The 72,089-nt window shown below is 36.8% G+C and overlaps 1 long non-coding RNA gene across 2 annotated transcripts; it reads left to right on the top strand.

Moving 5' to 3' along the window:
* Positions 1-44,240: 44,240 nt before the first annotated feature.
* LOC148055836 (uncharacterized) lies at positions 44,241-68,539 on the top strand. 2 transcript variants are annotated; one of them, XR_015705080.1, is made up of 4 exons: positions 44,241-44,279; positions 56,344-56,407; positions 57,408-57,564; positions 61,532-68,539. It is a non-coding gene; the product is annotated as an uncharacterized LOC148055836 (long non-coding RNA). The 2 variants fall into 2 exon arrangements; XR_015705081.1 differs by having other exon boundaries at positions 44,260-44,279; positions 56,347-56,407.
* Positions 68,540-72,089: the final 3,550 nt, after the last annotated feature.

Genomic DNA, 72,089 nt, shown 5'->3' with positions numbered 1-72,089 from the left:
TCACGAGTTCAATACAATTTTAAGCCCCTCACATTTTGAGTTGATGGCTTCAGTTCTGTATTCTTCTTGTTAACAGGTATGATGTTAAGATTGTCTTGGGATGATATAATTTCTTCTTTTTTAATGGATTATTTAAGACTCTTCAGGTTTTAATTTTTTATTTTTATTGACAATTTCATACAGAAAGCTAAACCAAACTTTTTTGCTTAGTACAGCATAAAATTTGGGTCATTCTGTCATTTTACCACTGGTTATCAGATGTGCAGCCACTAAGTCAGTTTGAGGATTCTACCTTAGCACAGAAAATTACAAGTTGGGACAAAGAAAGATAATCGTTGAAGGGTTTTGTGAGAAGTACATTAGATAACAAAGTACTTTTGGACACATCGAGGAAGTTTTGACTAAGTAAATAGCAATATAGTGATGTGGTCTTTATAGAAGGTATCAGAAGCTAGCCACCCAAACCAGTAATGAATGCAGTAGATTTTGTTGTTTTGTTTTTTTTTTTTTTCCTGCAGGGAACAGATTCCTGAGAACTGGCTGCTGAATTAGAATCATCATAGAATCATAGAATCATTAAGGTTGGAAAACACCTCTGAGATCATCAAGTCCAACAGTTAACCTAAGTGCCAGGTCCACCTCTAAACCAGGTCCTCAAGCACTACATCCACACGTTTTTTTGAACACTTCCAGGCACTGTGATTGTACCACTTCCCTGGGCAGTCTGTTCCAGTGCTTAACCACTCTCTCCATGAAGAAATTTTTCCAAATATCCAACCTAAGTCTCCCCTGGCGCAACTTGAGGCTGTTTCCTCTCGTCCTATCACTCGTTACTAGGGAAAAGAGACCGACCCCACCTCACTACAACCTCCTTTCAGGTAGCTGTAGAGAGTAATAAGATCTCCCCTCAGCCTCCTCTTCTCCAGACTAAACAACCCCAGTTCCCTCAGCCACTTCTCATAAGACTTGTGCTCTAGACCCTTCACCAGCTTCGTTGCCCTTCTTCGGACACACTCTAGCACCTCAATGTCCTTCTTGTAGTGAGGGGCCCAAAACCGAACACAGTACTCAAGGTGCAACCTCACCAGTGCCAAGTACAGGGGCACTATCACCTCCCTGCTCCTGCTGGCCACACTATTCCTGATACAAGCCAGGATACTACTGGCCTTCCTGGCCACCTGGACACTCTGCTGGCTCATGTTCAGCCGGCTGTCAGCCAACACCCCCAGGTCCTTTTCCGCCAGACAGCTCTCCAGCCACTCCTCCCCAAGCCTGTAGCATTGCATGGGGTTGTTGTGACCCAAGTGCAGGACCTGGCAGTTAGCCTTGTTGAACCTCATAAAGTTGGCCTTGGCCCATCGATCCAGCCTGTCCAGATCTCTCTGTAGACCCTTCCTAACTTCAGGCAGATCAACACTTCCACCCAACTTATTTGATTAAATCAATAGTAATCATGATGTATAAAGTACTAGAAATAAAAAAATGTGTTACAGCTTATGTGAATTTACATGTGTTGCTACTTAGACAGAGGGTTTTCTTTATGTTGGATAGAAAATGTTTTTATGTTCATAATTTCTTGGCAAGGAGTTCAATTGTAATCGTGGCCAGGTAGGTGGTCTCAGGTGAGTTTAAACTGGGCAGCCTTCAAGCAACGCTTCGATATTCTGACCCTCTCATGGGGAAAATTCCATTTAGAGGCCCAATAGGAAATTGCTTTCCACAAATGATATATTGGGGAAAGAAGAAAGCTCCCCTCTCAGATGCTAGTCAGCAAGACTAGAATTACTCAGGTCACCTCAATAGTCCTAAACTTCATCCACGTATGCTACACTGAAATATTTAGGGTCATTTACGTAACAGAATTCTCATTATCTTCTTCCTGTGATCTGTCTGTCTAGCATAGCTGCAGAGCAGAAATTAGAGTGATCTCCTTAATTCCTTCCATAGTGGATTGATACCAGTCAAAACATCATAACCTTTATATCTTATTAACCTAGGCAAGTTTGCTTCTTAGACTCATGGAATAGCTATGCTTTCATATGAAAAAGGTCAGTCAATTATTTTAGGGAGCATAAGTTTCAAGCAAACTAAAGCAACATTGAGCACTTGAGCACAAACACACTTGAGCTACCTCAGATGTGTAAGCAGCTGCCTGGCTACACAGACATTATGGACTCTTCCACACTAAATCGTAGTACCAAGCACAGAATCTAGTTCTTGATGATAGCTGGTGGATTTGTGACCTCCCTGGAATAGTTGGAGCTGTAAACCATTGAATGGATAAATGATGCGTAACTGTAGTTTCCTCATCTGTAACAGATGCAGTAATGGCCTGGGCATATTTTTCAGGTAATTTAAGTGAGAACTTTGCCCATTCTTCTTATCCCAGAAGCCTTACTTTTTGAACTTCTGCGCTAGAAGTAGCATGTACTGTCTGCTTTTAAAAAAATTTAAAAGATTGTAATATCTTTAATGGACATAAAAAGTATAAAACTCAACCTTATTTTGCTTCATGGTAATATTGAGATCATTCTTATTTTCAGTTTTTCTTAGCATGCTATGCATATTAATTATATTAGATCATGAGACTAAAATTCCTTTAGAAATTTCTCTAGGGGAATTCCTCTTTTGCAAAGTTTACAATGTTTACTATGTTAACGATGTTTTGAGCTTGTTTATGTTTTCACAGTTAATTTATATGACAGACATATAAAGCCTTTTATCTATAGCTGAAATATCTTCTGCTACTGTGAAAAGAGTTAGTTACATTGCCAAGTTTGGAATTAGGAGTTGAGCAAAGAATTTTCAGTTTTCATTGGTTATTGCCTTTGAGTTATTTGTTTTCATTTTGCATTTCTCTTGAAATTATCAGTACTTCAAAATTATTTGCCAACTCATTTTGTAGAGTACTGTAGCCTGAATTTTTTTATACTTTTTAAACATTAAATTAAAGAGGTTTCATAGATTGAAGAGGTTTCCTTTCTCTAGGCAACCTAGAAGGTCTTCCCAGTTGCCAAATGTAAATTCATGTCTGCTTACATCCTGATTCCATAAAGGGACAACGTCTTGAGGTGCAATAGACTCTTCCCTGCACCTAGGGAAAAAAAACCCAGGGAATGGATCCGGACAGATCTAGACAAAGTCTTGGCTGTCATGGTATCCTGATTCAATGGTCTTAATCCTTGTAGCTGGGTTTGACATAAGTACATTATAATATTTGCTTTAAAATTTACTATTATCTGTTGCTGACCTTGTTATTGTATTTGATACAGTGTCAGGATGAAAGTCAAGTAAAATTTAGTTTAACTTTAAATGTCTGTTGACATTGAAGCCTGTCACACAGGGCCTCTTTTATAGGCAGGGTATACCAACAGGAACTTTTGGAGTATAACCCTTTGATGCTTTCCCTCCCTTGACTTTGTATAGCTTGGATGGTGATGTTCATAACATAGCCAAAGGTATCTTACCGACTCAATAATTTAAAATTATTCTACATTTTACAATTTAGTTTTTCTGCAAATCAGTCTATTCCATGCAAATTAAATGTTTCAATATATAATTTTATGTATATTTTAAATATTTTTTCAATAGACATTTTTATTTGTACCTTTAAAAAGAAAAAAACTAAACTTATCATAAGAAATGGGTACCTAATAGTAGAGAATGCTAGAGTACTAGAAATACTAGAGTAGCATCATCTGCTACTGTCTGTATTCAGGTAATGCCTAGGAATCCAAATAATAAATTGTGACCTTTCTCTGCTACGAGGTGTGAAGTAGAGCTAAAGTATTTTCTTGCCCCAGTTCAGATTACAGTCTAAGTACTGAATGTAGGATGCAGACAGAGCACTGCAAAGAAGTCATGAGACAAACATTGCTTAGCAATATAGGCTATGTTTTAGTGCACCAGTTGCTTAGGGGCTTTGGTTTCTTTTATGTATCATGGCCAATAACAATTTTAGGAAGAGAATTGATGGTGGATTACAAGATAGCTCTAGGAGGCTTTTAAAGGAGATCCTCCCAGGCATGAAAGGCAGTATGAGAGTAAGCCTGAAACTGCTTGCTGTGAATTGTAACAAGAGTGATGAAGGTAGGCAGATTGGGGCTCATAGAAAACAGAAGTGTAGATACATAGTGTGAGGATTGGCCATTGAGGTACCTGTTAATAAAGACAAATAGTGTAGATTTGATGAGATAGAAAAATCAGTGGAAAGAAATAAAGGGAGAAGTGAGTTAGGAAAATATTTCTTACAGTAGCATTCTGAATAGATTAGAATGAGGTAAGATCATCTCTCAAGGCTGAAAAGTAAGACTTTCCAACAAGCAAGATACGAGATGATGAGGATCTAGGGAGGGATTTAACTGCATAGACAGAGAGGAGTATGGTATCTTATAGCTATTATGCAGAATGAATTAACAAAAATTTGATGTAGCTGGGCTATGAGGCTCTGGAGAGCAGGCTGAGTCAAAGATGATGCCTAGGTTATGGTCCTTGCTCTTATACTGAGCCTGATAGGTTCTTTAACATTAAATTTGTGGTTCATCACAATTTTTAGAGTAATAGCATAAGAATATTTCAGTAGACTAAGAAAAGGACAAATGTCTCTTTCAAAGTAGAAGGGGAGAATTCCCTATAAGTGTGGAGGGAGTAAGGGAAAACCTCCTAAAACATCTGCCCCGAGTAACATATATAATTGGCTTCCATCATTTGTGACAATGGAGTTCTGGGACAACCTAGGTAAAGGAACAACATAAAAAATAATGCAACTTCACAAGCTCAGCTCAGTAGTACAGGGCCGGATTAGACATCTTGGCTCTCTGTCATGTTCACTTCCAAGAATGTTTATTAACTCAGTGCTGGCAGTGTACCTACCCATCCCAAGCTGGGAAACAGCTTACCTGTTCTCAAGCACCATTTCACTGGGGTTAATAAGTCTCCTAGATCCTGAAATATACAACAACATCATATAGAAACTTCTGTGATCGCTTTTTGCACAGACAGTTTGGAAATGCCTATGCCGTGTGGTCAGTATACTTTACCTTACTGGAAGACTAATTGAAAATTTTCATCTGTGAGGGTAAGACAATTCTAACTGTGGACCAAAATGAATACAGTTATTTTTAGATATGAGCAAACTACATCTTTGTTTTTTTTTTTTCCAATTGTTTTCCATCATAGTTTCATTTCTTACTTTTTATTAGTTGTGAAAGTTCCTGTTTATTTTTATGTTATCTATGAGTCTTATTCCTCATTAATTTGGGTTATCCCGCTAACATGTGTCTTTATTCTTGGAGCCATGAATCCTCTTTCTCAGTGTGCAGAAATGAAAAAGGAATACTTTTTTGATATAAATCTAGCAATGTCTACACCTACTTTTCAGACTGGGAAATTGTAATACTGTGGTGTTGTTTGAGATTACATCCCCCTTTATCCCTTAATATTACATTAAAAAACTTCAATTTAATTAGGAGATAAAATGTCTGGGTAGAACTTTCATAGACTATTTATTTATTTATTTATTCATAAATATTTTCTAGGGAGCAAATACCTGGCTATAACTAGGATAGGTCCATACCATGTACCAGGTACAGTTCCTTGGTCAAAAGCAGATTTTGAGTCAATAAGGTAATTCTCATCAGTAGATACCATTCAATGGGCAAGTGACTTTGACTTTACATAGCCTTTTTATTAAAACAAAAACAAACCCAAAACCAAAAAAGCCCAGCCAAGCAATAAAAAGCATAATACATGGTAACTGAAATCCATTAACTGGTTTGATTTATTCAAATTGATTGGTAGAGTGCCCAGTCCTGTGTGCACAATATGATTCCAGATATTTACTTGTTCATTTGTTTTTCTATGAAATTATTTTCCCTACTGCTTTGTGTTAGAAACCAGGTTACAAAGGCTCACATATGAAAAAAGTTTGCAATCAAGTCAACCAAAACATAGTAAAATAGTCATTAAAAATAAAAATCCTTCCAGGATATTAGGACCAATGTGTATTGGTTTGTATCGTCTATTCACTGCTTATTTAAAATATTCTCACAATGCTGCTTGTACTTACTCTTGAAAATAATGAACTGTTACATGCATTTTACACGTTGGCCCTCCCATGAGTGCTTTTAGCAAGCTCTGCCTTTTGAGCAGCCTGTATAGCTTTAATAGAGATTGAGGCAGTGTAGAGAGGAAAGCTACAGAAAAAGGTTACATGTTAGAAAAAACCACTGTGATTAACTAGCTTGACATTCACTACCACTTTGGTACAAAATGCGGAAAAAATGATTGCTGTGAAATAGCTGCAGCATTTAGAACTGTTTGCATTTGTTGTAAGCTGCAAATAAGTATTTATCCATCTTCAATCTTTGTTTTTATTTACCATTTTTATAATTAATACTACAATGCCGAATATAATTCATAACAATTGACTAACATTTTAAATTGGCAGTTAGCTTTGTTCTAAACTTCTTTGAGTTGAGAGTATTTCCTTCAGCCTTTTGCACCCTGTTTTTTACTGATCCAAGTCTACATTCACTCAGAATAAACTTTACAAAGGACAACTCATTTTCATGTGCTGTGAATAGAGAAAATGAGTTATTGATGAATGCAATTCACAAAAGTAAGCACACAGTTAAATACTAAGCTAGCTGTTGTGGTATAAACTAATGAGAAGGGTTTGATTTAAGTCACATGATTTAAATAGAATAACATCTAACCTCAGGCTGTAAGGAGGAGCTGCTGTTTACTGTTGTGAATCTAAATTTTTAATCCTAATTAGCCATATTTAGCACGCAACAGTTGAAGAAACTGACTGAAATTAGGTCTTTCACTACTTTTTAACAGGAAAATTTAGGGGGCGCTAAGATCTTCCATTGCTGAGAATGCTGATTAACCACCAGTCCCCACATTGTTAGAGGATGGAAACTTCTCATTTTACCTGATTAGAGACAAAAATACTAACAGAACGAAGAGTTAAATTGGTCTTTCTCTTATCCTAAATGTGTTCCTGTAATCCTAAATAATTTCTCACTTCCTGTTCGTCTCTCTATCTGTCCAATGAATATTTACATATTCAGTACTCATGCTTATACACCTGACACAAATTTAAGATTATCTTCATTGGACATATGAGCATTCTGTAAATTACACTGTTCCTCTTTCCCACCACCAGACCTCTTTTCCACCAAAAAGTGTTACGTTTTCCCTTATTCTTGCTAGGCAAAGAAATTATTTCTTCTTCAGAAACCTGAAAATACATATTTTTTGTACAGTGGTGGGTTGACCCCGGCAAGCAGCTAAACATCACACAGCTGCTTGCTTGCTCCCCTCTGCTCTGGTGGGACAAGGGAGCAAGCAGGAAGAGTAAAGGTGAGAAAACTCATGGGTCAAGATGAAGACAGTTTAAAAAGCAGAGGATAGAGGAAGAAAAAAAATATCAAACAAACAAGTGATGTGAAGGCAATCACTCACCACCTCCCACAAGTAGACTGATGCCCAGCTAGTCTCTGAGCAATGGCTACCTCCTTGCAGTTTTTATTGCTGAGCATGATGTTATGTTGCTTGGAATATCCTTTTGGTCAGTTTGGGTCAACTGCCGAGGTTGTGCTCCCTCCCAACTTCTTACACACATTCAGCCTACTGATTATGGGGAGCAGAATAGGAAAAAAAAAAAAAAAAACACAAAACAAAGCCAAACCCAAACCCCAACAGCTTCAAGGCTGTACAAGCACCACTGCTCATCAATCGCCGAAACACTGGTGTTACCAACACTGGTTTAGTTACAAATCCAAAACGCAGTACCATATCAGCTGCTCTGAAGAAAATTAACTCCATCCCAGTCAGACTCAGTACAACGAATATATTTATACACATATTTAGGTTTTATACACATATTTAGGTTATATACATTTTTCTACTTTTATACCACTCTTCCATGTACATTTTATTTTGTATCTAAGTTCAGCCATATTAACTGAACAACAGTGAGAGACACATATTTGTGCATTTCCCTTCCTTTTGCCTGCCTTTTCAACTTTCTTCTTTCCTTTCCCCCTTTCTCTTTTCCTTCCCTCTTCCCCTTCTTTCACTTGCCTTGCCTTCCCTTTCCTTCCCATGACACTGTTAGGTTAGGACAAGTGGTACAGCACACACTATAAAGAACAGGCAATGTGTTATTCCTACCAGTACATTTGCTGCAGACCAAGTTCAAGAGCAGAAGAAAATTTGTCTGTGGGTGGTTAGGTGTATTATGGGAATGTTCTTCTTTTTTCACTGTGCCCTCTCTCTCCTTTTGGAGATAATGTGAAACAAGCACTGGGAAGATGGGTCATAACAGTGTATTAAAATTTTCACTTTTTCTGTCTGTCAGGAAAGGGTAATCCTTTGGGAGCTAGAACATAATCATAAAAACATCATCCTGAAGAACTGAGTCTCAGTGCTTAACACTATTTCTCTAATGGCATTTCACCTATCATTTCTATTCAACTGAAAGCGTTTCCTGTGGTAAAACAAACTGTGATACTGATGAACACTGACATTTGCTAACAGTATTAAGTAGTAAAACAAAGGATGAGAAGATAATAGACCCAACCGGAGAGTACCCACAGATTAGAAGAGAAAGAATACTAACAGTTCTTAGTTGTCAATGCAGCCTACTAATCCTGGATTAAAAAATAAAAGTGAAAATTGGCTTGTTAGGATTTTCTTTTGAAGTTAGCAGCTCTGGCCAAAAAAAAGAGCCAGAAGAAGAGTGGCAGAAGTGGCTTGAGAATTGCTAGACAAAGAGAAGAATACAAGGCTGAGGGGCAGGGAACAACAGCAAGAATGACAGCTCAGTTTTAAGAAGTCCTTCTTAATGTATTGTAACTTTAAACCGTGGACCATGCTGTAAAAGCAATCACAAATAAACTAAACATTTTAAATTGAAAAGAAAATAAAAATCTGAATATGCAGAAGAAAAAATAATTCCTTTCCAATTAAAATATTGAAGACAATTTTCCTGATCTATGCTGAATCCTTCTTCAGTCTGTTAACAGAAATGCATACAAAACCAGCAAAAAATGCCAGCATTCTTTGGCATTAATTTAAAGTTAAAAATATGACTTCTGTATGCTACTTCATATAAACTTTAATTTTTGAGCAACTAATACATACTAACTATATTTGAAATAATAGATATGTGCTCCAAAAATCTGTGTGTGCCCATGTGTGTGTAAGTACAATGGAAACAGAACACATTTGTGTGGAATTGAATATTTTCTTTGAAATGTCAATGACTTTTCTAATGCACAAGGCTGTCTAAAAAACTTGTGTGTAAAGCACTTTAAAAAGCCCTGAAATGAATAAATGGAGACATCCAAAAGAAGGCCCTCAGATACAAATATCTGTTATAGGGAATCAAATAAAACATATTATGGTGAGTTTTAAGTTTGCATTCTTCTGGCTTCTCAAACTCAGCTCTTAATTTTCTCTATTATGATGTTATGTAATAGCGATAAGGTGAATCTCTGTTCAAGGTGGGATACTCTTAAGATTTATCTTTTTATTATATTGTATTCTAAGTTCTTTTTATAAAAGCATTTAGTGTGATTTTCAGATTGCTACATAAGTAAATAGAAATAAATATGTAGACACAAACATTTTCCCTAGTACTTCATTTGCAGGAAGTTTAGCTGTCAACAATCTGAAAAACTAACAAGTGGAAACATTTTAACCTGAATTGAAGCTCTACTGCTGTAGAGATATTGTGTGAAGGTGTGGTGTAGAGGACTTGGCTAGATTATCCTGAACTGTAGGTATCATAAGGAAGAGCTGCAGGAGAAAGGACACAAAAGAAGAAGCTACAGATAATAAGCATCAAGAAACAAGGGAGGTGTGCAATTATAAGTGTGAATACAAGAAGTCTGTATATGGGATGGAGAGGTGAGAAAAAAACAGCTGGAAAGACAAAGGACCAATTGACTCAGAGCTTGCAGTCCCCAGCTCCCTCCACCACCAGTGGAGAGAGGGGGTGTCATTGTCTGAGTTAGGCAGACCACTTACTGAACCTCATGCTGCCTAATATGAGACGGCAGCTACTTCTCTCTGTTGACTGTTGGGATATGATGACTAATGCATACCTTGGAGTATGGAGAAGTGATGCATAGCCTGTTAACCACAGCCAATGAATGGTATGAAATCCAATTTATGTCTCAGCTCCAGCAGTCCTGGTCACATAGGAGACACACTAACATGGTATGAGTGCAATAATTTGTGGAGGAAAATATGGATAGTGATTTTGACATACATTATTTCAAAATATACTTTCTTCATTATTCAGATGATAAATAATCATGAAATAAGACAGAAAAATCCTTTTACATAATATGTATGCCATCACACATGACTATTTGAAAGACTTTTACATCAAATATGTTCATCTGAGGTTTTTCTTGAATGTACTCTGAATGTAGATGTTAAGGGGTAATTATTTAATTAAGAATACTACTGATCTTTTGCAGTGGAAGATAAAAGTGCACTTCTAGTCTAATGGTCTTAAGTATTTTGAAAAGCGGGATGTTACACTGACTGTTCCATGATTCCAACTTTCTGATCAGTTAAACTTAAGTCAATTACATTTAATCAGCTGGCACTAGTACAGTATGTTCTTTTCTTTTGTCTTTAATCTTTTGCCTTTTATTTTTTATCTATTCTTTTCTTTCTGTTAGAAAGAGGAAGCAATTGTCTACTTGCTACAGTACCCCCATTAGGATTGGGTTTGGATCCCAGTGTTCTCTGGCAATAATTTGCAATTAAGCCTTCAGGATTCAATGTATCACATACTGGACTTCATAAAGAATTCACGTGCATATGCCCTAACACAGTCTGATTTCTTTGTGAAAATGGACAGGCTGTTTGAAGAAAAGCACAATTCCCTCTTACAGCAATGTTTCTCTATACCTCCTTCACCTCGTGCCCTGGTCATTCTTTATTGAAAAAAAACAGTACTTCATAGATGACGAGCATTTTTATGTAATCAGTGGTGCCCACCACTTCACTATACCATATAATTTTTAATGCTGGCTAAAATGTGTGCTTACATAAGCAGTGCCCACATATAATTATTAGAGATATTTACACTCTCAAGTTCTACTAAGGCATTCAAGAACACAGTTCATACAAACAAAAGGAGTACCAACTGCTGTAGAAGGATTATTATATCAAATTTGTACCTTATTTATGCATACAGGCTGCAGAGCTGTAACAGAAGATTTGTCATTACTTTGCAATTTGTGCCTCACACATAGCATCACAATCACAAGGTTTCTGTGATTTTAATTTCCGGTGAAAATTATACCATTTCCACCACATAAACAAGTCTTTAACATGTAGAAGGTCTTTCCCCACCACCATCATGATTATAAGTTCTTATGTTGTGAATGTCGATTTGGTCTAACATTTTTTGCTGCTAGATACTTATGTGTTTTGGAAAATGAGTGAAAGTCATTTGGGTTAAGTAAACCACAGCCTTTTTTCCTGTTGTTTTGCTTCTGTTCTCATAGCCAAGGAGCAGTAGTGCACATGTCATAATGGAGCGGGGAGAGCTTGAAGAGCTGTGCCATTAAACAGTGCATTAAGCAAAGCCTCTTCAGACAGTCCATTCTGAGGAGAGGTCTGCTCCATACAAACAAAGCTCTTGAGATGCACTTTGTTGTGTTCTTACCATTCAGAAAAGCACTATTATCCTGTGTCTGTGACTCTGTGCACAATATTTCAATTGGTTCCATTTCACTAGTTTTACAGAGAACAATAAAAGAGGCCTCTTGTTCCTGGCCATCCAGCATGAGAATAGACCACGCTGAATCTCTGTCATCAGGCCTTTAAAAGCCTCGTAAAATATTTTATGTATTCATACCTTTTAGAAGTCATAGACAAACAATCTTATTCCATGAAACCAAAATTTTTTTTTAATTACAGTAGTACTGGTCATTTATTACAAACCTAAACAAAGACTCATAAGAGTTTTTAGGAATTAGTGTGCTTAAACTTACATATAAAACAGCAGCAGAAAATCTCTGTGATATTTTCTCAAAGTTGTTTGTGTTGCAAGCATGAGCAGCTGCTTTCTGACTAACATGAGAAATACAGAAAACAAGTCCCTTAATCTCTTTTCAAGGAAAGCTCTCTTAATAATGCAGAAAAAAGGTCTGTGCTGTAGTGTTAGCACTCTCAGTACTTTCAGCTGTAAATGGAAAAGAAAATTATCCTCATGAATGTGATGCAAAATCATACAAGAGCTTTACTTTATAATTACAATGCTTTTCAGATTTCCTTATGTTCATGAGGCTGACAATCACCAAATATGTAGCATCCAGTTTGGACAGAGATGCCAAGGGAAATCTCAGGTGATGAGGTCTGGTTTTGGTGCTCAAAATGTCCTCAGTACAATGTGGGGTGGGGATTGACAAGCATGCATTTGCAGCCTGGGGTCATGGGGCAAAACTGACCTCTGCAGTGCTGGCTGACTTGCTTCCTCCCACAGCTGGAGGCTGAGATTTTTTCAGCAGCCTTCCTGCCGGACACATGGTGCACTCCCAGCATGGGGACACACTGGAACTGCTTAAGAGCCACATGTTGCTCAAAAGCCACATGCTAACCATCTTGCTTCAATGAGAATCTATATTCAACTTCAGATGTAACGCGTCCAGTCAGGAAGAAGGCCCTCTGTCTTGTTTTTGTTTTATAGGCTTTTCTGCTTTTTAATGAGCAAAGGAAGCATGTTTTTAAGAGCAAGTACTCTCTTAAAAAAAAAAAAAAATCAAGAAAACATGTTCTGTGTCTTCTTCTTTCCTCATGGTATTATTTCTTTAAACTGCTACATATTAGAACAGGTTGCCATGGCTGTGTGGATTTACTTTATTCAGTCATTAGTACTATTGTCAGTGCTTTTAAATTATGGTACATAAATATCAAATACGTTCTCTAGTTTCATGTAATTACATGGTAACTATTATACTGTTACAGAACACATAATTATTTTTGGCTCTCAACAAAAGTGCAGTCTGGGCAGTTTTTACTGAAGTCTGCTAAATGAAGCAGCTAAGTTAACTGCCTGAACTTGTAATTATTGAGTTGAAACGATATTTTTTTCTTTTTTTTGGTAAATCTGTGTGGTCATTAGCAATGAGAAAATCTCAGCCTTTTACGAGTTTGGTTTGAATATAGATTCAAAATACCTGTAGTAAGTCTGAATTTACTTTGCCAAGATCTTATTTTTGAATTCACCTGTGATCTTGAACTGCTATGTAGAAATCCCATTCCCTAAACTAACATCAGGTTTATCTCTAGCAAGTCCAATCACGTTGGGACTGTTCCAATGTCCTGACTTCTTGTTAAGCATCCAGTGACAAGACTCAGCAAGGTATGAGATATCAGGAAGTATATTGTTTGAGTAGCAGGATTGTGTTTTGGTCTTAATATTGCTCTGCCATAACCTTCTTTTGAGAGTGCAAAGTTGTTAACCTGTCATTTTTCTCAACTTCAATTAGCCCCAACAGGATGTGACTCTTTACAGATCTGGCAAAGGACTGTATTTCTGTTTGCCAAGTAACAGTGGTTTTATCATGTGGGTAGGTGATCAGGGTTAATTAGTACTGATTGCTGAACCAGTTGGGTTAGAAATATACAAGGTGCTTATGGTGTATGTGTACCTCTTTAAACAGACTGAGAGGTGCGAGCACAGATCTTATGCAATGAGTGCTATTCTGGACAGCACTTCTGTAGGACCAAGCACAGTAGCCTCCTGGCCCCTCTTGTCTGTAACTGGGTTACAGTCTGTTACGAGCTCTTGTTTATCTTCAAATTATGCTTTCAGAGACACGGGACTGTTATTTGCAGAGAGAGAACTTGTCTCACCAGGCATAACCAGAGAACCTTATGAATAAAGCAACCTGCTTAAGCTTATCAGTGTATACAGTCCAAGGGAAAGATTTATCTGCCTGGATTTATATGCCTATACCCAGACTAGATATCCTCAACTCTCTTTATAGTTCAGAGAGGAGAAAAAAGAAAAAAAAAATCAAGGGTCTAATTCTCAGAACTAATTCAGATGAATTAGCCTTTACACAAGTCCATTTATTCCCTGACTGTAGAGGAAGCCGTGGGTGACTGGCTTAGGTGCAGGTATTTTCACTGTGATTTGGATGGGCCAGAATTTCATTGGTGGTATAGATGTGTATTCCCTTCTAGTGCAGCAGAATCATTACTGATGCTGACTTTGGAAACACAAAGACATTGTATACATGAGAAATACTGCTGATGGCAGTATTCTTACAGTGATCTTAAGGAACTGAGCTAAGATCTTGATTTCTCCTTTTACGGTGACATTTCTCAATCTATTTGTCAGACATCCCACCACCTCAATCCTCTCTCTCCCCCCCTGAAAAAAGCCACCAAAAAAATATCCCTGTAGTATGAAAAGAAGGTAACTCGGTGAATTTTGTGAAATGTTACAGTGTTGACAGAATAAAGTAAAATCAAAGTTTTGAGTAAGTTAAAAATAAACTTTTCTTTCCTCTTGGAAAGATTATACCCTAAGGAATCTCCATTTTCAGCCATTATGGTATAGGAATAAATTGACCCAGCCTGAGCTTTCAAGTGAATAAGGAATCTATAAGTGGCTTTCTGTGAAACTGGAAGGACTAATCCCAAAGATAGTCAGAACTTGAGAATAGGTCTTCAAAACAAAATGAGGCTTATTTTTAGTTGCAAAGTAATGCACTTCAGAGTTTTCTATGTATGACTACATATAACTATATGCATGATTTGATTGATTCCATATAGCGATAACTATACTGACTTAAAAATATGCTTTTAGTCATAAAAGGTTTTATATCACAAGTTAACTTTAATCTTTACATGACGAAGGTATGTGGTGCCCCTAAACAAGACCATTATGTCCACCTTCACTGTAGGGAGTATTTTGCATAATAATCAATCCATAACAAGCAAATGCCATCTTGTAACTTCATTATGCTAAACACAATGGTTGCCCAGACACTCATAGCTACCATGGGAATAGATCTTTTTATTTTAAAAGCACAAAGTAATCCTCCACCCCCTAAAAAATAAAATAAAATAAAATAAAAACTTCTCTTTTGACATTGTAGAGGTAGAAATAGTTAAGTGTTTTCTTCCATTTTCTTTGCTGCAATAATTAGTTCTGCAGTTCTAAGTACACGCAAAAAAAAGTAATCATATACCTGTATTATCTGGTTTCGCAAAATAGTTTTAGTCATTTAACTACTATAGTTATGTCTGGAATATTTCATGGTTATATTTAGTAGACCAGAATAAGACTCAGCATGTTGACATTTCTGAAACATTGCTTTGTTTAGGGAAAAAGAAAAAAAAACAGTTAAAGAATTATAATAGGTGCTATCTCTTATTTTGCCTTGCTCCACTAAAGGGACTTTTAATTAATTCTGAGAAAAAAAAGGATAGACTTTTATACTGAGTTGTTTGACCCACATACCATGGAAAACATTTGCTCTTCTGACATAGAGAGGATAGCACAGCTAACTCTCTTCTTCCTGACACAGTCCAGAAATTCTTCAAGCAGGACTCAAGATACAGCTGGAAGTAATCGAGGTGGATTGGCGGTTTTTGAATCATTCTGTGAATGCCTGAAGCAGGTCACCTTCCTTTCCTGAGCTCTGAAGTGCCTAGGGCAAGTTGATACTTCTGAATTCAATGAGAGCATGGCGACATAGATGAAAATCTGAGTACTCAGATTAGACTTACTCAGAAAAAGCTATCATCTTTAACTGATGAAAAAAATAAAACTAACATGTAAACTGATCCAGACAGCAGAAGAACAGTTATGGTTGTAAAAGAAAAAAACAGTATTTCTCATGGAAGGAAGTAGAGTGTGCTGTAATTTAGCCAAGGTCTAATGAAAACCTCTGGAAGGCAAGGACTTAGCACGGGCAATGAGAAATCATGATATCTCTGTAATGTGCTGTATATACAGTATATAAATCCTTGAAAAATACGTGAGGAATGCCTAGTCTAAAGGCTTTGAACTGCATCTGTATCTAACTCCTTAACAAAAGCTAACCAGTCAGGCTGTCAGTCTATCTGTTCTGTTCTTCTCATTATGTTGTCTGGTCCATAAACTAAATTTCCAAAGTCCTGAGCAGTGATGTGTAAAGATATATATCTAATCTAAGGAATATCAGGTACAGACTAGATTCACCAGGATGCTCTTGCTGCTTTGTGTCACGCTGGCAGCAGAAAGCAGCTGCAAAGCCAACCAGTGTAGAGAACTTACAGCTGCTTCATGGTGCCAGAGAGACATAAAGCAGCTACAGCTCACTGATGAATCCATTGTATAATCTCCAAATACAATTTGCTGTCATAAATATAATGGGTTAAGTTAATATTTGGAATAATTCCATGGCTTCAAGAGAAAAAAATGTAGAAATAGGGCTGTTGTTTCCGTTATGACAATTTACAGAAATTCTATGGAAATGTCAAATAATAAAAATTGCTATATAGCATAGTCAGTCTCCTAACCATTTTAGGGCTGCACTGAGATTTAGAGATGAAATGAGAATAAGGATAATTTTAATTTAAATGAAGTTTTATTCAGACCTCTTCTGACAGAATAAAGTTACAAAGGGAAAGGGGGGGGGGGGAAATCATAATTCTATTATTCTAGTAAATACAAACATATTTTAAATTTTGAAAATCTTTCCTTTAGAATTACACTTTTTGTCTTATAATTAGCATCAAAACCAAACCAAACCATGACTTAGACAGAAAAACATACAAGAAATATTTTGAAAGATCATGAAATGGCATTTCTACTGCACTGTAGTCTGTCTTATTTACCAATCATAGATGCACATGAATGTTCTCTTTCCTCTTCTCTACATTTTAGGTATCAATTTAGATTAACATTTTGGAAACACAAATTTTCTGGCACTTCTTATGAGTAAACTTTCTCATAAATTTGTGCCCTTACAGAAGTTGGTACACAATGACCAGGTTCAGATTTTACAGTTATGTGTGACACCAACAAATCATTAATTCAGAAGAAGGTTCAGAGTTAGAGTATTGTTTTTCATATCTTTTTTCTCATTAAGCATTGAAATCATTTTAGTACTTACTTCTAATATTTTTTTCATAATTCTGTGATAATAACTTAGTTAACAGAGTTCCCATTAGAAATTAGAAATATTTAGAGAACCCTTTAGAGACAGAAAATGTAGTTATATATCTTTAGGGTATGAGCCTATGTTCAAGAGTATGCACCAGACCATTCCAGTCCTCATTTCTGCTAACTTTTCCCAACTAAAGACTGTAAAGTCTTATGCTAAAAATGAGATTTTGGTGCAAAAGATTTACTAATCAAGTTTTCAATCTCAATGCAGTAATGCATCTGATACAGATATTATTTACAATTAAAAAAAAAAAACAACCACAACTTTAAAAAGAGTTAAAACTTGTTCTTCTCATGTCATTCTGTTTATTTCTTTTATTTGTAAGAATTCATTGGATGTGGTACTGTTAAGTCCCAGGTGCAATAGCACAATTAAGAGAATCACAAATTTTAACGTTATCTTAAAAGAAAAAAACTGTTGTTTTCTTGACTGGATTGTCAAAATAACCACTCTTCAACAAAGCTTGGACACAGACATGGATGTGTGGAGCAATTCCAGGATAGAATACAGGAATGTGTTTCTCTGAGAAAGTTGATCATAGATATCCCTTAAACTTACATCCCTCAGGTCAGCTTGCCATGCCTGGTCAGTCTGAACAAAGAGGTTATGTTGAACCAGAATTAAGGTACAGCTAGGACTTCCAGCTCTTAATCCTTCCTGTAGCATGTTCACACTACTTGCTGCAAACCTGAAGCACGGAACTTCTTTTTCCTTTGCCCTCCTTTATCTTCCTATTGCCCTTAATAGAAACTGTGCCAGAAAGAGAAATGATGCAGATTCTTAGAAATGTGCTGGTGGAGGATCCAGAAGTGCGGAATTTCCATTGACCACAGTGAGTTCCCAGGTGGGTCAGAGCAACTCCGGTTGAGTTGTGGAGAGGTGTCCAGTCACAAGGATGTGGAAAGCCACTGGAATGCTTAATTTCTTTGCAATCTATGAAACAAGGTTATGTATTCATGAAAACTGGTGGGTTGGCCCAAGTCTCATCCCAGTATAGAGTCAGGATGGGGTTATCACATGCCTGTGGATCCAAATGATGGAAAGTGTTTCCACATCCCACAATATACACTGGGAAGTGGTCCTCACCTCAACTAATACATACCAGCTTCAAACTTGAAGACCTAGCTTAAATAGTGATGTAGAGATATCTCCATATACCTTCAGATCTCTTTCTTTTAGCTCAGTATACTGCAGTTCCCACCATGAGTCAGATAGAAGAGAATTACTGAATTTAGATTGCTTTGTACACTAGAGCCTCTGGCCAGTGAAGGGCCAAGGTTTGGCCCATGCATATCTGCAGTAGCTGTAAATAATAAACAAATGTTCCAGTTCTTCTTTTATCCTCACCATCCTCATGTGTTCCAGAAGAGAAGAGGTTTGGCTCTGCTCAGTTGGATTTGCCTCTACAAATAAAGCAGAGAGTCATTTTAGCAGTTCATTTGACTTTCACTCTAATTTTGGTCTTTCTAACATTTACTGTAAGGAAATATTTTTCTAATCTGTGTTCTTGGATTTACATAGTTTTATAATCTGCTGGTCAGTCAGAAAAAAGCCATACAGCAGTGTTTCATGGCAATGTGCCAGCTGAAACAACAGAGTTCTTTCATTTTTTTCCCCCAGTAACATGGCAGTCACCTCTAACATTTCTTGACAAAAGAGTGTTCCAGTTGATATAATTCTGGATTACACTCAACGTGTCACAATCTGCCAGCAGAAATATATAATGACTCTTGCTATTTTATGAACCTTTTCAAGAAAAGAATGAAAAAAGTCCCGGAAGTTGAATGACCTTAACAAAGCAAACAGTGAGGTTTTATTTTAAAACACAAACACGAAGGGCTACAAAATTTTCCAAAGCAGTTGGGTGAATTCACAGACATCTGATCTGCAATGAAATCTGTGCTTCTGTTGCTATATAGAAAATACCTGAGATAGATAGCTACTTTGAAGTGAGCTATAGTCACTCCTCTAGTGTGAGAAGGGTTTGATTTAGATATTTCCAAAAAGTCATGGAAGATATATGGAAAACTAAATCCCACTTCTCCAGAGTAAGTACTGTGATGGTCAAAGCAATATACCTCATGAATTTTAACTCCATTCTCCCTAGCTAGGCACATTAATATTTGCAGGATCATACTCTTAAGATTTGCCTCCAGGTATTTTTTTGTCATTTCAGCATATGAAAAAGTTGAGTGTAAAATAATGCATACCTTTACAGATGGATAAACATGTGTAAGTTAATTGTTTTTGTGCACCTGGTACATATATTGAAAGTGGTTAGCTTGATCAAAGATTTTGCATGTTTGTTGTCTTACTTATGCCAGTGCTTCCTTAGGAACATGGTAATACTACTAGTTAGGCAACATTTAAAAAAATCAGTAATGAAAAAAGACAACTACTTCATAAACATGTTCAAAAAGTGGACACAGTTGTAGTTTAATTTGTTGAAATACAGTTGGGCAATATAAATATAATCCACATTAGTATCCAGCTGTCAGTGATAAAAATGCCTGAATAATCATTCCCTGGGCTCAGTTTCATAATGTTAAAATAATTAATACAAAAGAACTTCAAAACAAACGCAACTTTGCTACACTTATTAGTGGGAGGCCATTGTGTGTATTCTCGGGAGTTTTATTTGAATAGTGTTAGTGTATCCATATCCATGACAGCTCTCACTGAGATAAAAAATATGCTATTTTTGAATGTGCTTTAAGTAAGGTAAAGATAAGACCTCAGATAATTAAGGCCCACTCAAACGACAGTCCATCTAGTGCTCTGTCTGCAGAAGTTCACAATGTATCATTAGGATTTCTTCAAGTTTTTATATTGCCATCTTTATGTGGTTGAATATTTTATTGTATTCCTGACAAGTTTTAAGAAATATTCTCCCTGATATTTGCATAGGGGAAATGTGGATGATGGACTATGTGAACAATTTAGATACCTATTTAATACAACCTTGAATGTTCCTCGTACTTCTAGTCAGTAACATGATTAAGGCTTGGAGAGGGACAAGATGACAACAACAAATGTTAAACTACATTAAAAACTAGTATTATGTAGTAGAATTACTGAAGAAGGTATGTCCTAAAGTAAACATTGATGATAATGAAAGCCAACTTTTGTATGAATAAATCTGGCATCACTATATGGTTCACAAACATCATTAAACTGATACGTCGTGTTATATAGAATCATAGAATCATAGAATCGTTAAGGTTGGAAAAGACCTTTAAGATCATCAAGTCCAACCATAAACCTAACACTGGTAAGTCCACCACTAAACCATGTCTCTAAGCACTACATCTACCCATATTTTCAATACCTTCAGGGATGGGGACTCAACCACTTCCCGGGGCAGCCTGTTCCAGTGCCTGACTACCCTGACAGTGAAAAAATTTTTCCCAATATCCAATCTAATCCTGCCCTGGCACAACTTGAGCCCATTTTCTCTCATCTTATCGCTTGTTACTTGGGAGAAGAGACCAATGCCCACCTCACTACAACCTCCTTTCAGGTCATTGTAGAGAGCGATAAGTTCTTCCCTAAGCCTCCTTTTCTCCAGACTAAACAACCCCAGCTCCCTCAGCTGCTCCTCATAAGACTTGTGCTCTAGACCCTTCACCAGCTTCATTGCCCTTCTCTGGACACACTCCAGCACCTCAATGTCTTTTTTGTACTGAGGGGACCAAAACTGAACACGTATGTGTTAATCTGTTTTGAGATTCATATGTGGTTTTAAATTAATTGTAACGGTAAATATTTTTAAATCTTTAAAAATGAGATCCTCACTATTTTTAATTATGAGGCCCAATAGCTTTCAATAAGGACGAGTTTTATTATTAAGGGCTAAATAAATGTAACCTATTATTAATGTGGATAAATGGAAATGACCTTAGAATTGCTAGAAGCTTAATTTGCTCAGTTTTGTTGTGGGTGTCAAATGGTTATGTAACCTGCAAAAGCTGCTACAGTTGTACTGTGACCAGCTTCCTGCATCCAACCTGAATTTCTATTTTTCAATCATAACATTTTTTTTTTTTCCTACCCAAGAGCTTTTTCTCCCTTTACTGTACCAAGACTACCTTACCTGTCACAAAGGATCTGTAAAATTTGATTGTCAATGGCATACTGCATATGGCCTGAGGGTAAAACATCAAAGTACTGCAGAAACAAGTCTCAGAGAAGGATCCTGAACATGACAATGCAGATATTTGCTTGCATTCATTAGATCACTGTAAATAAACAGCAATGGTGAACTACAGAGGCAGCACATTTCCACAATAATACGATGGAAAAATTTGTTCAGAAAGCTTTTTTTTTTTCCATTTTTTTATTTCTTTTAATGAGTGGAACATTCATAAGTTGCAATTTCAGAAGTATAGCTAAATGTATCTGCCTGATTTTTTTCGATTCAAGGGACATCCTCAAGGTTAGTAATATGAAATGCTGATAATTCTTACCCATGTTTTCAAAATTCATGCAATGAGCAATATGACAGAATCCTTAGGAACAGGCTATCTAGAGCACTGAAGTTGTTACAGTGTGACGAGTTGCATGAGGGTGTTTTTTTATAATAGCCATCAAAGGAGTGTAGACTGGAACATAATAGCTTTGTGCTAGAAGGAGGCATAAAACAGAACTGTTCTCTGAAAGAGTATTGTACTTGCCATGTCGCCTAATTTGTTACCATTAGCTCCCTTTATTGATGGTGAGGATAGGTCTTTTTTCCTTGTGGTTTAAGTGTTTGAAAAAATGAGATTGCCAGGTAATCCACTGGGTCAGCATGGAACAAAAGGCATATGCTATAGTTGATGTCTCTACAATCTCAAACTGCTAAACTCAGATTTAATCTCTTATTTTATTTGTCAAGGCAGATGATTGTAGTGAAAAATACACCCAATTACCAATGTAGGTAGGAGGACAGGATCAAGGACACAAAATCCCTCTGAAGCTGGGAGCTCTAAATGGAGGTGCAGGAACATGATGCTGTCTTGTTTCCAGTTGACCACTGTACATAAAATATGAGAGTCAGGATGTCAGCTCAGGACTTTCAAGTCTGTGACTTTGTGCTAACGGAAATTTGGTTTGTTATCTTCCTCTCTTCAGTAGCTTTCTATATCTTTCTAACTGAAAGTTCGTTCTTTGTTCAGTTCACCACAGATATATGCCTGAATGGTAACACTATTTCCATTTCTCCTTCCTGTGAAAGTCTGCAACGCTTTAGCTGGGATGTAGTGGCTGGACTGAGGGTTTGAGTGCCTTGCCCAGGGAACAGCAGCCCTTTCAATGTGAATGGATGCTCCTGCATTTGCAGCAGTCGCAGGCTATCTGCACAAGCAGCAGCGTATCCCCCTTTCCCAGGAAACCTTTGGCTCACGTGGAAGCAGCTGTATCTTTTCAAGCACCTTGCAGACCAGCTGCCTCTTACTATTTTTCCCTCAGCGGCCCTCCTGCAGTGCCTGACAGGTTGCTGAGTAGGAAGGTGAGGTAGCAAACCAGAGTGGGCCAAGGCATGGCTGATGCGGCCACCTACGCCAGATTCCCTGTGGGTGCTGCGGGTGACAAACAGAGTAGTGGCAACTGCAGCTGTCCCCTCCCTTCTCACCCTTCTGCCAGTCACATCATATGGTTAAATAAATGTGTTCCAATCTTGCTTTTTTTTCTCTCTCTTCAAAACTTATCCCATGGGTAAAGTTCCATATGTACTTTCAGGCAGAAACATTTCCTGTGACAATAGCTAAGTCTGTGCTACAGGGACCAGAATAAGCTGTTATTGTTCATTTAATAGGGAGTATAAAATTGAAAGCAGTTTAGTCTTAGATCCACAAAGGTATGTAAATACCTAATACCTGCTTAATTTGCTTGAAGTTGGGTACTTAAGTGCCTTTTGGGGTCTGGATCTTAGTATTTGCTTTCTTCTGAGTATGTGTGATTTTCTATAATTGCATTACAGGGAAAATGGAGTTTCAAGATCTTTAGACATCAGAATGAGACATTCTGTAGTTGGCTTTGAATGCTGATATGCTATACTAGTGCAGGGACTCTTATTCATATGATTAGGAATTCAGACGTTTATTTGATATCTCCATAGTCTGAATATACACAATATAATCACAGACATAGTAAACTAAATAAAAACCTTAACTGCCAATTTACTGGTAAGACTTTATTACCATAAAATTGATTAATGTTTACATTTGATGTGAAGTTTTGGTTCTTACTATTAAATTGGCTGTGGATGGTTTAAAGTTCTGATTAGCTCAACGAAAAACTGTATTACTGTAGAATTGTTAGTCTTGCCTTAGAAATCTGAAAAAGCAAACATTTATATGATGTGATATGTGAGTTTAATAACTAAACAGATCACTGCTGAACTGCTTAGACAGGTTAAACATGATCAGATAAATGTTATCAGAATAGCATCTTTTTATTCAATCCGGTCTTCACATTTTGGAGACAATCAGTTACTTAATTTTAGATTGCTTAGTTATGTCACAAGAGACACTGATTCTTATTGTTAAGTAACTAGAGTTTTGGTTTTTGACTGATTCTTCTGAATTACATGGCTGCAGAAGAGTCTGGTGTCTTGAACATCAATGACAATATAGTAAATAAATTGATGATATGAGATACATTCTAAAACAGGTACTGTGCAACACCAGTTTTATGAAACTAATCCTCCAGTTTCTCTGATTGAAGATTTAAAAAAGGAGTGGGAGACAAACCACACAGATCCTGTTTTCAGGCCATCTTCCTCTCTCTCTCATGCCTCCTACCTGCATACTGGCCAGAATGAAAGATGGGTTAATTGATCTTGATATTGTTTTCTTTGTTCACTCTTTCCACAGTTTTAGAGACTCCTAAGCCCCAACAGGACTTGGTGCATACCATTATTTTTAGGGGTATCAATCATAGGATTGAGACATTTCTGCTTAAATCTGAACTTGTGACTTTTGTTTGCACTCTGTGAGTTGTTACTTTGGAGAGATATCTAATGTAGGTATTAGAATTAGCATACAGAAAATTAGAATTAGGCAAGGACTGTCCATGTAATTGAAGATGTTGTATATAAAAAAAGGCTGACTCAAACAGTAGATCAACCAAGAGTTGATAATTTTTCTGTGGCTGTGGTGTATGGTAGCGAATGAATTCAATATTCTCTTGACCCTTTTGGGTTAAACCTCTACCTCTTTTTTACTTGCAGTTGCAGTAGTCTGTGTGCTACTCCAGTTATCCTTTTCCAATCTTTTGATCCCATTTACATATGTGGAAAATATCTGCTTACTGTAAAAAGAAAGACTTTTTTTTTTTAGTTTCTGTTTTTGTTTTAGTACAGGATACTGACATGTAGTCAAGATTGGAGAAAGAATTTCAGTAGCATGAAACTTTTTCACTCCCAGATGATCTGGGAAGTGAGGCACTGGAAAAACATTTGCCTTTTAGATGGGCAATAAATAAGCATGTAATTAACTCTATTCAAGTTTAATTTCAGGTGACTATGGGAAAAAGGCCAATAATTGGATTTGCATGCATTCCATTGTGCATTTGGCCCAAAACCAGGCATCTGAATTAGTAAACAGACAGCAGCCGTGCTTCACAACAGAGACTTTTCTGCCTTTAGCAACTGAAGAAAGATATTGAAAAGATGAGATCTTTTCTTTTTTTTTTTTTGACTCCATTGATAGGGCTACTTTAAATTCTCAATGTCCTAATTATTTAAGTTGATAGATTAGGTGGATGGATGAATGTGCTGATCTTCATGAAGTCAATTTGGAAAATGGTTAAGCATGACTCTTAATAAGCAGTCATGGTTTAATTTGCTTAGCTATGCGGACAAGAGGGGTATGGTGGGAAGACAAAACTGAGCAGACAAGACATATATGAATGGGATTATGAGGTTTCCAGGCTTTTTGTGGGAAAAAGGAGTTCCTTGTCATATATGTAAATATCACACAGTGTCAAATAGTTGAAATAGAGCTGGAATCCTTCTCTCTAAATTGGAGAGATACAGATTTGATGGGTGGACTGTTCAGTGGATGAGAAATTGGTTGGATGGTCGCATCCAGAGGGCAGTGTCAATGGTTCAACGTCCAGATGGAGATTAGTGACAAGTGATGTCCCTCAGGGGTCTCTACTGGGACCAGTACTGTTCAATATCTTCATCAATGATGCAGACAGTGGCATCAAGTGCACCTTCAGCAAGTTTGCAGAAGACACCAAGCTGAGTGGTGTGGTTGACACACCTGAGGGATGGGAAGCCATCCAGAGGGACCTGGACAAGCTGGAGAAGTGGGCCTGTGTGAACATCATCAGGTTCAACAAGGCCAAGTGCAAGGTCCTGCACCTGGGTTGGGGCAGCCCTGCTGAGAAGGATGTGGGAATACTGGTGGATGAAAAGCTGCACATGATCCAACAATGTGCGCTTGCACCCCAGAAGGCCAGCTGTATCCTGGGCTGCATCAAAAGTAGTGTGGCCAGCAGCTCGAGGAAGGTGATTCTGCCCCTCTACTCTGCTCTGGTGAGACTGCACCTGGAGTACTTGTCCTGGTTTTGGCTGGGATAGAGTTAATTTTCTTCCTAGTAGCTGGTACAGTGCTGTGTTTTAGATTTAGTATGAGAATAATGTTGATAAAACACTGATGTTTCAGTTGTTGCTAAGTACTGTTTATACTAGTCAAGGACTTTTCAGCTTCCCATGCTCTGCCAGGTGCCCAAGAAGCTGGGAGGGAGCACAGCCAGGACAGCTGACCCGGACTGGCCAAGGGGCTATTCCATACCTTATGATGTCATGCTCAGTATATAAACTGGGGGGAGTTGGCCGGGGGGCAGCGGGTGAGAGAGCAGCTGTGTGGTGCTTAGTTGCCAACTGAAGTTAAACCATGACAGTACCGCATCCAGCTCTGGAGCCCTCAGCACAGGGAAGACATAGACCTGTTGGAGTGGGTCCAGAGGAGGGCCACAAAAATGATCAGAGGGCTGGAACACCTCTCCTATGAAGAAAGGCTGAGAGAGTTGGGGTTATCTTGAGTGCCATTACGAGGCATGTGTGAGACAACTGGGGATCAGGCCCAGCCAGTATGAGTTTATGAAAGGGAGGTCCTGCTTCACTAACCAGAGGGATCCGGACAGGCTGGATCGTTGGGCCGAGGCCAACTGTATGATATTCAACAAGGCCAAGTGCCAGGTCCTGCACTTCAGTCACAACAACCCCATGCAATGCTACAGGCTTGGGGAAGAGTGCCTGGAGAACCGCCTGGCAGAAAAGGACCTGGGGATGTTGGTTGGCAGCTGGCTGAACATGAGCCAGCAGAGTGTCCAGGTGGCCAAAAGGGCCAATGGCATCCTGGCTTGTATCAGGAACAGTGTGGCCAGCAGAACTAAGGAAGTGATCATCCCCCTGTACTTAGCAGTGGTGAGGCCACACCTCAAATCCTGTGTTCAGTTTTTGGCCCCTCAATACAGGAAGGACATTGAGGTGTTGGAGTGTGTGCAAAGAAGGGCAAAGAAGCTGGTGAAGGTTCTAGAGCTCAAGTCTTATGAGGAGCGGCTGAGGGAGCTGGGGTTGTTTAGTCTGGAGAAGAGGAGGCTGAGGGGAGACCTTATTGCTCTCTACAACTACCTGAAAGGAGGTTGTAGCGAGGTGGGGGTCATAGAATCATAAAATTGTTAAGGTTGGAAAAGACCCTTAAGATCATTGAGTCTAACTGTTAACCTAGCACTGACAAGTCCACCACTAAACCAGGTCTTCGAGCACCACGTCTACTCTTCTTTTAAATACCTCCAGGGATGGAGACTCAACCACTTCCCTGGGCAGCCTGTTCCAGTGCCTGACTACCCTTTCGGTGAAGAAGTTTTTCCTAATATCCAACCTAAACTTCCCCTGGTGCAACTTGAGGCTGTTTCCTCTCGTCCTATCACTTGTTACTGGGGAGAAGAGACCGACCCCCACCTCGCTACAACCTCCTTTCAGGTAGTTGTAGAGAGTAATAAGGTCTCCCCGACCCAAGGGTCAGTCTCTTCTCCCAAGTAACAAGCGATAGGACTATAGGAAATGGCCTCAAGTTACATCAGGGCAGGTTTAGGTTGGATATTAGGAAAATCTTCACTGAATGAGTAGTCAGGCACTGGAACAGTCTGCCCAGGGAACTGGTTGAGTCTTCATCCCTGGAGGTATTTATAAGACAGGTAGACATGGTGCTTAGGGACATGGTTTAGTGGTGAACTTGGCAGTGTTAGGTTAATGGTTGGACTTGTGATCTTATAGGTCTTTTCCAACTTTAATGATTCTATGAGTCTATGATTCTTTGATTCGTCCTGGAGGATAGAAGGCTCCGGAGAGACGTTATTGCAGCCTTTCAGTACTTAAAGAGGGCTTATAAGAAAGATGGAGACAAACTTTTTAGCAGGGCCTGTTGCAATAGGACAAGAGGTACTGGTTTCAAACTGAAAGAGGGTAGATTTAGACTAGATATAAGGAAGAAATTTTTTACAATGTGGGTGGTGAAACACTGAAACACGTTGCCCTGAGAGGTTGTAGATGCTGCATCCCTGGAAACATACAAGGTCAGGTTGGATGGGGATCTAAGCAACCTGATCTAGATGTTCCAGCTCATTGCAGGGGGGTTGGACTAGATGACCTTTAAAGGTCCCTTCCAACCCAAACTGTTCTATGATTCTATGATTATGATTCTGTGATTCTATGATTTGATCTTATGTTTCTATTTGCTAGCGAGACAGAGAAGCCAAGACATAGGTTTGATTTGGCTGTGCAGGATTTGGAGCAGACAAATAACTAGTCCAAGCTGTACGGTTAGAGGAAAGGGGAGCACCAGGACTGTATCAACACTATGCCGGTATGGACTGTGGACAACATAACGTTATGTCAAAGCAGGCTGCAGTCACTGGCTTTTTTGTTCCCCAGCAAGGCAGTTGAGAGTGGCTTGCACTGATACTGCTCAGGAATAATGTTCTTCAGCACTCACTGGCCATATCCACAGAACAGAGAATGTGGCTTCAGTCTTTTCTTGGATCTGGTAGTGGCCCTGTGGCATTAGGACATAGGTTTTTTTTTGTCGTGAAGTTGTTTGTTTTGTTGTTTTTTTTTTTTTTTTTTCTCTTCAATGCTTGACGGAACTGCACTTGGGCAAAATAGCAATTTCACAGCATGAGTATGATGTTCAGAGTACATTTTGCCTGCGCTGGGTTATGATGTGATGGCATGTGAGGGTGCTCAACTGGCTTGTTCCAGTAGAAAACCTGATATACATTTAACACTAATTTCCAAGGAACCAGACGGAGAAGCACATCTGTGTCCTTGACAATACTTGTGTTTTCCTCCTCAAATAAGCACATAAAGCATATAAATGTAATTTCTGATCACATTCTACTAATACATTAAGTAATTTGATTTTCCCCTCTTTCAAAGGAGTAATTATCTACAATGGTCATTGTTTCAAGTCGTAATTCATTTAAGCATATATAGCTACTGTTCTGTATTTTTGGAACTCAGTGAATATTTTTGAAACACAAGGAACACATTTTAATATTTGTTGTTTCTGTAAATGCCAAATACACAGTCTTATACCAGTGTCCATACTGGAACGCAGTCTTAAGCTTAATGAAATTTATTCTTCATAGCGTGGCTTTCAATGTGTTAGGCAGAAAGAAATAAAATAAGGTGCAAAGTAGACTCTTGCTCTGGGTTCAGTGGATTGTGATGAAGTGTAAAGCTCAATTTGATTATGAGTAACTCATGAGCTAAGCTATTTAAGGTGGACTGATTTAGATCAAAAAACACTAGTGGGTTTATAACTGTGCAAAACAACCACAGACCTGTGGGCTCATAGTGGTTGGGCTGAGCTTTCCTTCTGGCCATAAAAACTCTACAGTTATGTCTGTAGAACATTAGGGCTGGTCTTGGGGTCCTCCCATAGGACAAATCGCAAGTGTGCAAGCACAGCAGTGGACATGCTGTGAATGATTATCTAAAACTGCTAGATGCTGTAGGTCTCTGTGTTCTGTAGGAAAGAAAATGCAAAGCGTGCCAAGAAAATGCCAAGGGAATGAAAGGGGAGCAGGAAATTCTGGAGTGCCTTGAAGTGGTTCATGAAACCATTTTTTCAGTGCTGTACATTGAGATAGAACTTGAGCCATCGGTATTATTTTAGGAGTATTTAAAAGCTATCACTTTTTAGTGACCATCTTTTTTTCACAAAATGAAGAACATTCACCTGCAATTTTTACTAGTATTGTTCATATTGAAGGCCTCCTAGTCTATATACTTTCTTGCTGATTAGAAATTGAAAAGTGAATTTGAAAAGTGGATAAAAAATCAGAATTATAATCTAAAGCTATAAGTCTTCCAATTTTTGTATTAAATTTTCAAAGACCTTCTTATACACCTGAGTTAGCTGCTATGAGCTTGTACTCTCTTCCCTTACTCTTTCCCTTTCCAGTGTCATGATTTATTTTATGATCTTTTTGCTGGAGGTTTAAAACTTTGGTGGTGTTGTATTCAAGTGCATTACACTTCCTTGATTAATAAAAATAAATGAAATAGTAACTGCAATTTTTATTTTTTTCCTTGAAAAATATTCCAGAAAGTGTGTATTGTTACATAATATTCTGTGTCTACAAATTTTTTTATTTTTTTTTTTAAATGTAATTGATTAATTACTTGTCATACAGTATTGAGAAGGTCAAATAGCTGAGGCTAGAAAAGGAAACTGCAAACACAGCTTTGTGACAAAACACAACCAAAAAATGATATCTAGTAAAAACAATTCATGTATATTTCCCAAAACACAAAGCAAGTGTTATAGATGCAATAAAATAAATACCTGTAAAAATTGTTACAAGTTATTATACAACCCAGGTTATTATCTGAATATATTTGGGGGAAAAAAAATCACATCTTCTCCTAATTTATATTCTATAAATTTATAGATTTATAAATTTATTTATATTTTATAAAATCACATCTTCTCCTATTTTGTATATCTCCATGCACCTACATTCGCAGACACATATATCTAATTAGTACATAATATAAATCAATTCACTTATCTTACTTATTACTTACAATTCTTTCCTGAATTGTCACACTGAATGTTGATGTTTGGAAAAGCCCATTTTAATTGAATTGATGTTAGAGGCTTCTGAGTAATATTTATCAAATTGTCAGCAGTAGTAAGTATGCTGCTGTTTGTGAAATCAAGCCTGTTAAGCTATGGTAGATAAAAGATATCATTTAATAATACTATTTTGCTAAATTATTGAAATCTAGCTTTCTTTGGTGGATGATCTCAGGAACTTTAAAAATTAGTAACTTTTTTTTGAAGGCAAAAATCCTTCAGGAGAGCTGAATTTGGCCTGAATAGGTGATTTCTAGAGGTCCTCTCTAACTGCAGCTATTCTGTTATTCTGAAATGTTGTGATTTATTTTTAATTAAATATTTTGAATAGTTGTCAGGATATTTCAAAATAGAAACCAAAGAAAGTAGAAATATTTGTAAAATTTTTTGTCCAATCCAATAAAGAATGAAAATAATGTATTATTACAGATTTAATGGGGGAGGAAATTTTTAAAATCTGTGCTCACTTTCAAAAAGTTACTGAAGAAACTTGCATAACTCATCTTAAATTTTATCATTCCATTATGGTTTAATTTTGAATTTTCATGGAAGAATGAAGATATTAATTATGCATTTTCTTAATTATTTCTAAATAATTGCACTCCCTAAGGTTTTTCATAACAAATATGGTGTTCTCAAGCAAAACTTGCTAGGAGAAAAAATTATTTTATCAAAATTATAATGTTCTAAAACATTCATCAATATTCTCATGTTAACTATTGGGGAAAGTATTTAAAGGTAAGATTCTGGCTGTCTAGGCAATAGAGACTTGGACATATTTCTTTGCTGGTATAATTGTAGGGAGAAGGATTTTAGAATACTGTGTGTAGGGAGAATGGATTGATACTGCAGATGGAGGATGTGATGTAGGAATATAACAGATACAGCAGTAGGCTTTTTTAAGCCAATCCCTTGCACAGATGTTTCTGGGTTGGTAAAGCCAAATTTGATTTTAATGCTCAGTTCAAGCTCAAGAGCTGTACTTTATGCTTTTACTGTCAGGTTAGGACTTGCTTGATTTAGAGAAAGAATGTGGAGGAATCTCTGTAGGCAGGATCTTGGCAAGGGTCTCAGACAGACACCATATAGGAAGGAAATAAGGGCCTGTATAAATACAGCCTGGCTGTACAGGACTAAAAGTAGGATTCATAAAAAAAATAATAAAAGAAAATATTTTTTTAAATTTAATAAAAAGAAAAACGAGAAGAGATGTTCTGGGGTTTTCTCACCTCATAGATAAGAACTTCAAACTTTGTTTCAAAACCTGAGACATTACAATCTGGGATCTTTACTTCAGTGTTTTATGATGCCAGAAGTGCTCTTATTTCATGCTTTTATTCTTTGATGATGCACTACCTTACTGTTTCAAGGGAGGATTGACTCAGATGAGTGTGGTGGAGCATGAAATGTAGTCTAACTGGGATCTTCAACCCACAGGGACAAGAGGAAGCATATGGGATCACTGAGCTGACAACAGTTGCTCATTGCACCATTTTTTTGTTTCAGCTTTTGGTTAAGGTATTTTTTTAAAAAAGCATCTCATTTACTGACCAGAATGACCTAACAGGTGGTGCATTCAGGTGGTGTCTTCTGGAAGAAACAGGAAAGTATATTTGTTTTCTTTATCTTATGATAACTTTTGGGATATCTCAGAGGAATGTTTGGTCTAGCTTATGAGACACTGTAGTTTTTTAATCTCTCTTGAATCAGATTAAAACAAAAGCAAACAAATATGAGCAATTTCTTTTTAAGCCTGTTCAAGAATTTACCATTCCAATGGTTCACTTGTAGCATTAAGCAAGATATATAAACACTTTGATGACTTGACCTCTTTTTAATTAAAGTTTAATTATTTGCCATTCTCTTCACTTGTTACAGATGAAAGTATATATGTAGGTTTTTTAGGATATTCATGTACAAAGGTCTGAGGAAAGTGTGTGCCCACATGGGCATAAAGAGAAAATACTCAAAAAGCTAGAAAGCAAGCTGTAGAAGCAGAAAAATAGGCAATGGCGGCCAGTTTGAGGATGCAAGGAGAACACAAAGGCTGAGTAGGCAAAAAAGATAAAAATGACCAGCAAATAGTCAATAGTCATTTAAGGGGAGCACAAGTAATGTAATTCTGATGCTATGGTGCTGTGGACAGGGGTAAAATGCCCTCCAGAGAGAGGAAGAACATTTTTGGACTAACAGAAGAAAAGATGATTTTGACTGGTATCTTTGAAATGAAGGATTTGAAAGCAGTACAAGAAAGCACAGGAAGAAATTAAGAATATGACAAGGATGTGGCCATCCTTACTGTTAGCTCCTTTATTTTTTATTTTACTTATTTATTTTTCCAATTTTGTGGAGGAAAAACTACCAGATTTGACTAAGGTTTGCATATCCAGGGGAAGAAACAGTAAGACTTTCTTGAAATAAGCATTTTTTTTTACAAACAGGGATTACTGCAACCTCAATGCCTGGCAAACATAATTTCATGGCTTCGTAAACTAAGGGAATAAATATGAAAAGAGAGGAAACAACAATGTGCACGTTAAACCAAACAGTAAGCAGCAGGAAATTATACGGAATAAGTATTGCTGTAACTTTTTTTTGTTATAGTGTAAATTAAGTCATATTCAATAACAGTTTATGAATACAGTGTGTTGATCAGGGGAATGTGTCATGAATATTGTGGTGTATTTACGATCTGTTTTCAATTTTTTTTAAATAAAGCAAGAGTTAAGTGACCGGCGGACTGTATCATGGACAAAACGGTTGACAAGTAATTGTCAAAAGGCAAAAAAACAGAAATAAGTGACTGCTAGCAATTTTGTCTGCTAGAAACTGCATTCTGGTCAGCTAAGAGGGAAAGAAAAAAAATGACTACATCAACTGTTAATTGCAGAAAAGTTGTGAACCAGGTGTGCAAATCCAAAGTTTGCAGAAAAAGTACTTACAATAATGATAGGGGAATTTTAAGAAACAGGAGTGGAAAAGTCCTAAGTAAAAGTATAATGCACAATTTAGCCATCTGTGTCTAGAAATATTTAGTCGAAGTAGAACAGCAGTAGTGTAAAGCTATAATGTTATGTGGCCCAGACCAGGGTCATGGGCCTTCCTGGATAATACAGACATATTATCAACAAAACGAGAGCGAAGGAGAATCTCCATTCTTTATTGGATGTGTGGGGAAAGATAGTGACAGAGGACAAGGAAAAGACTGAGGTACTTGATGCCTTCTTTACCTTCTTTAATGCCTTCTTTAATAGTCAGACCAGTTGTTCTTGGGGTACCCAGCCCCCTGAAGACAGGGATGGGGAGCAGAATGAAACCCCCATAATCCAAGGGGAAATGGTCAGTGACCTGCTACACCACGTAGACACACCCAAGTCTATGGGGCTGGATGGGATCCACCCAAGAGTACTGAGGGAGCTGGCAGAGGTGCTCACCAAGCCACTCTCCATCATCTGTCAGCAGTCCTTGCTAACCGGGGAGGTCCCAGTTGACTGGAAGTTAGCAAATCTGACACCCATCTACAAAAAGGGAAGGAAGGAGGATCCGGGGAACTGCAGGTCTGTCAGCCTGACCTCGGTGCCAGGGAAGGTTATGGAGCAGATCATCCTGAGTGTCATCATGCGGCATGTATGGGACAACCTGGGATCAGGTCCAGTCAGCATGGGTTTCTGAAAGGGAGGTCCTGCTTGATTAACCTGATCTCCTGCTATGACAAGGTGACCCGCTTAGTGGATGAGGGAAAGGCTGTGGATGTTGTCTACTTGGACTGTAGTAAGGCCTTTGACACCGTTTCCCACAGCATTCTCCTGGAGAAATTGACTGCTCATGGCTTGGACAAGTGTACTCTTCGCTGGGTAGAAAACTGTCTGGATGGCCAGGCCCAAAGAGTAGTGGTGAATGGAGTTAGATCCAGTCGGTGGCCAGTGACAAGTGGTGTTCCCCGGGGCTCGGTATTGGGGCCAGTTCTGTTTCATATCTTCATCAACGATCTGGATGAGGGGGTTGAGTGCACCCTCAGTAAGTTTGCAGATGACACCAAGTTGGGTGGAAGTGTTGATCTGCTGGAGGGTAGGAACGCCCTACAGAGGGATCTGGACAGGCTGGATCGATAGGCTGACTGTATGAAGTTCAAAAAGGCTAAGTGCTGTGTCCTTCACTTGGGTCACAACAACCCCATGCAATGCTATAGGCTGGGGGAAGAGTGCCTGGAGAACTGCCTGGCAGAAAAGGACCTGAGGGTGTTGGTTGGCAGCTGGCTGAACATGAGCCAGCAGAGTGTCCAGGTGGCCAAAAGGGCCAATGGCATCCTGGCTTGTATCAGGAACAGTGTGGCCAGCAGGACTAAGGAAGTGATCATCCCCCTGTACTTAGCAGTGGTGAGGCCACACCTCAAATCCTGTGTTCAGTTTTTGGCCCCTCAATACAGGAAGGACATTGAGGTGTTGGAGTGTGTGCAAAGAAGGGCAAAGAAGCTGGTGAAGGTTCTAGAGCTCAAGTCTTATGAGGAGCGGCTGAGGGAGCTGGGGTTGTTTAGTCTGGAGAAGAGGAGGCTGAGGGGAGACCTTATTGCTCTCTACAACTACCTGAAAGGATGCTGTAGTGAGGTGGGGGTTGGTCTCTTCTCCCAAGTAACAAGCGATAGGACTATAGGAAATGGCCTCAAGTTACACAGGGCAGGTTTAGGTTGGATATTAGGAAAATCTTCACTGAATGAGTAGTCAGGCACTGGAACAGTCTGCCCAGGGAACTAGTTGAGTCTTCATCCCTGGAGGTATTTATAAGACAGGTAGACATGGTGCTTAGGGACATGGTTTAGTGGTGGACTTGGCAGTGTTAGGTTAATGGTTGTATTTGATGATCTTATAGGTCTTTTCCAACCTTAACGATTCTATGATTCTATACCTATATTAGCATGACAGCAGGCCAGAGCTGATCAATCCTGCTTTGTAATCCGGCAGTTGGTTTGAGCACAGCACTGCACAATAAAGCTATAGTACTCCCTGCTCCAAAGTAAGCCTTTTGGTGCAAATTTTTGGTTCTCTTCTTTGTACTGTAATGCACAGAATAGACGGGCCATGAAAGAAGGTGGTTTGGCTAGCAAAGCCAAGTGGTGCCTGGGACCAGATACAGCTGCTCTCTACAAACACATTTTCTGTGTAAACAGCTGGGAAAAAAAAACAAAAAACAACCAACTGTGTTAGATAGCAGATAGTGCTGGCATAGGAAGAAACGCATTTTCTGACTGTGGAAAACTCACTCTGGAGACTAGGAGGACATTGCTAGCATTGGAGGACTTTGAATCCTGAAATACTTCCAGCCAATGTTGGGGAAGCAAGAATCACAACTAAATTTTGCAGGAAATTTTCTTGCTATGAAAAGATAGCAGGCTTGGTTTTGTCCTCTAAATCTATACCATTATTTCCTCAAAAATTCTTGAGTAATTCTTTTATTGAAACAGTTTCTTGTCGTTTTGTTTCATTTCATTTGCTTCTATTCCTACTCTTAAAATCCCAGTCTCAATCTCTGTTTCCGTAATGCTTTCCTTATAATCTGTTTCAGAAAGACATTGCTTTGCACTAGGAGAAATTGTACATTGGGAGTCAGATCTGGACCCCAATGAAGAGGAACAAACATTGTCTATAGAAAAAGGAAGTAGAAGGCAGACTTCCATTCAGTATCACAGCACAGGTCATTGAATGCCTAAATACTCAGTAATGTGATTTTGAGAACAAATAGGATTGTGGGCATTAGAGAGAGCCAGAGAAAGAATCTATAGTTAAAGAGGAAACTCAGAGATTTGGAGACCAAATTTCAGCTATCCCACTTGCAGCTAATCTTTGGGAAAAGTTCAGATTAGGTCAATGATACCATTCCTTTCAAAGATTATTTACTTTAGAGTTTCTCTCCAAACCTTAGTTAGAAACTGTTGTTTTCCTGTTGATGCTATCATTTACCTAGTGTGCATGCAGAAATATTGCCCTGTTTGACTCCAGAAAATTTGGTCAGTCAAATAAAGATGTGACACTTGTCTAAACAAAGCAACTGTCAGCTCATATCACAAGCTCCTTCTAAATAAAGAGCTGCAGTGCTCCAAATTTGTTTTTCTTTAATGAACCCAAGCCTTTTCACTGTCATTATTCATTCCTTCTAAAAACACTGGAAAATGCAATACATTACTCAATCGTGACCTAGCATGTCCTAAGGTGCATATTTTATTGATGTAAATAAATGAGATTCTAGTCTACCCAAATGCTGATGTTTTGATTTTATAGAAATACTGTTTACTTTAAAAGTTGTCATTAGTGCAATGATTATTTTCCCTGGAGGCTCTGATGATAATCTGGAGGACCACTGCTAGCAGTCTGCTTAGTATCAGCAGATTCACAGGGTGGTTAAAATACTGGATTCTGGAGTATAAGGAGGAAATAGTTAAAATGTTTGCTGTTTTCTGTGTTTTACTCCAGTATATATTTTTCCTTCCATTGAAAGAAAGAGGTTTGAAAGTGCTTGTATAAGTTTGCATAGTTTCATGCTTGCATAAATGCAAAACTCAACTGATAAAATTACAGTGTTAAACTCCAGTATTACTGGGTTTGAAATTAAAATGAACCAGACACTGGAAATTTGTTATTATTACAAACTAAAAGCAAATAAAAATGTACATTTTACAGTGCTCAGAGCTAGAAGAAATGTTGTAGATGCTTTCTTGTGCTTTTGAGGTAAGCTACCCCTCTAGTTTTCATCCTGGATATCAATCTTGGAAACCAATACACATGTAAATTCTATTTCCCTTATTTGTGCCTTTGGGTGGTATCCAGTTTTACTTTACCAACAGGAATTCATTTTAAAAAGGTCACTGACTTAATGAAACAGTTTTCAATGTTTATGCCCATACCTTCCTTTGAAAAATAGATTCACCTTAACTAGGTATTCATCAGTACAAATTAACTGGAAATATTAAATGCCATATCATTACATGAGAACAAGAAATGAAAAATGTGCTGTTACTGCTCTAGGGAAAAAAAAGGGGTAATGTGCTGAATCAATGAGAAGGAAAAACCAAAAACATTTATGGCTTGGACATCCAAGCAGTCTAGGCGAATCCTAATGACTGATCCTCCCTCTGGTTGCTGGAAGCTAAGCAGGTAGGGTAGGTTTTGACAGAAGTTCCATTCCTCATTAAAATATATATGTCATATACATTTTATAGCAATAATACTGGGATGTTTGATTTAAAAAAAAAAAAAAAAAAAAAAAAAGAAAGAAGTTCATACCAGCATCAGTTTTCCCCATAGTTAAGTCCATCTCTGGAAAGAATTTCTGACATCACTGGGCTTCTAGCAAAGACAGATAATAAGAGAGTTAGGAGAAAAAAGGGGATTGATTTCTGAAATTGTTACCCATTCAGAAGTGGAAATTAATTATTATAAGCCTACAGTCCATGGTTGTTTCACTGATTTTTGTGGTTTTATGTAGGAAATAAACACATAGGCCATAAGGGCTGTCTGGCATTGAGGAACCAAACCAAATAACAAGAGCAAAAGAGTTATTTCATACTCTAGAGTTTTTTCCTTAAAGAAACTCACTTAGTATTAAGTACAGTAGAAAATAATATAATCCTGACTGTTAAGATATATACGTCAGAGCCAGATTGGGACAATAAAATCCAGGACTACCAAACTGTTGTTGCACAGAGTTTGTGAGTAGTTAAATCTTCCATATGGATTTAGCTTGTTGCATACCACAGATACTTACCGTAAAATTAACAGGCTCTGCCTGTAAGAACTATTGTTAGGGATCTTTATGACAAGGTGTCAGAGTCCAGTACTCTCCAACCAGGTTCTTTTACATATTCCACGCATGGAGGGTATAATGTTTAATATGAAATTTACTTAATTTCATATATTTTATATTACATGGGATTTTTGATTTAGCAGAGTGATACAAAATATTCAGAAAACACAATATAAATGTAAATTACAACTAGCAAAATATAGCAATTGCAATATACAGTTCATTTTCAATACCGATGTGATTCACAGAATGGTTGAGGTTGGAAGGGACCTCTGAACGTCATCTGGTCCAAGCCCCTGCTCGAGCACAGCCACGTAGAGCCAGTTGCCCAAGATCACGTCCAGACAGCTTTTGAATATCTTCAATAACGGAGGTTCAACAACCTCCCTGGGAAATCTGTGCCAGTGCTTAGTCACCCTACAAAAGTGTTTCCTGATGTTCAGGAGAAAGGCCCTGTGTTTCTGTTTGTGCCCATTTCCTCTTGTCCTGTCACTAGGCACCACTGAAAAGAGTCTGGCTCCATCCTCTTTGCACCTGCCTTTCAGTTATTTATATACATTAATAATATCCCCCCAAGCCTTCTCTTCTGTAGGCTAAACAGTCCCAACTCTCTCCATCACCTTCCCAGGGATCAAGGTGAGGTTGATCGACCTGTAATTCCCTGGCTCCTTCTTCTTGCCCTTCTTAAAAATAGAACTTGCTTTCCTCCAGTCTTTGGGCACTTCTTCCCATTGCCATGATCAGTCAAAGGTTATTGGGAATGACCTTGCAATGACATCTGCCAGCTCCCTCAGCACTTGCAGGAGCATCCCGTCAGGGCCCATGGACTTATGTATGTCCAGTTTGCTGAAGTATTCCCTGACCGCATCTTCTTCCATCAAGGATACATCTTCCTTGCTTCAGCCTTTCCCTTTGGTCTCTGGGACCTGTGATTCCTGAAGGCCAGTCTTGCTAGTAAAGACCGAGGCAAAGAAGGCATTTGGTACCTCAGCGTCTTCCATGTACTGTGTAACCAGATCCTCTGTCTTGTTGAACAATGGGCCCACATTTTCCCTAGTCTTCCTTTTTTTATTGCCTATGTCCTTATAGAAACCCTTCTTGTTTTTGACATCCCTGGCCAGATTCAATTCCATTTGGGTTTTAGCTTTCCTAACTTTGTCCTTGGATGCTCAGACAATGTCTCTATATTCTTCCCAGGTTATGTACCCTGTACATGCTTTATTTTTTGTGTTTGAGTTTGGCTAGGAGCTTGTTCATCTATGCAAGCCTCCTGGCTTTTTTGGCTGACTCCACATTTTTTTGGGATGGACTGCTCCTGAGCTTGGAGGAGCAGATCCTTGAATATTAAGCAGCTTTCTTGCCTCCCCTCCCCTCCAAGGCCTTATCCCATGGGACTCTTCCCAGCAGATCCTGGAAGAGACCAAAGACTGCTCTCCTGAATTCCAGGGCTGTGAGCTTGCTTTTCAGCCTCACTGTCCTCAGAATCCACTAGCTCATGGTCACTGCAGCCAAGCCGGCCTTTGATCTTCACATCCCCAAGGAGCCCTTTGCTGTTGGTCACCATGAAGTTCAGCAAAACACCTCTCCTTGTTGGCTCCTCTCTCACTTGGAGGAAGAAGTTATCTTCAATACACTCCAGGAACCTCCTGGATTTCTTTTGACCTGCTGTTTGGTCCCTCCAGCAGATATCGGAGTGGTTGAAGTCTCCCATGAGGACCAGGGCCTGCGAATGCAAGGCTCTTCTTATCGGTCTGTAGAGGGCCTCATCCATGTGTTCTTCCTGATCAGGTGGCCTATAGCAGACACTCAGTATAATGCCATCTTTACCTGTCCTCTCTTTAATCCCAACCCACAAACTCTCAGTTGGCTCCTCATCCATCCCCTGGCAGAGCTCCATTGCAACACTCCAGTCATGGGAACCATCCCGCCACGGCTCTGTGATCCCAGGAAGGTTGTAGACCTGCAATTGCACACAGATCTCTAACTCTTTGTGTTTATTCCTCATACTGTGTGCATTACTGTACAGACACTTTAGAGGCGTACCCCAGGCATCCCGTCACCAATCTCTATAATATGCTCATTGACACAATGCTGGGCATCTCCAGTCACCAAGAAGTACTATGTGGGCTGAAGCCAGTTCATACTCATTGCTCTCTTTGAAATTTTTTTTAGAGTTGTTTAGTTTTTATACTCTGTGTTGGGCTGAACCACATATTCACACACCCCCTTCTCCATGCTGTCCCGGTTAATTCAGGGATAGATTCACACTTTTTTAATATTCTCAGGGAGAAACATTTACACCACCAGCTGATCCATTCAACCGACATAGCCGTTTATCTAAAGCAAAGGCTAACCTCTGGTCCCCTTTGTGTTGGGATGAAATCAGCTTCTTTGAAACAGCTGTGGTCAGTCACACTTGGAGTTATTCTCTGAGCTTCATGGGCACATCACCTTCCCCTATCTCCACTGAGCCTTCTTCCATTTTAGGGGTTTATTGATCAGTCACACAAGAGGGAAGCAGTTTCTATACATTTGTAGAAATAAATGATTGCTAGATTACAGGCTTAAAAATTACCAAATTACATACTTAAAAAAAAATAATTGTTGGAAATAGCCAATAAAGACTCTGACACTTTGAAACTTTATACTTCTAGTTAGAGTAGAAGCTGCTTCTCCTCTTTGAAAGCCCTTTATTTCACTAGTATGATTAAATTACTAAGAATTTGTTACCACAGTAACAGAACAAGACAACAGACCCTTCTGCTGACTTTTACTAAACTGTGAAATCATTGCTATTGCACAGTAGTTGCTGATACATAAAACACATCTAATTTGCAGCTACTACAAAATGCTTTCAACAAATTCAGTACTCTGTAGCTTATGGTACAAGTTAGATGTGTAATTCAAGTGAGAGAAATGGATGGAAAATAGGTACAGATTAGATGTATGCTATTTATTTAATTAAACCATCATCACAAAAAAAAAAAAACAAACCAAACAAACACCAGAACAAATAAACCTAATTTGTACTCAAGTTGAGAAAACAATTCCTATGCATGTATAGTCTGATCACAGCAGTAAGTAGGGAGATAACTAAGCAGAAGACATGGCATTCTGTGGCATTCAAATTGCACAGATTTGTTAAATCTCTTTAGATTATTTTAATTATTTTGACCCTAGGTCAAGAAAGAGGAACTAGATAATTGGTCCTGTGCTCATTTGCAGCTTGATTAGTCTACTGACTAAAGCTGCCATACAGCTGTGCATCACCATGTAGGTTGGGATTGCTAACTGCTACAATCGTTAGTATTAAGAGAAGCTAAGCATGACAAAGTAAACATATCTCCTACCCTTCTGTTATTCCTCACCCTAGAAAATGAAGCATAATCTGACCTCTGAAGGTAATTAAGCAAGGAGATTTAAGGGTATCATATAGTTGAAGTCATTATCTCTTTTCCATATTATTTTTACACCTGACTTCAGAATAATTACTATCAATTCACCATGGTATGGAAGTAGAGGCAAGTCTAAATTGATTTGGGTGTAGAAAAATGATCTTCCTGCAGAAGGTGGAGCACTGCTAACTTTGATTTATTTTCTTTTGCCAGAAATATTGTCATGTTTGTCATTCCACTTTGCATGGTTAAATTTCTGTTTTCACTTGGTCATACAGATAAGATTGTGGAACAAACATATTGACATTAAGACTCACGTTTGGCTTTGATACTACCAGGTCGAATAGTATTTGCTTTTTAACTCATGTTGTCTAAAACAATTGGTTTTGGAATGTCTAAAAGTTAATTGAAACAGATCAAGTTTGGATGCCAAAGCTGCTAAAGGACTCTATTAAAGTTATGGTTGATTAATCAGACTGTTCCCACAACAGGCTTAAAATTCCACTGGTGTTTTCTTCTTATAATGTTGTAAATGACATAAATTGATATAACATATTTGATCCTTCCTTATAAATTGCTGAAACTATTTTGTATTTCTAACTAAATTCCAACTTTGATATCTCTGCTTTAGAATACATTTCTGACTCCAGGGCAAAATTTAAGCCACTTCCAGATCATGAGAGACCAAAGCTGATGGTTAAAGATCAGAAAAAGATTTATTATAATAGTAAAACAAATTCATATTTTCTTAGACAGAGCTGACTCTATCCAGTGTGAAAAGGAAGCAAATTATTATGCTGCAGAAATTTTTTTCTTGCTTAGCTAGTACTGTGCCAGTTTATAACCTGTAAAATATATGTTCTAATCCTGGAAAGATGTCTACATATGCTCAACTTTATGCACCTGCATGACTAAAATCATTGTGAGTCATGTGTTTAGAGTAAAATATGTGCAAAAATATTCTGGGCTTCAGTTTAGTTAAAGATGTGAGAAAGCAACACTCTCCTGCCTGCAATGAAATAGGAGACTTTTGAATAATAAGTAAATTAATGAAAAATTGAATATCTAGATGAAGATTGATCGTACGATTTGATTTTTCAAAAATTCAAATTTCTAAAAAAATGTTTAAATTCAGCTATCCTCTGCTTTAGGAGGGAGTAGAACTAACATGCTTATTTTTAACTTCCTTAGACTAACGTAGACATATGTATCTCACACAATTACATACATACAAATTATAAAAAGGACATTCATAAATATATTTTTAATGTAACTTTGCCCCTTGCTGCTTTTCATATAAGAATCATGTTTTGTTCTCACCTTGTAAGCATTTATGCATTGGTAAAGCAGGGTTGTATAGTATCACCTTAGTGGTTCTAGGGAATTTTGCCAGACTTCCAGCTGCTAGTCCAGGACAGCACAAGTTCCCCCAAGGTTTTACATCATATGTAACAGTCTGATGTAGATGTCTTCTCAGATACTCAGGTGTCTCAGATAGCACTAACTGCCTCTGTTTACACACCTGAAATCCCACCTGACAGATCTCAACAGATGAAATCTTAGCTGCTGTGTGTGAGTTAAGGATTCACACTATATAACTGTGTAACCAATTACAGTCTGCAAGATATCTCAAATGGCAAGAAAGGTGCCCAGTTCTTAGCAGAGGCAGAAAAGGACTTGTAAAAATGGGAAACAGGACAGTAGATGAGATTTTGGACCAGGTGATAGGAAAGAAGAAAAGATTCTCAGACAGGAGCCAACAATTCATCTACTGGTTTTTAATAATGTTAGATATGGAAGTCAACACAAATATACTTCTTTCTCCTCAAAATGTTATAACTAAGAATGAATTAGCAAGATATTTGGCAGGGAGGACAAAAAACTTGGCAGAGCAAGAGACTAAGATGGAAACTAAAGATCTTTCAATTTCTTTTTCCTATTTACCAAAAACTTAATTTCAATTTTTAGGGGGTTTTGTTGTTTTTTTGTTGTTTTGTTTTATAATTTTATTTTTTTATTTTCTAACAGGATTTGTCCTACATTGCTACATTCAATTTTTTTCTATATGTCTATTCAGATAATAGTTCATGTTTTACATCATAAGTCTGGGCTGTAAGAGTTATTTCACATAGGATGTTAGTATTTACTGAGTCTCAGCAGTGTATTTTGTACACAGCTCCTGCCTAGAGGAGTCTAGAGTCTAGCTGGGCTCAGACAAAACAATTTGGAGATCAAAGTAAAAGACCTAATTGCAGCAGAAGCCTAGGGCTCTGGAAGAATTTGCCTGCATCAGTAATGCAAATGTCCAGGGGCTGATTTGAAGACAAGACAGGAAAATGTTTATGAAGAGGTAGATATAGTTTACACGACAAGAAAAAAAAAAAAGGCAAAAAAAAAAAAAGCACATTAGCGTGCCAGACCTACTGAATATTTCACATTTGCAACAAGCACATTGATTCCTGACAGTCTGCTATCAGTTGTGTTGTTTAACTGCATGCTTGTTGAATTTTTCATCATTACATCACATTTTCTATCATGTGTGGAAAAGCACTTCTTTAGTCTTCAGTTCTTCTTCTAAATCTCTTCAAAAAGTTTATAGAAACCTTGACCACCTGTAGATAACGGTGTGATAATGATTAATGAAGTGCTTGGACCATGGCCTCTGTGCTGCCTATAACATTCTTGCTATGATTGTGCGGTCTGCACATCTGGTTTCAGTAGCTACAGGTTGGCTGTGCCTCTTCAAGGTAACAATTTATCTTCTTTCTTAAAAAAAAAAAGAAAGTTCATTAATTCTTGACGTGGACTATCAGGTTTTCTACCCTACAAAGAGCCAGTAATGATAATCAAAACAGGAACTAAAAGCAAAATATTTTGGGTGTGGACTTTTGCCCAGAAGAGGAAGTAACAGGTAATATTAAAGAAAAAAAGTAGCAGTATCAACAAATCAAAATAGTCAAACTGTTTATTTTACTGAAAAATAATAGGAGGGTTTTGATTATTTTTTTTTTTAAAGAACAGAGGTACAACAGAAAAATAACAATAACATTTCAGAGATGCTTTTTATAATCTAATGCAGAGAACTCAGGCATGCTCTTGAATAACTGCACACCATCCTAGGGATACATAATTCCTATTTGATATATTCTTATTTCCTATGTATACTAATAGTATGTAACAGAATTTTAATTTAAACATTGTCTAAATTCTCCATATAGAATATTTGAGGGGCAGGGACAATTTTACTGGGAAAATACAGAAGACAAAATACCACACAGATTGTTTTCCACTGTGTAAAAGATTTCTGCGGCAAAGATGAATCACAGTAACATGGCTTTCCTTTCCTGGGACTTAATAGAAAAGAAAAAAAAAAAAAAAGGAAAAAAAATTCTATACAGAACCTGTTTGAGTGATATAATAGAAAACAAGGAGTAAATAAATAGGGCTTTTTTGACTAGAATAGTAATTGCAATAAATGCAATAAGTGGTGTCTGTGCATGTATCTTTTCTTGTTGCTGTCTGTAGCATCATACAGATTAGATTAATCCAAACCACATGTAATAAAATCAAAATGGAATCTGTGAGACAACGACAATGGGGTACATGGGAGTGGGCATTATTAGCTCTACTTCTATGTATCACTTTTGGGCCAGACATGTCAAAGCAATTTAAAAGGCAGAAAAATATCAAGAATTCAATTTTGCATATGGTAATTTGAGTCTCAGTGCAGGGAAATAATTTGCCCACAACCAGTTTGTGATCCAATAGGCAAATGGCAAGTCAAACTCAGGTCTCTCAAGCCTCTTCTATGTCTGTATGATCACAGCTCTTGGATTATTAGGTAGACTGTAAAATCATCCTGTGTCAATTAGCGCCTTCTAAGGGTTGATCTGTCATTTGATTCCTGCTTGGGAAAAGATCATGCCAGGTGGCTTTGTAAAATTGACTAACGAAAATGTATTTTCAAGTAGCTGCACGAGAAGCCTTGTATTTTGCCTCTACTGTTTAATGATTGTATTCTCTGAAAACACTTACAGAAGAACAGTTCAAACAAACAAACATACAAACAAGCTGACTTCCACAGGGAATTGTACCGATGGAATCCTAGTCGATTTTTTAAAATAATTTTACAGAACCCCTCATACAGGTTAAACCTGTCCTCATACAAATTCAATATACAGAAATTAAATTGTACTGTACAGCGGGGAGGTCATAATGCAATATTTTTCAAGGGTTTCTAGCAAAAACCCAAAACAAACCAAAACATGCTGAGGTATAGCTATACTGGCCTGCAGTTTTATAGGTACCATCTGAAGAACCTGCATGCCAGAATAATCACCTTATTTGTACAGAGGCTTGCAGATCACTGTGGATGTATTCATTCTTTGTGCTGGGAAACCAGTGCTCATAAGCGATAGCCCAATAGCTTCATTTGTCTTTGTCAGTTTATAGATTTCTTTAACAGTGGTTCCAAGATCTTCACATATTATGCAAAAAAAAATCTGGATCAAACTAATAGGAAAATTGTTGTTTAACTGTAGTAGACTTATACAAATATTTTATTGGCAACGTGTCTAACAAATCACTTGAATGAAATTCTTATTTCAGTTAGCCCACTGCAATTCCAATTCTACTGACATCAGCCCAATTGACTTATACCAGAATTGGCTGTTATACTCAGGCTCACACCTTGTTAAAATTTGTTTACACCCTTTTATGTATTACCATGAAATTGCCACTAGAAGTCTGAGGCAGTATAATTTATAAACTGAAATGTCAGCAAAGGGAAGCATAACTGTTAAAGCAACTAAAAGAAGGCAGTATGAATATTTGAATGGAAAAGAGACCTATTCTTAATTTAATTGCACTTCCCTCTAAAAGATCAGTATATACCTGACCAATGTAGATTCCATTATATTCATGTGTTGGTAAGGAGGTCAAAGAGAGTCTGCAACTGACGAAGCCTAAGTGAATGTAATGGTGGTTAATTATGCCCCTTTTCAGAGTCTCTCAGCAGAATTTTGTGGTATTTTTGTTTTGTCTAATGCACAAGGTATAAAGTGCAGATGTGTTTACATTTCCTTTGAAGTGCTGCTTTATGCAGCAAAAAAGATTATTTTTTGCCTTTGTACATACTGCTTACTTACATTTATGATAACTGAGCCACCCATGTTCTCAACCCTTGCTCTTCCCTCAGTTGTCACATGGCACACTTGTTCAGTGGCCCAGAAAATCCACTGCTGTGTGTTATACAAGAGAAATGTTAATAGGGAGAACCACAGGTTTTAAAGTAACCGAATGCTTGTTTGGAAGAGGGAATTATTTCAGGAGAACGGGAACTTTCGAATTCTGCAGTTGGCTTCTCTGTGCTATGAGGCCATGAAAAAGCTGCACAAGAGCAGTGCTGGAGGCCTCTGCTATTTTTACCTGGAGTGAACAGAACATATGACCTTTGTTTTTAAGGAAATGTCATTTCTGTGATGTGCTGCTAGCTACTATCGCACATCTCCAAGGTGACTTTTAATGCAGTCCCTCACAGAGCTAGGTTACACACTGAAAAGAGCAGCTCCTTACAACATTCTTAATGATTCGGGCAGTATTTTCTCAGCTGACAGAGGGGCTATATACTATCATTTTTACCCTACAGCCATAAAATGAGGAATCTTCTGTAACAGAACTCATGGCATGTGTGAATCTGGTTAGCAGAAACACTTTTCTCTCTTATTTTTGCACTCAGGATGAAAAGTGAAATGTGAGATAATAAAACCTAGTTGTAGCTCAACTGGAAAGTCTGAGGTCTGATTTAGGTCAGGAATCAGGATTCATCACCTCAGAGTTTCCAGTTCAGCAGAGTCTGAACTTTTGATTCAGATACAGATTTAGCCAAGTTTATGTGTTGCTTTGATAAATGTATAATAGCTGAAGACACTAAGTAACAGATGTGAGTTTATTTTTTATTTCTCTGTTCTTGTGGTTGTGTATAGCACTTTAGAAATAGAAGATACACTTGAAGTGTATGCATTTCACTTAGACATAATACTGAAAAAAGTAAGAACTATAAAATAATATCATGCTGTATGGGCTGGGTCTCTCATATTTTTTTATTCATCCTTTCTTCTAGTTCCAGAGCATTAGGGTTTTGTATTTATGTTGTAATATTGTGAAGCATTTTCACAGCAGTATACCAATACAAGCAACATTCCAGGTGAGGTGAGGCAGGTTATTAAGAAAAGGATGTTTTCATGGAGCAAGTAAATAAGAAGTGTTGATTTAGTGACCTTAAGTAAAGAGACTTCTCATTTCACTGGAATCACTAACCATTTTCTCCACTGCCCCCTCTCATCCTTTCCCCCAACACCAGACCCTGCTTTTTGGAGTTATCAAGAGAAAATATGGGTGCATGAAGTTGTGGGCATGCTAGTAGGAAACAGCTCATTGAGTCATTATGAAAGGATTGGGGCGGGGGGGGAGAAAAATAAACAACAAAAACCCACAATATAGTAATCATGATTCTTTCCATCACTAGATTCCAAAATAATTTACAATGAGGAGACATATGGGGAAACTCATGAAGGGCAATAACTACTGTTAAGCATCTTTTCTGTACTTTGGTCTATTGCTCTCTTTGTTAGCTTACAAGTACTTGATTAGGTGTGGAAAATGAAGGAAAACCAGAAGAACTGAAAATCTAGACAAATATCTGAAGAATGAAAGAGAAAAGGAGATCACAGAGGGAAAACTATGACTTCAGATGTTTACAGTGAACTCCTATAAACTGTGCAGCAGTGACTTAGTCTGGTATTGCAACTGTGCTTAACCATGCAGAAGAAACAGATTTCAGGAAAGTAAGTAGGAAACTAAAATTTCTATAACATGGAAAGAAGGTAAAAGTGTAGTTGTAATGACCAAAGAACTAATGTAATCTTAGAGAATAAAAAGTAAGGGGAAGTATCTGAAATGAGAATAACATCAATGTTTACCATAAAAGAGACAGTAAGTTTATTTGATTTATCTTCCTTTCTTTCTTTAAAATATCAAATTTAATGATGTTTTTAGTGAACTTTAGAAGGGATTTCTGTTCTGTCACTACTTGACTCATTACTTGTAGACTTTGTTATTAATAGGCAAGCAAAAGCTAGAGTAGGAGGGAAATTTTGTTAATAGCTAAACATGTTAATTTTCCTGTTAATCATAAATGCAATGTTCATATGCTTTGATTCCTGTGATCAGTTGGTGACTTCCAGTCATTAGGAGGAACTGACTGCTTAGGACTCCCTTTTGACCTCAATGGACAGCAAGATACACAGTCAGACTAACACCATTTAAGTTCATTGCAGAGATACCAAAGACAAAGAGATCCCCTAAAACTATGGCAGCATTGAAAGGTTATCCAAGTAGCATTACTTCTCTTATGAATGAAGAAAGAAGAAGAACTCCCAGCTAACAAAAAAGTGTGAGATTGGTAGCATATAAAGCTAAAACCAGCCATAAAGCCACTGTATCTGTGTTGTAAATGGTAAAAAGCTGCTAGCCTAAACACTGCTTTTAGGTTACTCCTAAAAAGTTTTCAGGTACCTAGTTAGCATAATAAAAAACAATGGAAGTGAAATATCAAGGGAAAAATATTTCTCTAACAGATTAATCATTTTGCACTAGTATCTTTTTCTTCAGGAGAAAATAGGAACTGTATTTGTTTTTCCTCTGTGATGTAATCTAAAATTTTATGTTACATATTCTGAGTTTATTATGTATCTCTTTTGGATAACTCATGCTAGTACTCAGACTTTCTCTCAGTTCCTTCAAGTGGATCTTTCAAGTGGATCTATCAAGCTGTCCCAGTGTATATGCTTGATAACTGCCATCTGCAGAATAAAATAATGAAAAACAAAACCAAAAAAACCTCTGAAACCCTAAGTCTTTCGTATATGCTAAAAAGAGATTTAAAACTTTGAAAAATATTTTGAAGAAGTAGTTTTCTTTAGTTTGGTAATGGTAAGAGATGCTATTTCAATTCTTAATTACTCTGCTTTAAGGTATAACTTACCTCAGTGGAAAAAGAAAAAGGATTGTGGAAAAAGGAATTTAGCTTAGATGAATTACCCCAGCTAATATTAAACTAGGTAGTTTGGCTACGTGTAGCAAATTAGCTATAAAACCAAAAAGCTCCATTTAGGCTAATGTTCATTGCTTCTTGGTAGCACTGCAGAATACATGAGCTTGGGACAAGGAACCATTTTACAGTTCTGTGTTTGTAGAGCAACAGGAGTTTTGCTGAAGATTGGTGTTAAGACAGTGCAAATAAGAAGTCCCACAGCTATTACTGTCTGTTGTATTTACTCTGTGAACACTGAAATTAGTTGGTGCCTTTAGCTCAGAACTTCTAAGAATGTAAACAAAGTTGAATTTTGCTGACTGAAAGTTGGAAAATGGGAGATTGAGTGTTGGAGAGAGAGTCCTGGGAAAATTACTATTTTGACTTCTGTTGAACTGTGGGTAGAGGGAAAGTTGTGTTTGTTAGCATGCCCCAAAAATATCAATAGCCCAAACTCCCTTCTTTGATGGTACGGGACTTTTCAGACCTCTGATACAAGGCGGGAGGCGGGGGAGGGAGAAGTGAAAGGACCACGGCTGTCTTGGTGTCTTTAGGCATCTGCTTTTTCAATAGCTTCCTACTGTGCCTGTTGTCATATTGACCCTGACTGATTATCCAGGTGTCTGTGGATAATAAAGAACAGAAATGTAATAGGAAAATCGGCAGTGTCTCTGGCTTCCCTCTAAAGACAGCCTGCTAGGAATCTATTTAACGCATAAAAATGCTTATTGCTTCTTTAGGAATCAGCCTAAATGTCTAGGGCATGTCACAGAATGAGTTGAAGAAACCTGCACTAGTAGTTTCTTAGATCTGTTAAATATAGGGGCTTTGCACACAACTGTTGTTCACCCAACACTTTTTAGAATCTTTCTTTCTAAAGCAGTTTGTGAGTTTTCTGCATTAGCTTTTCTTTTCAGTGTAATGGAAAGTTTTGATAATTTTCAATATTCACTCTGAACTTACTTGCAACACATAGCCTAAGAACAGAAAAATACCTTGTGGCTTGTACATCCGAAGAAACCTTCTACAGTTCAAATACTTGAAATGAATGGTAAGTGAGTAACAAGCCAGGAGCTTTAGGAACAAAGGCTTTTTTAGTGTATTTTTTGGTAATGCAATAGCAATAAAAATTTGCTTTCAAAGATGAAGAAAAACAGATTTATTGGCATGAAGACATTATGTACTAATGTCTTGTGATAACTAACTACTGGTAGATGTGAGAGAGTTATTAAAGACTGTGACAGAGTCTGGGGAAGATACTATGCACAATCACTTAACTCTTACATTAGTAGAGGAAAAGTGTCTTCATACTTAGTAGAACAGGCATGCAGCAAAGTTATATGAAGTGGTTCTTAACTGATGCAATCCTGCTCAGATCACTGACAATATTTTAGTTTGTCAAGCAAAAAAATCTCCCCTCTTCTGTACTTCACAGGAGTAATGTGAGGGTTGCATTGTTTATCAGCCCCAAAGTGCACAGATATTACAGGTGAGGAGGACAATTAGTCCACAGTTAGGACTCAGTTAGCCCTGCAATTAGGTAAATGACTTGTCGCAAAATATTCCTCAGTATTTACAGAATTCCTGTCTGCTATTCCTATCCAAACCATTTTACCAGGTCAAACTAACCTCATAGGTCTTACAGCCAATGGAACCAAATACTTTTTTTCCCCTATCTAACCTGCCTTTTCTTTGTATTTTGGCTTATTTTCCTAATTTCTTTCTACAGAATAACCTAAGGGTCAAGTACTTATGCAGATACTTCATACATCCCTTTTAAATTCAGACCCAAATCTCAGGCTCTGCATTTTGTTACCAAACCAGGTATATTTTGGTCTGCCATAACATGCATTTTAACATAATGTGAGCAAAGTTTTAGCCTGATACATGTTCCTGGTCAAAAACAGGTTTAATGGGATGCAATCTAGTGATCTGTGACACACATGAGATTGGTCTAGCTAATCTAATGGCCTTATGATTTCTATCAAACACTAAAACAATACTGAATATTTCAGAATATAATAGTATGTTGAACATCTTATGGTTCACCAAGAATTAATTTAATATTTACTTATAATGAGAAAACATTTTTCATATCTGTGAAGAATTTCTTTTCTCATCATTGCTGTTTAGTTGAGTAGTATGGTTGCCGAAAGACCAGCCCTTGCCCAAATGAGTTGTCCCATTACCACTTGCATCTCTGGTTCTGTGCATTGGAGACAGACTTGGTGACTTTGTAGCAGTTTCATGGAAATATTTATGCAGCGATTTTATCTGTAGAGAAGCTTCAGGATGTAGCTTCCTACAGGATGTAGCTTTAGATATCATTCCAGCCCAGAGTCTTTTTTGGTTGGTCAGATCAGATTAAACTAAATAGGGTCCAATTACTACTTTTTACCTTGGCTAGTTATATGACCAGTCATACTAAAATTGCTGCCTAATGTAATGAATTTTCTTAGGCAAAAATCAAGAAGAGTTAACGATCTTCATGGCTAAACTTAATGTTTATCTATATTGTTGCTTGACAGAAAGAGTGTGCCATAGTGTCCATTAGCAGATCTTTTCAGGAGAGCTCAAAGGAACTACTCTTACAATGTTTCTTTATACCTCTTTTATCTGTTTTATCAGTTTATTTTGCAAAGGTTTCTCCAGCTTTATGCATTAAGGCTTAATTTCTGTAGCTTGCAACAAGAGCATTTCTTAGACTTACATCAGAATTTACCATTTTACCAAGCTTGCATAAAAAAATAACATTACCATAGTTATATTTTATTCTGATGCAATTTTGCACTGCATTACCAACCAAAACAATGCTAACAAACACTGAAAGCATTCTAATTTAAAATAATATGATGATTTTATTTTTATTCCAATTCAACAAATAAGGTCACTATAGTTTTTCTGAAGGATATCAATATATCAACACAGTTTAATTTATTAATATCAAGTTTAATTTCTCTACCCTTCACTGTTCTGATCGAATTTCTGAAGAACTAAATTATCTCACAAGTCAATACTCTATTTTCAAAAAGTTTGACTCCTGTGTCTGCTAAAAAAAAAAAAAAAGTGAAAATCCCACAAGGCTCCTAAATCCTCCATTTTACGTTCCTGTCTCTGCATTTAGACATCTATCAAAGTGGATGATTTTTCCAACACATCTTGCATGAGAACTTGCTATTCTTTTCAAAATGAATCTGCTATTTATTGCCTATATATGGAAATTCTACAAAAAAAAGTCTGTCATTAGATACTACTGCTCTTTAGCCAGCCTCACTTCTGTTTTCTGTGGACCCATTCAAATGTGGTATTAATCATCTAGGTACCTTTGTGGCTACAAAGGTAGACAGTTCATTGCTGTAAATGCCTGTTAATGTCATTCTTGGTTGGTGACCTTTCAGTTACCATGAAGGTAAATAAAATGTCTGAAAATCTCTCTGTGGAGTCCTTTTATTATATGAACTGTACACCCACAATTATATCTTTAGCACATATTTTTAGCATTGCTAAGCACATTGTAATTGTTAACAGTAATGTTTTACTGCAGAGTGACTTAACTTTACAAAAATAAACCAAAGGCAAGCCTCAGCTTTACATGAAACGGAGATTAATGGTTTTGGAGAGGAAGATATTCTAGCAGAAGAATTTTAATAAATCATTGTAAATCCTTTGTAGTTCTCTAGTCAGTTGCAGTGAATTAGCTGGCACTTATTTTATGCTTCATGATTTGCATCATGAAAGATGAAAATGTGGGAGACGTTGATACACTTCATCTTTTCTTGAGGCACTTTTCATCTGACTTATTCATGGTCCCAGACACATGTTAGGGAGGTACACTTCACCATGCCGGACGAAGTACAGCTGCATGGTAAGCTTTACTTTCCTTTAGTTTATAAGGCAGTTCATATACACAGAAAGAGATATTCATCCACTTGGGAAGTTCCTTCAAAGACTAGAGCCTTGTGCGTCACCAAGGTCTTTAAGTTTGTAGTAGATTATTTCCAGCATAAGCTTGCCCTGACTCCCATGATTTTGATGTTATTTTTTTGTAATACAAATCTCACTGTTGTATTTTTTATAAACTAAGCATATACGATGGTAAAGGTTACAGCTTAATTTTATTATTACCAGTTTCCAGATTTTAACAGAGAAGTTCTCTTTCCAGAAACACTAGGCCTAGACTTAGCCTATAAAAATATGCTTAAAGTTAAGTGTTGGGTTAATTTCTCTAAAGGTAATGGGAACACTGACATACTTAGGTAAGAATGAAGAGTAATGCCATGCAGTTTCCAAGTGCAAAAGAGGAAATGTAGGCACAGTTACCCCATACATTGGCTTTGGGCATAAAGACGGCTTATGAAGGAAGTTCCTGTCTCCAGCCACTCATTCCTGATCTATGATTTGTCGTCCTTTCAATTTCTCTGACAAAAGTCTTTGTCAAGGTGCGCTGTAAACAACAAAAAAAGTCTGATTTTTAAATTTATGCTTAACACTTAGACTATTTCAGTATTAGGTTTATTTTAACCTTGCATCATTTTTATGAGCCTTTTGCAGTGTAGTTCCTCAGAGAGCTTTATCACCACAAATGGTAAGGTCAAGGGCATTACATCTGTATTGCAGGGGCAGGAACAAATGGCTGGGGTATGTGGGATGGAACTGTTAAACTGGTTTTGCCACCAAAACAAAGATAATATATTACTCACAGAAGAAGAGATTGACAGATTTAGCATGAAATCTAAGTTATCAGCTAAGGTTACAGCTGACATTTGTCTGTCTTTCTGAGTTTTTATTCTAGATTTATCTGCAGCAATCACATTTACCTGTTGTGATTGCTTGCCAATGTGCAATGAAAAAGAAAGGAAATACAAAGCCCACTGTTAGTTATTGATCTCAACATATACAGCTTTACATGTTCACATCCAGATGAGTGGTTTTTTAAATATACAGATTTCATATTTTCTTTCATCCCTTTTTCTCTTTGGCTGCATCTGTATAGCCTATCCCTCTGAATACTCAAGTCAATGATCAGTGTCCTCTCCTTATCTCACGGCAGCACTGTTGGACATAGCGAATCATACCGCAGGGAAAAAAAATAAAGCAACTTCATAATATTTCTGTGTGACGACACAACTTCAAACATTTGCAACACCAACATTGCTTACTGACTTCTGTGCCATAAAAGTTCAACTAAAAAGCACTGCTAATGAAAACAATGTATGCTGCAGCTGATGTAGGAGTGGAAACTCTCTGTCCACATTTTCAACCTGAATTTTGGGAGGAGTGTGCAGTTGGAAGCTGAGTATTCACAAGGAGAAAGTAAAACATCTTCTAAGATGAAAGTGAAATCAACGATGATATGTTTGTAATTGTATGACTGGAATGATAGATTGAATTATTCTTACATTTCTACATAGCTATTTAGTAATGGTTAAAAATATGCTAAGCATTAATCACTTATTCTACCTCTAATATGAAAAGTGCCTTTGAAGAGAAGCTGTACAGATACATGGCCTTTCTATAGAAGGAATACAGAAAAAAGATTAACCTAAGACTTAAATGTGTGGTTTACATATCAGTAAAAAACATTTTCAGACATATAAATCGATCAGATATTAATAGCTTTCACAAAGATGTATTTTCTTCATTATATATCAGAGCTTTTAGAAATGTCATTTTGTAACCTGAAACAGCACTTATCCACTTTGAATTTTCAATTATGCATAGTTTAGGTAAGCTAAGGCTCGTTTTTACGGGAAATGAGGTCAAATTCAGTGTTTTGAAGATGGTAGCACATTATTAAAGATATGTCAAGAGCCACAACTCAGTGTCTTTTCTAAGCTTATAGCTTTAAACCACTTGTTTCTTCTATTCTTACAATGAAAGTTCAGAAAGCAATCAAACAATGGAAGGCATGTTATGAAGTATGGTCATGTATTGCACAAATAAAACAATATGTGACTGGAGCAAAACGATTAGGAAGAAAAAGAAGCTGTACACCAGCTGCAGAGGCTAATGTGTCGATATACATACTAAATGAGGGGCAACATATGGCACAGGTTGTGCTGCTTTTATGATGTGCAGAAGTACTTTATTCCCTAGTTCTTTTTTTCAAAACAAACTTTAAAATCAAAAGCTTAATGAACAGCCTTACCTTTTCGACATAAAGGAAATCTGTTGACGGGAGTTTAAGTAAAACTGAAAAGCTGTAACAGTTGTTTATTGTTATAAAATAACTTGCTCAACTCCTCTAATTCAATGTGTCATATGAATTGTGGTTAAATAACCATAGCTTATTTTGAAACACAAATTAATTATCTATTACAAGCATGCTATTGCTTATCTCTTTCAAAGTCTCATTAATATGCAAATTACTCTAATTAGGTCACTGTCAGACAATATTTGTGTAGAGTCATTTTCCAAGGTTTAATATGACGGGTTTGGTTCCTAAATATTTATAAATAGTGCTCCTAAAATCAGCTTTACTTAATAGGGATCATTCTGAAAGTCTCATTAGTTCAGTGGAATTAATCTCAAATGACAAAAAGGAAAAAAATATGACTTTTTTTTTTTCCAGAAGATGATATCTTTCAATTTTCACACACAGTATTAGCAGATTAGAGAAACAGTATTATATTTTTAATAGGAATTATACTTAAAAAGTCTTGCCATATAAAACTGGACGTGTCTTTGATCTCTTGTTTTTCATGTATGCCTTGATAAAGAAGCGAAGACAAGAAACAGAAAACTTTATGCATCATGAAGAAAGTCTGATGCACTGAAAAACAGGTACCACAGACAAGAATTATTACGTACAGTTGTAAATATATACTTTCTCATTGCGTCGAAGTATATAACCTTTAGGGTATGACACTTTGATGGCTTTTTAAAATCTTGTACAAGAGACAGGGAAACAGAATGAAAAATATTTATGAATCAAAGAAAAAGAAAAGAGCCCCAGAAAATAGAATTTCGAAAGCTAAAACTTTGTGATAATACATTGCAAAAATGGAAAGCAGGCATTTTTCCTGTCCTTCTGGGGAGGAGGGAGAATTCAAGGGGAAGAGAGAGAGAGAATGAGTTTGTTTTACAGGACCACTTTCTGGGTATACTCTGATTTAGAATAAAGCTGAAATTAATTTAGAAAAACATCAAATAAAAGAGAATTTTTCACCATTTGTATAATTTCAATCTAATGGTCTGTATGCATGCATTATAGCTATTTTTCAAACTGATAGAACCGATATTTTGATACCAGAATTTTTATTTAATAAGAAGCAAAAAAACAAAGAAATAATAACCATAAATTCACTGCTATTATGTGAAGCCTACTTAAAGGTCTTATTTCAGATTCAATCTCCAAATATTTTAGATTCAGTATCATCTTGGAACAAAATCCTTCTTCCTATCCATTATATCTGCAGTTTTTTCCATCTCTACAGAGCTTATGACAGGATTAGGCACACAGATAGAGTATTTGTATTTAAAAAGTACAGTGCTCAACTTCTTTTAAATTTTTTTAGATAATTTGAGGAAATTTAGTTAAAATTACCTTTGATGGTAAGTATCATGGTAAAACAAAGCATGTAAAATACCATTTGAAGGTGAATATTTTTCCACAGAAAGTTGCAAAGCTTTGAATATAAGTTATAATTTGAAAGACCTTGCAGTATTAATCATAGTATTTGCTATTTAGATAATATAGTCATGAAAACACAAGATAGTTCCAGTTGTGTCATAATTTGTATAAGAATGTCTTGTTTCTCAGTAGTTTAATTTCCTTTTTAAGTATAGGTAGATAAAGAAAACCTTCAGGACCTTCCTGGTGAGCAATTGGATGGTTTCAATCACATCAGATAAACAACTGGCATTCCTCACTTTCCTCATGCCTCACAGTCCACACCAGATAACCCTATAAAACTTGACCTGGCAGAAAGAGATTGCAGGTAAGATGGCTGGCAAAAGCCAGGGGCTGACCAAACCCAACAGTAAGGATTGGAAGGGGGTGCGAGGCAGCCTTTATCAGCACCAGGGGAAAAGAAACACACATGAACAATTAGCTGTCTTATTAGAAGACATGTCAAATGTCACCTAACACATCAGATAAAAGCATGTTAACTTTGAAGTGTTTCATAAAATGGTAGAAAGTCCTGGAAATTATTATTTACTGTTTTACTCTGAGGTCTGCTGCTGATTATTAAGCACAGTGAAAACATTCTGCATAGTTTGTTCACAGTCACATAACTGTGAAGGGTCCCCTCTCTCTCTCTCTTTCTCTCAAAATAAGTAATGCTTGGGTGTTTCCCTAGGAGATGGATCTGTCCCTGTGAAAATAACACCAATTTTTAGACAACTAAGTGAGAATTTAGCAACATTGCATTTATTCCTCATTCTTAAAGATAGAGTTCAGACACTGTGAATGAACAGTCTGTCATTGAGGTTGGGAGTCCAAAGGGAAGAGCTTAAAGGATTAACACAGAAAGAAATTTAATCTTAAAACCCTTCTTGAAATCTTACATCAAGTCCCAAAACAAAGAATGAAAGATAGAGGCAAAGAAACCATGATAGAGATGTAGACAACAGAACAACTTTACTTCACTGTTTTTCCTTTAACTAGACTTTATCATGTTTTGATTTTTGTGCCAGGAAAGTGAATACCTTTTAGTATCTTACATGTCCATGAATTCTAGGACCCAGCAGCCCCTCATGATGTGTAGCATTTAGAAACATCTACGTGATACTTCTACAAAATCCATAGCCAGGATTTTCTCATAGTGTGAAATGGAAAATCATGAAAAATTAACTACAGCTTTTGTTTGATTCTTCTGTTAGACACTGTTACATTTGTCCATACCAGAAAGATGCTACAATTCTATTTTTGTAGTGTCAGTGTTTTTAGATGTGAAAGGTACATATACATTGAATAGGTTACCTGTTACTTCCCATATTAACACCATATTTGAGATGGGGGTCTCCTAGTCATTCATACTACTCATTCAACACTTTATGCTCTTTTGACATTCTACCTTCTGTGAAATCTTGCTTAGGTTATGTGATTTGAATTCAGATTTTACTTTCCATGTTCTCTTTGCTTTCTGAATTATCCCAACCATCCTGGAAAGCCGTTTTAGAATTCTAGTCCTCTTACTTTCTTTAGGCTAAAAATGAGGAAGTTAGCAGAAAATTTCTATAATTGCATCTTGGAAAGATGTAAGCTTCATACAAGTCTTCATACAAGAACAGATTTAACCTAATGTTTTTTGACATTTTTTTTTCTTTTCCTTTCCCATGGTAGCATCTATTTTAGACTGTGTTCCAATCTAAATAGTCTAAGCATTATTGTGGGAACAAACAATAATCTATCTATCTAGCTGTCTTTTTTTTAGGACAAAAATGGGATTTGGAAAGATTATTAATCATTATTATAAACACAAGCAATTAAGTTGGGGGGTTTTCAAAGTTAGACAACACCCCATTTTTGCTATGACATGAAACTATGAAATATTTCTGTCTTTCATCTGAATGAAATGAGTCTATAACCAGAAATCTCATGTCATACTTGCAGTGTTGATTGCAGAAAGAAATGTACATGCCTGAATTGCCTTCCTTTCTTTTGCCCTTTCTTTCTTCCTTTTCTCCCTCTTCACTTCCCCCTTCTTTCTTACTTTGCTTCTTGAGATACTTACACAGAACATACTATTTCTGTTTTGGGACTTGTGAAACAGCTTTAGGAATGTTGAAATACTTTCCAGCTCCCCCTAAATGGTATTTTAATGTAACTTTCTCATTTATTAAAAGAAGCAGTTTGAAGACACAGCCCAGTGCCTACTGAATTGCTCATTTATAAACTAAATAGTTTTGACACTGGCTTCACAAGGTTCAGGATTCAAACTTGCCTTCTCAGAAGTTTTGGTGATACCTGACATTGTAATATTACTACTTGTAGAAGTGGTGATATTGTGGATTTTACTGTATTAACCATAACTATTGTATGTTAGCTGTGTGTGTTACCAATTAATTGCTAAATGTTTTCTTCCAGAAAATAACTACCATATGGGGATTGTGTAAAAGGTCACAAAGCACCTTAAATTTATTTCCGTTACTTTTTTTTTTTTTTTTTGTCATATAATTTCATTTACTCAAAGTGCATTTACTTGGAGTACAACTTGTAGCATACTTGGAGTATAAATTGTCAATGTTAAATCAGGACAGTGTGATGCCACATTTCACTTGGAACTTGCTCCTGAAGGAGGAGAGGGGAAGACGACAGAGGAGGAAGAGTACACAAGTAGATAGAAATAAGGAAGTGGGTTTGAGGCTGTAACAAAGTCTTTATCAAATCTGTGACCCTAATTAGAACTGCCCTCTAATGTGCTCTAAATTTTAAGGAATCAACACAATTTACATCTTTCTATTCAATTCCTGTTCTTTAAATTTTTTATAAAGCATCTATACTAATAAGAATGCAAGCAGGTAAGCCCTTTCTACGGAGTGTGCTAAGAAAATTTTATTTTCATAATACATGGTTGCTTCAAACTTAAGCAAAATTGGCTATGCTGATGTTCTCCATTTTGGCTCCTGGAAAACCTGGAAAACCTCTGTCTCTGCTTCTTGCATATTTTTTCTGTCACTTTTTGCCCACAGGCTCTAAAGGACTGCACTGCAACTCCTTATTCAGTATGTCTGGATGAAAAAAAAAATCACTTTACAGTTCAGGGCACAAAAGACTGTTCAGCTGAGAAATCCTCAGCAGCTATTGTTTCTAATCATAGAAGGATAATATTACTTAATGTATAGATTTTTAATATGTATTAACTATTATTATAGATTGGTATATTTATAAAATTTCATTTAGTTTAAAATAATCAAAATTTATTCAATATGACTAATGTAGAAGACTACGATGCAGCTATAGACTGTTTTGTGTCTTTGAAACAAGAACTCTTATTCCCCTGAAATTTAATTACAAGGACATTTTCATCTCTGTAGCTAGTTGACTCATCTGTTCAGACTGCCTTACTTGTTCTTTCAAAAATAAATTTCTCACTTTCCCTCTTTCTAAAAACTGTCTTCCTATGTACTTGCCTGACCACTTTGTTCTAGATAATGAACTCACCATGAGATGTCAACACGCTTTTGAACTGTTCCATTGTTCACATGTGTTACACAGATCCCACGTGTCATATTGTGTGTTACTTATATTAACTTGCTGCCTGTCCATTAGGTGTTTAGCTCAGAGTTGTTACTCAACCAAAGCCAGATTTAGATACATCTTATATGATAAAGAGGAGGACAGATGAGGAAAAATGTGTCATTTCACTTTCAAAAAAGGTTTTTACCAGTACAATTTAAATCACCACAAACAAAGGTCTTGCTTGTTCAGAAAAGTGTATGTCCCGGTAGGTATTAACACCTGGAAAACATTCTTATGCATATGAAAAACAGATCTGGAAACTGATTTCAAATGGGAAAAAACAGCAGCGACATTTTGTATATTAGCCATGAAAGTATTTTGTATTTTTGTAAGTAATTTTATTGTGGTTTTTAATTGTTTTATACTTAAATTAATTTTTAAAGAAGACATGTTCCTTTCTAAGATTGTTACTACATGTGGAGTACCAGAGTGACGTAGTATACAAGTGCACAATATAGACTACCTAATTTTAGAACATATTATGCACCTAAATTTTAGTTACCTCTTGAGAGACTGATTCCTTGCATTCAGTTGCTGGTCGGTGAAGAACAGTAGAAGCCACAGAAAGCCTCCAGCAGGAGACAGTGTCTGTGTAAATGAGGTCTCTCTTCACGAAAGCTAGGCTAGAAGCATTTTGGTTTGGCTTGCTTGGACTACCTGTTGTAAAACCATGTCTTGCCTTCAGTATTCATCATCATCATCCCTGTTCTCTTTACCAGAAAAAAAGTGCTTCGCTTGGCTTGGAGGACTGCTGCTCATTTTCTTCCCTTGCCTGCTCAGCTTGGATTCAGAAATGCTTCCTGAAAAAGCCGTTTTGGGAATGCTATGTCAGAGAAGGAGAAAAATTCCTTTTTGAGGCACATATTTTATCTGGTGATGGAGGGTCAACACTTTGCTTCCATACACAAAGCAAAACAAAGCAAAACAACATACAATACTCATATTGCTACAGCATGTTTCATACAATAGAGACCAACAAAAAAAAAATTGTGAATACTTGATACTACTCAGGGTTTTTATTTGGAATTACTTTACGTTTGTGTATTATGCTAAATGCTCCACCTGCTTTGAGCTTCATGGAAGAGGACTCGAAGAGAACTATAAAAATCTGTTAAAAATTATAGATACCTTTTCAGTACATAAAAATGTCACAGCTTTAAAGTTCATTATCTCTAGTCCTCTAGGGCTAGAAGTGATAACTGGTTCCTATTTGGAAAATGTGTTTCCTGCTACAGTCATATAGCTCCCTGTAGCTGGGAAAATCTAAAATGCCTTTTTGAATATACTACACCCATACTTTTATAGGACTTTTGAAAAAAAATCCCAAACAATAGCAAAATATTTTATATGAGTGTTTAAAAGCTAAATAAATTATGGGTTACAGTTATCTGCTTCTGTGCAAGGTGTCATAAAACTCTACCATTCTGATTTTGTTGTCTTTTAATTTTGCACTCTTGCAACAGTACATGAGTATACACAGAGCAGTATAGAAATAAATACTAGAGTCTGAACAGAAGATTTTAGGATTTGATCCAGATTTTGTGGAAGTCAATAAATGTTATTCTGGAAAAGAGGAAGATAAATATTTCATAACTAAATCACAGCTTGGAAAAAAGAAAATCTTTGAAATTGATATGAAAAGAAAAAAGAAAATTAAATCATGGATGTAGAGGGAACCAAAATCAACTGAATCAGAATAGAAAAAAGAATGAGATAATCTAAATATTAGGTAAAATAAACTCAGGATGAGTTCTGTTTCCCCAAGGAACAAAATCTCAGTGATAATTCATGAACACACATCCAAATCTAGTGTACATGATAGGGTTATCTACATTATTGATCAATTCTTCAATAGCAATAGAGCAAGTCAATGGTTTAATAGATATTTTCCATCACCAATTTTTATACTATGAAAAGTCTGTTAAGTAATGGAACCATTTTTCATTGTGAAATAACCTTTATGTTACTTTATTGTTCAGTGCTCTCTTGGGGAAATAGTCTTTGCAGTCTGTTAGGAGGGCTGATGGCATGCAGTAGAGCAATACATACCTTGTGACTTACCAAAATTATATTGAATATCAGAAGTCATATTACGCATTTGAGTCTCCTGTCTATTCTACCACTTCACCTCTTGCCTTTTGTGGTTTCCTTGATATTTCTGAAGGCTTTGTATTGAAGATGTGGTTTCCTTCTATTTGCTTCTTATTCTGTTTTCTATCCAGCTGGCTTTTGAAATGTGGCCCTCCCACTGAACATGGAAACTGTACCATCTGGCTGAGAAAAGGCAAAGACTTTTGATCTCTAACAGAAGCCACTGAAGCTATAAAACCAATCAAAACCAAAGAACTAATACAAATAAAAGCAAAATTGTAGACTTAAGCATTAATTGTTAATTATGCAGTGATAACAATATTGGTAACTGAGAAAAGGAAAACAAAGACAGCAGTTCATAAAGATAAGAAAATGAAACAACATTCAAATTCAATAACCCAGAATAATCCACGATCAATAACAAATTATGAAATGTTTAATTTATACTATTTTCTGTAAAGATTTATTATGAGATGGTTTTAAAAATCTTGTATTATAGCTAAGATGTTTAAGCTTTTATTTTAAATTAACTTGACTGGAGGAGAATAACTAATGAAATTGCATTTTGGGACAAATTTCTTAGTGAATAAAGATTAAATATTTTATATAAATAAATCTGATTTTAACAGATACATATCATTAAGAAATATAGGTTTGAGTTAGAAAAGTCATAGAGGTAGGCATTCTTAATGTTATACTTCATAAAACTTCTAGGCTGATTTTACATATAGGGCTTCATGTGCATAGCTATGGATATTTGATATGTAATTTAGTGTGTGAATATATATATGTATTTACAAGTAAAGATATTCTGGTCAGATAAACTGCTAATAGCAAAATTCTGTATATGTATTTTCCTTGCTTTCTATTTGATCTGTATAAATTTGTGGGTTTTTTTCATAATAATTTGACAAACTATCTTAATTGCATACTTCCACTTTCGTAGTGCTTTACTTTAATTGATAGCTCTTTGAGCATTTAGCTATGCTACACCCTGGCTGGATGAGTTGGTTTTTTAAGGTGAAGGGAGAAATGCCTAATTAATTAGCCACTGCATTCTTTCAATGAAAGGATATTCCTCTTTGGTTCTTTAAAAGTGAAAAGTACAGAAAGCTGATTGAGAGAATTAAATCTCTCACCTATTTACAATGTATATGTAGATGTGTGGACAGTCTGCACACTAAGTCTGCCCCAATTTTTAGTGGAAAATCCTGCTTCTACTATTACAAAGTTGTCTAGGAGTTTCATGGACCACATTAAAGAGGAAAAATTTGTATTATGTCAACAGGAACCACTCTTCAAGAATTATCTGCAAGTACTTGGGTATGCTGAACATTTCCTTTCTCGTTACTTTTCACAAATACCATCCATAGGCTCTACTTTGACTCTTGAAGTCTGTTTGCAAATCTTGTGCTATCCAATAAAATTTACTAGACTCTGTAGGATTATACTTTACCTGTGCAAATCTGCAAAATGCTTTGCTTACACCATCACTCCTGTAAAGGAGGGACTATTTAGAGAAGCTGTGCACAGCAGCTCAGAGTTGTTACATTTCATCCTTTGACAAATATTTACATTCTATTCATGCAAATAGATAGAGTTGTGTGGGAGTTTTAAAGAAAAGTTATGAAAACCTAAGAAACATAAAAGTTTAAGTAAAGCAGCTGATGGTTGGTTGATTTTTAACGATGAGGCTACATATTTACCCCAAATTTTACAGGCATAGAATATAAATTACTGACTCAATGTATAAATGTGATGATAAATCTTTCCACTTGAACGTGTGTCTCTCACCACAGCTATATAACTAGCTAAAGTGGTGGTACCTCCTTCCTGAGGTGGAGTAATCAGATATGAACTAGTTTAAACAAATTTGACCTTGAAAAATGTAAAGCTCATTTATTCTAGGGAGTGAATGAAGCATATTTAGTTTAAGTTAGTTGACAGATGCATATAGATTATCTTCAGAGACAGAAATCCTGGCTGGGCTGAAGTCAGTGTAAAATTCAGTGACTTCAGTGGAACCAGAATTTTGTCCACAGTGTCGTAAGCAACTGGGCTGGTGACAGCCAGCTCTCTGAAGCCCTTGCATGGATTTGCAAGTGTGTTTGATTCCAGTTGCCCTTGTAACACCGTAAATAATCTTCATTTACTCACTTAACGTTCCTTTGATAAACAGTATCTACAGCAATAATTATAAAGGAACCTCTTCTTTAACATGGAGGAGAATAGTGCTCAAAGTATATTCCAACAGCTAATTAGACACGTCTTTTTTTTTTTTTTTCTCCAACTTGTATCCCCCTTCCCTGTCTCAAAAGAATTAAAAAGCAATACAGCACTACAGAAAATAACAGGGAGATGTGATTCAGTTCATCTTGTCAAGCTACAGCTTTTAATGATGGGCAGACTGTCTTGTGGTTTCTTCCGTGTGCGATGTAACAGCAAAATATATTTTAGTAGTAATTTCTAACTGAGAACAAGATTCTGCTGTGTCTGACATCCAACCAGCCATGAAGGGAGCTAAATACAGTGGCTGCCCTGGAGAGAATCCAGCAGCCACCCCACATGAGAGCAGTATATAACAGATGGGACTAGGATGACTGATTTAATTAGAATATTTTAATAGAAGAATGGAGAAACATTGCACAGCTCTATCAGTTAGTGAAAAACTCTATTAAATTCCCCAAATTAATTGTTCCATAGGGAGAATATGTCAAATAAAGCATATCTCACTGTAATCTCTCTCTCTTTTTCTCTATTTCTCTCTCTCCACCTCTCTCCTCCCTGCCCCCCCCCTTCCTTTTTTTGCTCATTTGGGGAAATTCCAGATGATCATAATGGAAAAGAATCCGTTACATTCAATTTTTAATACACCTAAAACTCTAAAAGAGAAATATGCATATGGTTATACTCAAATATTTATCTAGATCTACTAATTAAAATGCTGAATGGCTTAAAGCATTTGAATTTATCTGATACCTTCAGTTCCAAAGATTTCTTATTGTAGAAATATCTTTCTTAATCATAAATTCAGAAAAAAAACCCCACCTGCTAGTGACAAATTATTTCATATAAGATGTAACTTTTGTCCAAAACAAAATTATCTGGTTTTATTTGTTTTTTTTGTTTTGTTTTGTTTTTATAATAGACAATAGGTTGTACCATGTATTTGAATTGCCTGTTAGGATTGAATTATTAGAATTTGAATTAAAATAAATGCATTTTTGTTTAGGCTTTTTTTTTTTTTTTTTAAGAAGTGTTAAAAGAATATCATGTGAAAGCCTTTAAATTTTCCCAGTAATATCCCATTATATCATCACAGGACAGAGAATTCTGTAAACTATCTTTCCAGTTCTTAATAGAATGTCTATTAAATAATTTTAGCCATATAATAATTTCATTTTTGGGTTTGAAAAAATGTTATATTTTAGGAAATACAGCAAACCTACTAATGATAATGAAAGAATGACATACCAAAAAGCTTAGCAACACAGTGCTTAATGGTAATCCAGTTGTTGGAATAATGGAATCTGTATCAAGTAACCATGACAGAATCTCCTATTCAGTAATTGTTCAAGTGCCAAGAAGAAGAACAAACAGTCTAGCTAATAGCACAAGAAGAGAATCTCAGTATTATTTTGCGGGACCTTCCTATTAAATGAAATTATAAAGGGCTGGAAACTTATCGAAAGAATATTTAAAGAAGACAAACAGAATACTTAACCATCATCACCATCATCATCATCATAAGTTGGGACAGTTTGTTTTATTTAAGGAAAGGGCTTCATTGTTGACAGTGATTCATCTACACAGGTCAGATTTTTATCATTCGTATTGCAAAATGAGAATGTTACATTACTTGAATGTGAAATTTAACAAATCCATATGTTTTTAAAGAAAATTAGGATGACATGGTTTTTGTTTTTCATATGCTACCCAGACATTTTAATTTTTGTGATGATTTCAATGAAACAACCATCCTCAAGTTGCTTTTATTTTTCATGGAAGATTTTTACACAAGAATTTCATTCCACAGTTTTGTAGCTTTTTAGTCTACATTATTCTTTCTTAGCCTTCAAGAATGGTCCATCACAAAAGCACATATAGTCACTCCCCATTCAGGAGTAGCTCATAACTGACCTTGAATTTGTTGGTTTCTACAGAATATTTGGAAGGATACTTATTAAAAAACCAGAAAAGACCCACATTTCTTCCTATTATGTGGGCTGTCAATTTGAGCTCCTACTTTTTTCATTGTTGAACGATTCAATGTGACATATATTACTAAACTTTTGTAGTCACTGAATATTTCAGCAGCACCCTAGATCAGAATCCTACAGACCGTAAAACTTGTACCTCTGCAATGTCAGTCTGACATTGAGAATGTCCCAATAAAGAAATTAATGTAACATGCAGAATGCAGTTATGATGCAATTAATGCCTCAGTCAGAACAGCAGTTCAGGTTAGAATTTACAACTTCTAATGAATCACTAAGTCCAACTGGTTCCTTAAGTTCTCTAAGTTTTGGGAAGGAATTAACTCTGCCTTAGTTATTTATTAGTAATACCATGTTCTGGCTTTTATTGTGCATGCTCAAGCTCAGCAGTACCATCTCTGCTCTGGTTGAAATAAGGTTCCCTGTTACATTTGCTAAAACTACTGAACAGAGGTCCTTTACTGCTTTGGGGTGTATTGTTCTCCTTGGGAGAGATAATTCCTCTTCATATACCTATTACTTTAGGATTAATTTGTTACTGCCTGCATGCTAGTGCATTTGGAAAGCAAACATTGCTCAAAGTTTAAGCAGAATAGGAGGAAACCAAAATGTTAAGTACAAGCTAAATGAATTGATTTTCAGAAAATGTGGTAGTAATTGTTATTGAGGTCAAGTAAAATGGGCCTCTGAAGAACTGTCAAACATGCATGGTGGGTTAGAAATGATAACATGAATGGTGATATTGGTTGACTAATAAGTTAATTTTTGATTAACACTTCAACTTCACCTTTTATTACAGTGTATAAGAATATTGAAAAGCTAAAAAAATACTGAATAATCAATGAAAGGTATGTGTATTTCATTGGATTCAAAACTAGAGCCATCATGTAATTAAGAAAATGTCCATGAAGGCTTCCACAAACAATGACCACCTATGGTCTCACTGATGTTCCTTCTCTACTTTTCCATCACTTTAGAAATCTTATAGTTTGAAGTTTTGAGGGGAGAGGAAAGGAGGAAGAAATGAGGGGAAAGGTTTTTTTGGTTTTGTTTGGTTTTGGTGAGGGGTTAATGTCTACAGAGAATAATGAGTGTCGCAGCTGTGATTACAGATTTCAGATGCTCTGAAAATGAAAATAAATAATGAAGCTAAAATTTTGCTACAATGTGTATATAATTTTACTAGTTGCTCTGTTAACTGATGACAATGAGTCGGTATCGCCCTTGGACTATATTATTTATGAACATTTTTGTCTTCCTTTGTGTATTGAATTATATTTGCATTAGAATGTTTTTGTATACTTGAATTCATGTATTTCTGATGCAAAGTAATATATTTTTTTTTTAGAATTCCACATTAAAGTAAAATGTGGTTGAACTGTGAAAATTTGAGGAATGAAACACTATAAATTTTATGAAACAAAAGCAGAGATTAGTGTTTTCTTTCAACTCCTAATAACTGGCTGTCTTTTCTGTGATTTTTAAGTTGTTACTCTTGTTCTGCTTGATCAAAACTAGGAAGAAATCTAAAATATATAATTAGCATTTTCCTCAAATTGTACAAAACCACATGATATTTTTAAAGTAAAATAAGACAAGTTGTATTTCATATATAGGACTGTCTTTACATTGAATATATAAGTGTACACTAAATATTTCAAATATCTATTATGATTATAAAAATTAGTCACTCGTTAGCAGAAACATATGTTGGATGGAATCTTCAAGGCATTAGAAGCTGAAGTTTGATATTTGACAACACGTGATCACAGGATCATTCAGGTGGGAAGCAACCTTGGGAGGTCCAACCTTGTGCACAAACAAGATCAGTTGTGAGATCAAACCAGGTCGCTCAGGGCTTTTTTGAGACATATCATGAGAAACTGGGGATGGAGACTGCCCAACCTCTATGGACAAATCTGTTCCACTGCCTGACTTTCCACATGGTGACACAACTTTTCCTCATATTGCCTGAACCTCTCTTGCTTCAGCTTGTGTCCATTGTCTCTTGCGTAGTCCCCCTTGACCCAATTCATGCTCCACTGTGAAAAGCACAGCTCTGTTTTCCTTGTTCAGAGGCTCTTAGGTGCCCCTGAAGCCATTTCTGCCCCAGGTTGGACAAGTCCCTCTCCCCCAGTCTCTCCTCATGGTGCAATTGCTCCAGCCCTGACTGTGGCATCTGCTGAACTTGCTGCAGTTTATCAATGCCCTTCTTGTATTAGGGGGCTTCAACATGTTAAGATGTGATTTTAACAAGAGTAGAGTAGAAGGAGATAATCAGTCCTTTGATCTCCTGCTAATACAATCCCAGAGGCTATTGGCCTTTGCTGCTAGTGCACGCTTCTGGCTCATGTTCAGTTTGCTGTCAGCCAAAGCCTCCAACTCCTTTTCCACCTAACTGCACCGCACCAGCCAGTGCATCATCATAATGTCACTCTTACTGGTCCCTCTGTTTGTGTTCTACAAGCTCTCAACCAGCTTGTCATCTGTCCTATAGAAGAGCTCCATACATCTGATCTGCTTCTTCACATAGAGGGCAACCCCCCCTCTTTATCTTCCCCACCTGCTTTCTTGAAAAACTTGTATCTGTCCATGGGAGCACTCCAGTTGTATGAGCTGTCCCCTCAACATCTCAGTTATTCCAATGATGTCAAGGTCTGACACTGCACCTGGATCTCTACTTCCTCCTGCTTTGTTCCCAGGTTGCATGCATTTGAGCATGTACATTTGACATGCCACCCCCTGAATTACTGTTTATTGTTCCTGAGGTCTGCCTTGTTCCCCTCACCCTAAACCTTTGCTTTCACTTCTGACTTACCTTAATTGTGGGACGTAATACCTTTCCCCTGTTGTTTCCAGTTTAAATGTCTCCTCACCAGGTTGGTCAGCCTGCTAGCAAAGATGCTCTTGCCTCATTTGATCAGGTAGATCGTGCCTCTCCCTAGCAATTTTCAGTCTTCAAAGAAGCTCTTGTGCTCATAAAAGCCAAACTTCTCTCTAACTGCCTACCAGCAGTTTTTGACCTGAGGATGTCTCCACTCTTCCACAAGTCTTTGCTCTTACCACAAGCATAGAGGAGAAGATGATCTCCTCCCTTAGCACTTGTCATCATTATCTGGTTATTTCTGTCAGCTTTGGATGTATGACCATGATGGGAGTAGGTCATCCACATGGACGGTAATTTGAACTCGGTAATCTGCCCATTCAAAGACATATGTAATTTAATGTAATATATACCTAGGAAGTGCAATGTTGGCCCAGTCTCCAAAACTGGAAATAGGTTCTGGAAAGATAAGACTTTGAGTAAGGTTTGTGATTCATAATGAGAAGTCTTACTATGACAAAGTTAAAGAGACCATCTTATAGTCATTTTAAGAGGCACCTTGCTTAGATCATATACATACATTCTAGGAAATGATGGTAGGTGATAAGAGGCTTCTGCTTTCTAGGTAAAACATAACTAAAAAAGGGGGAAAAAACATTGGGGTTTTTTTTTTTCAGTCATTTTACAATACTTCCACAGGAACACCATTAAAGTTCTGATCAAAATTTAATTTAAGATAATGAGAGGGGGTCTTTGATTTCTTTTAATCTTTCTTTCAAGTTGAAAATATTAAAATCTTTTTTCTTTTTTGTAAATTCTCAGAAATGTCTGAAAATTTCTCACTTCATAGTTTTCAGCTTCACTGAGGGAGTTTGCTTCCTCCCCTTTTTTAGGACAGAATTAAAGTCACTATTAATGTATCAGCAAGGAGAATTTAAAGAACTATCTTATCACAAACAAAATAAAAATAAATTTTTAAAAAGTCAATGAACCAGCTTTTGGGCTTCTGTGATCATTATGGAATCAAAGTTAATGTGTTCCTCTATAATTTTTGAGTATACCTATATTTTCCTATGCATATACACAGTCGTTTTGTTTGTGAGTATTGACACTTGAATGGAAGATTTGGATATCATTTAAGTAATGCATGTAATTGCTGGAATGTATGTAGTTTCTGTTACACCAGTGTCTTAACTATACATCTTCTTTGAAAGAAGACAGGTTATTTCTGGAGTTCTTGCAGCTAGAGAGAGGATTTGCATTCTTCTTTAGCTGGATTGGTATCTGTTCAAACACCAAAATAAAGCACCACCTAAAGAGAAAACAAATGAGTAGGTATTTGTGCTCCAGGATCACAATTACTTTCCAAGTTACTCTTCAATAGCTTTATGCTTGGTTGTAGGGTTCTTTGATTCAAGACAGCTTTCATGAAGTGGAAATCTCAGATTTCTAGTTCAAAAATAAGCTTTTAACCAAAGCAGCTTTGAAAGCATGAGTTGATTTCAAGTGAGTAGTAGAGTTGCAAAAAAAAAAAAACAAAACCAAGACAACACCCTGCAGCTGTGTTTTACTTCTGCAAAAGAAGGCTTGGGAGATTTAGAGATATCCAGAAAAATTCAGTACATCTATTTTTTACAAGAAAAGTATCTGAAATAACTGTTCCACCAAACTTTCCTAAAATCCATAGAGCTCCCCTGTTCTCAGAGATGTGATAATGGAGGATTTGAAGTTGCAGAGGGAAGTGTAAATCATTACTTGACAGGCCTGTCCTAGAAGTTATGCAGTGGCTGTGATATATGATTGCCTCTGTCTCTGAAAGCACAACTGTTTTTCTTGGGAGTAAGGTGAGTACAGATACCATAATGAGAGCCATGGGCAGAGCTGCACATGGTAAGTTAAGTCATTGGTACATTTTTGCCTATTTTGCTGCTGCTTTTTTGGTCACCAAGACATTATCTGCAGAATTTAATGTTAGACCAACCCTTTCTTTTCCTTCTTTTCTACTAATATAGCTTAGCTGAAATTGACGCCAGGCATGATTAGCACTGACTTAAAAGTTTATATGCAATATGCATAGAGTTGCAGTTTCACCATGTTTATAAATCTTCATGAACCAAACAAAGCTAAGACCCTGATAAAGCAGAA

The sequence above is a fragment of the Nipponia nippon genome, unplaced genomic scaffold, assembly GCF_047370975.1.
Source record: "Nipponia nippon isolate SJK-2023a ecotype South Korea unplaced genomic scaffold, ASM4737097v1 scaffold_2, whole genome shotgun sequence".
Lineage (NCBI taxonomy): Eukaryota > Metazoa > Chordata > Aves > Pelecaniformes > Threskiornithidae > Nipponia > Nipponia nippon.
This window is presented reverse-complemented; position numbering and strand designations above follow the sequence as displayed.